At 38.7% G+C, this 72089-nt stretch overlaps 2 protein-coding genes and 2 pseudogenes across 2 annotated transcripts; all 4 read left to right on the plus strand.

The window, feature by feature from the left end:
* The first annotated feature begins 13286 nt into the window (after positions 1-13286).
* LOC121458061 (olfactory receptor 52R1-like) lies at positions 13287-14246 on the plus strand. The gene has a single exon (XM_041667179.1). It carries the CDS (start codon positions 13287-13289, stop codon positions 14244-14246), a length of 960 nt encoding a protein of 319 aa, XP_041523113.1.
* A 17476-nt stretch (positions 14247-31722) lies between these two features.
* Positions 31723-32682, plus strand: LOC121457971 (olfactory receptor 51F1). The gene has a single exon (XM_041667075.1). It carries the CDS (start codon positions 31723-31725, stop codon positions 32680-32682), a length of 960 nt encoding a protein of 319 aa, XP_041523009.1.
* Positions 32683-41245: 8563 nt separating this feature from the next.
* LOC121457425 lies at positions 41246-42940 on the plus strand (annotated as a pseudogene).
* A 14546-nt stretch (positions 42941-57486) lies between these two features.
* On the plus strand, positions 57487-58479 carry LOC121457426 (annotated as a pseudogene).
* The last annotated feature ends 13610 nt before the right edge of the window (positions 58480-72089 follow it).

Genomic DNA, 72089 nt, shown 5'->3' on the forward strand with positions numbered 1-72089 from the left:
TTTTATTATCTGTATTCATCTAATCATTATAACTGTTCAATGAAGTAAAATTTCTCCTCTCCCTCTCTCAAACATATGTAAAGGGTGGGGAACTAAGTGAGTCTCCCAAAAGTATACAATTAGGCAAGAGAATGGATGAACTTTCTCTATCTGATACTAATGCCTTCCACTAATTATATGTCAGAAATGCATGGGAGGAGTCTATCTACCATCTGAGATGACAAAGCTACTGATGAACTCTTTCCAAATATGCACCTTTCCAGAGACACACTGAAGTCTCTATGCTTGCTTAGGTGTACACTTATATGTGCCAAATATAACCCCAGATAAGTTGGGCAGGTGTGGAACTCTTTAGTTTTTCTGGGAAGTGACCTCAGTATTGATACTCTGTCTTGTGCCAAGAGATTAAAGCTATGCTTTCAACAGACGCCAATGAATCCAGTGGCTCATTTTAGTGACCATTGAATTTTTAGTGTGCACTCTTAAAGATTCTTCATAGAAAATTTCTCTCCCCATCCTCTGAGGAAACTAGTCTCTACTGGCTATTTCAAGTAATAGAATCCTTCTCCCTTCTTGTTTTGCTTTTGTTTTCTCCCAACAAAACCCATTTTGCAGCTTTACCTACATCTTTTTCTGATATCAATTCTCTGCCTATTGTCAAGGCATTAAAAAAAAGTACCCTGCCCATTTTCCTAACTTCCATTTCATCTACAGAAAGAAAAATTTCAAGTAAATATTGAAATTCCAATTCTGGTTGCCAGAATCTAAACATAAAAATAAAAGCTCTTTGAGTAAAATCTACATGGTTTCTCATAAGTAGAAGTACTAACATGTTATGGATTTCACCATTCTGTCATAATTAATAACTTCCCTCTATAGCTTTCATCTCCATATAAATATATTATATATATATACTAGAATCATAAATTATTATTTCCACAGAAATGGCCCAGCTTTTAAAAATGCTACTGTTTGTGTTTCATTTATTTAAATGGTGCCATTTCCAATCAATCATCAAAATACTTCTACTCAAACTTTAATATTTCTTTCTGTATCTACCTCAGCTTTCCTTGAATACAGTGTCTCTTATAAATTTTCATATAGTCTAACATAAACTACTAAGTTAACTTACAAAAAAAATACAATTTGCTATTTTCTCAGGATAATACTAGGATATTGGTGTAAGATAGAATGCCCCCAAAGCAGTATTTTATCGATACCAGAAAAAATAAGTAGTTCAGGAAAATTATCTTTTAAACTGAGTAACGCAAGAAAACTACATATCAGCATGAAAGTCTAATGATATCCTAGTGAATATGCATTTATTAGAAAAGAAATATTATTCAAGTTGTCAACATAAAAAACTAGGAAACTATTAAGTAGACATCAAAAAGACTAGTCAATAGATATAAAATGTTAAAATAAACTCATTAACAATAAATCCAATATTAGGTGAACTTTTAAAAACTCATACAGAACTCAGCTGTGGTGGTACACACCTTTAATCCTAGTACTCTGGAGGCAGAAGCATGTGGATCCCTGAATTCAAGGCCAACCTGGTCTACAGAGCAAATGCCAGGACAACCAGAACTACACAGGGAAAGAGCCTATCTAAAATAAAATAAAATAAAATGGAATAAAGGGGCAAAAAAACAAATAAAAAAATTCATCCAGAAAAGCAATTTAAAAGTTAACAAAAACAATATGATTAAGTAAATGTACCTTTAAAATGACGGAATAGTATATATAAAAGTATTTCCATGTATGTATACATAACTATATTATAAAGTAGCTGTTTTCATAAGAAACATCAGTTATCAAACTGATACAGCCACTGAAATGGCAGAGAAAATGAAAAACAATATAAAGCTATATCTCGGTGAGCATCAAATAAATCCAGTATCTGGGAAGATAGGCCACTAATTTGCAATAGACTAAATTTTGTCTAATTGAGGGTGAGAGGGTTAGGCACAGAAACCATGCTAAATACACTCTATAGCCAAGACTAGAACTGATGTAGAGTTAAACCTGCTGGAGAGCTTTCTTCCTGACAAAGCAAAGAGAGATACAGAAATGAGTCCAATCCCAAAGCTAAATGAAAACTGAAAAACAAAAATACATGGTGAATGTCACTTTTAGGACTGCCTTGAATCACAATGATTGTTGACTTTCCCTTTCTCTGATGTTGTCTCCTGGAAAGAAACTTGCCTGCTCCAGCACCACCACAGGTTGTCCTATTCTGCCTACCAACTGTGCTCCTTCTTCTCCTAACATCCCTCCCACTCCCGTGCCTCCTTGCTTTGCTATGTCCCTTTGTCCCACCCTCCAGTTGGACCTCAGCGGTCTACTTCATGGGCCTCGTTGTAAGGATCTTAGCATCTTACCTGCCCCTGGTGTTTTACCAACACAAGGACCGTTGTGCTTCCCACACGTATGTACTGATTGCTCTAGCGCTTCACGGACCTGACCCTCTAAGAAATATCCCAGCATGTTCTTCAAGCCTGCTGCCAAAAATCCCATGGGACTCCAAAGAGGGGTGACAAGGAAAATTACCCAGGAGGCTGCTCACACTGCACTAAGCAGGTCAAAATGCCTGTTTACTTCTGCCTCTCATTTGCTATCTTCGTAATATGTTTAAATATAAATGTTCTGTCCTTTCCCATTATCTGTAGATTATAATTTTTGATAAATGTCAAGAACTTCTCTCCTTCCCTTTTCTATTCTTACTCAAATTGAACTACCATACCATAATGCTTTTCTCAACAATGCACACAAACTAATACATATGTTCGTAGTTACTACTTCATGTTTGTGTTTAAGTTATTCAAGTTTGAAAAGTTATTAACTTCTGACTGGAATACAATTAAATTTCAGTGGCTACAGAGGTTTAGCATGTCGTGCCCACTTATAACCCCAGTTACTTGGGAGAAGTCAGGGGAATTAGGGTCTGAGTTCATCCTTGGTTACACACTCAATCCAAAAACAGTGTGGGTTACAGAAGACCCTTCTTTAGAAAAATGAATTTTAAATATACAATAATGACTAAAACAGAATTAACCTGTGTCTAAGAAAGAATGACTCAAGTCATCCAGTAATGAGAAGAAAGCTAACTCTCTTAACAGTGGCTCAGTTGTTCATTGTTATGTAAATTTTAATTTATTTTAGACCATGTTTTCCTGAAGCAAATTTTTTCTTAGAAATTCAAATTGTAGCTACAAAAGGATAAGCTTTCTTCATTACATCATTATTTATGACTATTAGTTTTTAAAAAATTAAATCTTTGAAAATCATGATTTGAATATCAATGTCTATATCTTGTTAATATAAAAAAAAACATGATTCGGGGTCAGAAGTGGAGACTGTGTTCTGAGTTTCTGACATCTCTCCAGCTCTGAGGTCACACCATATGCAAGACTGTAACACACTGCAGATTTCATGCCACACCAGTTTCACTCCTGTATGTACACTGGGAGGTCTCTGAGTCCATGCACTTCTACTTCTCATGAGTTCAAAGTATTGAAGGCTTGTCTATTCACTGCAGCATCTGCTCCAGATTTTAATGTGTTTCAGAGGAAAAATGCACTGCTGGTATAACCCCTCTATTTTTTGTTATATTTATACCTAGATTGAAAATATAAGGATCTATGCCACAAATGATTTTACCTGAGCATATTCTAAGTTCATGTCAATATATTGGACATGACTACTGGCTCTCTTGATGATTACAGATCAAGTAGTCTCAGCCACTAAATTAAATTAAGCCACAATATGTTCAGACAAGTTATTTAAAATGTTACACAATATTATATCCAGTCATACGTCTATCTCAGGTCTTCTTTTCCATGTGGGTGTTCACTTGAGAAAATTTAAAAATAATAGGCTTAGTCTGTGACTGGCAGATTTTTGTACACATTAAAGTGAGTAAGAGTGTTGTGCACATTTTCATCTCCAAAGTGGCCTTTCACCTATCTCTCTTTGTGAAATTCTTGTTTAAACAAGTTGCTAATGCCTTTAATGAGTTTTCTTCTTTGCTATAAATAGATCATGAGGCATTCTCTGTCAGATAATTTCATTATGAATAGTCTCACCATGTTTTGCATTTTCATTTTTATAATTTGAACTTTTTTCTCTTGATGAAGTCCATTGTTGGTTCTATTTTTCCTTGTCATAGTTAGTGCCTTTTGTATTTTTAAGAATTCCTTTCAGAGAGCCTGCCTCAGGCAGCTGGTGGGAGAAGATACAGAGATCCACAGCCAAACATGAGGTAGAGAGAGCCCAAACTGGAGATCTCAACAGGGTTCCCCCCGCTCAGAGCTCAGGAATCCTCTCAAAAGAGGGGGAATAGATTTGTAAGAGCCAGAGGGGTCAAGGACATAAAGAGAACATGGCCCACAGAATCAACTAAGCCCACATGGGCTCACAGAAACTGAAGTCACAGTCATAAAGCCTGCATGGGTCTGTTCTATGTCCTCTGCAAATATTTGCTAGCTTGGTATTTTTTTGTGGGACTCCTCCAACAATGGGAGTGGGAGTATCACCTGTTCTTGGGAGTGTGTTGTCTCATGCAGTCTTATGTGCCCAGTCTTATTGTAACTTGTAAAATAATCTTTCTGTACACTGTGAATATGTATTATTCTTGTTAATTAATAAAGTGACTGGCCAATAGCATAAAGGATAAGAATGGGCAAGAAAACCAAACTGAGTATGCTGGGAGGAAGAAAAGTGGAGTTTGGAGTTGTGATCTAGATATAGAGAGAGCAGGAGATAAACTTGCCATGCTAATAAAGGTACCATCATGTGCCAGATCATAAATAAGTTACATCATAACTTAAAATGTAAGAGCTAGTTAGTAATAAGCCTGAGCTATTGACCAAGCATTTGTAATTAATATTAAGCATCTGAGTTATTATTTGAGAGTAGCAGAACAGGAAAACTCTGGTAACAAAAATAAATTAGGTATAAGATTTTAGATTCACAAAGATAAGATAAATAATAGACTATTTTCTCAAATTTTGTCAAACACAAATGGACTGGATATTGCAACTGTACTTGATAACTGTTTTTTGTTTATATTTTACTATGTTAAAGTTTTTTTAAAAAAAAAACTTCCTTTAAATTGACAAAAATCGGTTTCTATTCATTTCTGCTGTGGAATAATCCTTCCACACACTGTGAAAATGTGTTGTGCTCATTGTTAATAAAAAGCTGATTGACTAAGAGCTAGGCAGGATTTTCATGGCAGAAAGAATGTTGGGAAGAAGAAGAGTAGAGTCTGAAGGGCCTCAAACCAGACACAGAGGAAGCAGAATGTGTACAAAATGAGGGAATAAGCCATGAGATGCCTGGTAGAACTTAGATAAAAATTGGTTTAATTTGAATTATAAGAGCTATTTAGTAATAAGTATGAGCTATTGAGCAAGAATTTGTAACTAATAATAAGCATCTTTGTGGGTATTTGGGAACAATTGTCAGGAAACAGAGAAACTCTGCCCACAGTTATGCCGTGATGAGCTGATATCTCAGAAAAGCTTGCTCTTTTCTGAAGGGAAATGGAAGAGGAGTGTGTCTGGGGGAGAGAGGAGGTGGTAGAAGAACTGAGATAAATGGAGGGAGGAGAAATTGCAGCCAGAAGTATATTATGAGAAAATAAATCTTTAGAAAGGGGAATTCATCTCTTTCTACAGGGTCCAAAAACATATGCACACCATTATTGCTTTGAGCAATAGTTTCAACTTTAGTTCTATGTTTTTATGCTTATTTTTTGTCTCATATAAATTTTTAATATTTAGATAACAGTTGTGGTACATTCTTTAATACATGTTTTCAGCATTTCTAACACTATTGCAGTATCTGTTAACTTCATTGTCTCCTCTATTTATAATCAATTAATTTCACAGTGAGGAAATTTTCACTTTATCATTTTTAAAAATAAAATCACCTACTACCACAAATATAAGATCAATCATAAGATATATGGGACACTTGCGAAATTATGTGATAATTTCTGTCTAGAAAAAAAATCTTATTAAAATTATACTTCACCAATAAGATTAATAGTTGAGGACCCAGTGCTAATGGATACATATACAAAAAAAAATTAACTCTCATACTTAAGTCTCAGGAAGCAGTGCAGGAGAGGAGAAAGAAGGGAGCCAGAGGATCAGAGTTAGCTGTGAGACTATCTCCTGGTAATGTGAGAAGCTGCACCTATAAAGTCTTACCATCATGACTGCCTAAACATGGGCTGAACAAGGAACAACAATAGACAGCCGAAGTGGACAGGGAGAGCCTATGCGATCTCATCCCTAACAAAGAACTGTAGGCAAACAAGCAACACTGAAGAACAGCAACTGGCTATCCAATACCAAATATCAACCATGAAAACATACATATAACATTATACTTACTGATTACATTTTATCTAGGAATGTATATGTGCATACAAATATACTTGTTCATACAGTAACATTATTAGAAGAAGAAAAAAAGTCCAGGCCAGGCAATGGTAGCACAAGGCCGGGTAGTGGTAGTGCACGCCTTTAATCCCAGTACTCAAGAGGCAGAGACAGGTGGATCTCTGTGAGTCCGAGGCCAGCCTGGTCTACAAGACCTAGTTCCAGGACAGGCTCAAAAGCTACACAGAGAAACTCTATTTTGAAAAAAAAAAAAGAGGAAAGAGAAAGAAAAAGCAGTCCATGAACTTGAAAGAGAGATGGTGAATGAGAGCAGCAGGGGTGTATGGGATGTTTGTATGGGGAAAGGAAAGAAAAATTAATTATATTATAAACTCAAATATAAGAGAAAATAAAAAGCAACACCTAAAATTCTATCAGTTTAGATGTTTCATGGTTGGTGAAGAAACTCATGAGACCACACCCCTCCCAAGAGTTATTGAAAATTACTGGTTGGTAGGGGATGAGTGCCATCTTCTCCACTGGTGTACCACAAATAAAGTACCCTTGCCCCACTGCTACCTCTCACCTGCACCTAGGAAGGACCTATTAATCCCATGGGGCCACCGACCAAGACATATGAAAGTAGGAAGAGATGCATGAAGTCCTCCAGTGTAAGAGGGAGAAAGGGGTAGGAGAATGGACATTAAAATGACTAAAATTCATGTTATAATGTAAGGGAATTAATAAACAATGCTATGACTTCATACTATTATTTGTATGCTAAGCTTCATCAAAATAAATATAAAGGATAGGCCTGCTTAATGCTGCTTGGCTCAGGTGGATGGAAGCCACTCATAGGCCAGTCTGGGTCCACCCAGCAACATGTAGGCCCAGGTAGGAGAGTGTCCTTCTGATGAGCAAGTGTGTAGTGGAGCAATGGGAGAGAAAGGCAAACGGCATGGTTCATGTGCTGTGGAAAGAGGTAGAATGCATGAATCCAAGGCGGTGAGGCACAGGCTGATATGGGTAGACAGCCTGCCACCCAGGGACATGGTAAAGTATGGGCCCACACTGCTACTAAGGGCCTATCTGGGTCCTTGGTCCCACTGCTGCCCGGGTCTGTATTGACTTCCGTGACCCATGTTGCCTTCAAAGGCCACAAGGATGCCCACCCAGTGTCTGGGTTGCTACCTGTGGCCATGAAGGAGAAGGAGGGCTATGCCAGCACAGGGGCCTTACCGATCTGAGTGACCTTCACCCAGCCAGAGCCATGGTGATATCAAGGACAGAACAGCAGCTGAGAGCCATGCCTGGGTCCAGGGTCTGAGTTAATGTTTTGGGCTCATGTTACCACCAAAGGTCATGGGGATGCCCAGGGTCTGGCCTGCCTCCCCAGGCCGTGTTGGTGTCCAAGAACCATGCTGCAGATGTGCCATGTTGATCTGGGTGGCCTGTGCTGCCACCCGGGGCCATGGTGATCTCTAGTCTCAGGCTGTCGTTGAAGGCCATGTCTGAGTCCACACAGCAACCAAGGTCTATGTTTAACATTCGTGGCCCATATTGTCACTAAAAAATATGTGGATGTCCCATTCTGGGCCGCCACCTGTAGTCATGTCAGTGTCCAAGGACCCTGCTTCTGTTGGGGCCATGCCAGTCTGGGTGACCTGCACTGGCACCCTGGGGCCATGATGACGTCCGAGTCTGAAGTGGTGCTGAAGGCCATGTCTGTGTCCGTGGCCCTGCAGCAGCTAGGGGTCTGTGTTGATGTCCATGTCTCATGTTACCACAGAGGGTCCTAAGAACCATGCATCGTGAAATACCAGGGGCCAGACTGAGTCAGGCCTGCCCTTTGTTGGCCCTGGGAAAGCTGGTCCTGCCTTCACTGTTCACTGAAGCAAGAGATCTGACCCCAACTCTCATGGCAGAGCTGGGCCCCTGTATTCTATGAGATGGCACTGCCCCTCTCATGGGCATGGGCATACGAGAGCTGACTCTGCGCAGCACCTGAAGGGGCAGCCCCAGCACACAGGTCTGACCAATTCAACTGATACCCAGGCCCACATCTAAGGCCTCGATTTGACCCACCCTAATAGATACCCTATCTATGACCTACTGGAACCTGTGAAGGGACTGGTTCTGCTCCACAGGAGCTCTGCCCCTGTCTCAGGGCAGCCATGGAATAGCTAAGAGCAGTTTCAGTGATGGTCCAGTGATGATGATGTACCAGAAACCAGAGACCTTGAATCAGACCAATGATTCATTGCAATGAACATTTGCAAGTAAAACTGATAGGCAAGGGGTGTATTGTATGGCAGATTGCAGCTCCCAATGCCATTATGGTGAATGAAGAGCTGCTGGAGAGGCAGGAAAGAAAGGAGTAAAGTGTTTTGAGGGTTTTGTTGGTTTGTTTGGCTAGTTCGGTTTTAATTTTAATTTTCTTTTTTTTGGGGGGGGGTGATGCCAGGATGAAGGGCAGATATGGAGGGACTGGAAAATGTGCAGAATTGGTGTGCATGTCGTGAAATTCCCAAAGAATCAATAAAAAATATGTCAATGAAATTTCTTTAGTGTTTAAAAATCTATATAAAGGTATTGACACAATCATTATTCTAGGCTCTCTCTGATAAAGACTTAAAAGCTTAGTGACCTAATCAAAGAAATCCCTTTGTCATAGACCCAAAGGCCTCCAGTCCATTATCAATATGTTAGTAGATGTGCTTCATTTTTCTTGGTTTTGTGGGAGAATCTCTTATGTTCTTCTCTTCTAGTATTCTGATAGTTTGATGGAAACCTGTATTTATAGGGCAACGGCTTGATCTCTGCCTTTTTGTTCACAAAACATGTGTGTGTGTGTGTGTGTGTGTGTGTGTGTGTGTGTGTGTGTGTGTAGTTTTGTGTTTAGATAAGGACTTCAGTCATCTTGGAGTAGGAATTTATCATTCTCTATTGGAGTCTTATCTAACCACCATAATCATTTTAGTCTTACTTTAAAATAATGCCATAAACTTAGATCCATTTTAAGTATTCATCATGACATATTATTTCACACTATTAGAAATATAATTAGGCATTTACTTACATAAACCCTGTGCATTCAGTAACCACGAAGTCATTGAATGAGGGAACTACATTAATTATATATACTTAAATAATTATCAACACTTTCACGTATATGCATGAACTGCCATATACAGGCTGCCCACGCATGCTTCAGCATTGCCAGGGTATAAATTTCATTCATTTCACATATATACATATATGCATGTATCCATGCCAATGCCTTTCATGTTTATTGGCTACCTCTCATAGTCATGTATAAACATATGTGAAGGATAAGTGAGCTGCCATGTTGCACAGAATATGTCTAAAATGTGAGCTATAAATACTTTAAAAGAAAATGTAACTATGAACTATAAGTTAATTTATGTAATTCCAACAACACAACTTCTTGTACATCCATTTAATCATGTCTTTGTATTTCTGCACACAGAAAAGAGAGGAAAGTTAGGGGTTAATGCTTCCAGCTTTAGCTTCTAGTCTCAAAGGGAGTCATTGTAGTTACTGTGAATATGAGACAGTGAATTTAGAAAGAAGGAAAGTACTAGTGCTTGGGGGAACAGACAGAACGCACAGTTCTTTAAATAGACCACGTCCTGAGGTCTCTACCCAAGACTGAATCCCTGGTGCTTGTCAGAATTTCTTTAGTTATAATCAGCTTGTTCAAAGAGAAACCAGATCTCAGTGAGAGTTTTTCCTTTCACCTTCTCAAAGCTCAGTGGGAGATGTGGATTCTTCAAGAATCTAGAAGGCAAAGTCATGTACCATATTTAAACTTCTGAGTTGATGGGAACACCTCATCTAGAGATCCAAGTCCACCGAGCCACCCTTTGAGATGGGAAGAAGAATCACGGCTTCCACTGTGTCAGACCTAGAAAGGTAGGAAGATGCCCTCCAGACAGAAGCTCTCCAGCAGCAGACTGATTCTGAACCCCCTATGTTCTACATTTAGGTTCAGATATTCCACAGTCAGAATCAAATTTTCACCACCCTTTCACTAATGTTTTACAAGCATATAACTTTATTTCAGAATATATTGTGTACTATTATATAGTATGCAAGTAATAGTTGTTTCCGGTAAAAATAGAAAGATATATATTATAGAGGAGTAGAGGAACAATGGATATTGAGAAAGAGGAAAATTATATGTCCTTTTCCACTTTTCTAAGAAATGCTCAACCACATCTTTCAAACAAAGCAGATGATAAACTGTTCTCTTCATAATGAAATCATTTCACATGCAGCAAAAATAACCAAGGATCAACAAACTTCCTGTCCATTAAACATAGCTTGTATTCATAAATCTTCATGTGCTCAGTTACTAAGAATGAAATAGAAACAGGGAAAATTTTCCAAATGTCAGGACAATAGATTCCATGGAACATGAAGGAAAAGTTCGTGGAGAAAACAGACACAGGATGAGGGCCACATCTCCCATTTCAAGTGTAGCTCTTGGGTGATTTTTGTTATTCTGTTGCTTCTCAAAAAAGTGAACACTGAGAGCATAAAGTCAGACCAAAGAGATTAGATTATGAAATACTGAGACCTGTCTCTTGGCATGAGTGTTCTGGGTCTGAGAAAAAATAATTTAGAGAGAGCAGAAGGGGAAAACTGGATTTAGCCATGCAACATGGGGGGTGTCCAACTTCCAAACTACAAAATAAGTAAGTCCCCTACCAAGTATAATAGAAAAAGTCAATAAGAATGCTATCTCAAATCAATGGCTATACAATCAGAAAATCCTAGTAATCTGGATTATGAGGCAACTAGGCTACCTACTATATATTTAGACCCTGTGGAGATAGAGGGTAGATAGAGGAAAGAAGGAAGGGAGGGAGGGAGGGAGAGAGGGAGGAAGGGAAGATCTAAGAGAAAGCAATACATTGCCAAAGACACTAAAAGCCCAACCTAGTCCGGGGAACTAGCAACAATCTTAAATTCAAATTCTCTAATTCAGTATATTGTCTAAGCACCCTGCTTATCAACAGTAGTCATAACAGGTTAACAATTTTTCCGACCCATCTGGAGCAGGATTCTCAACTACTCATTATGGACAAAGACAGTATTGTATGCTTCTAAAAGCCCTGGTCCAAGAGTCATGTACTCTGACAACAATTTTGTATGTGATCATTGACAGATTTATGTAGTCCAGCCCCTGGGGATGACAATGAAGATGATCTAAGTATGCTTGCTCAAATCACTCTTAATCCTGATGACTGTTCCCACCAAATGAGAGCAACATACTGTGGCCAGGGGCAGGTAAATATGTATGCTCCTGTTTAAACAGAAAATATGGTACTATTTGAGCAGACTGAATCTGGTAAAAGGAAGCAAAGCAGAGACCCTCAGTTCCAGATAATGTGAGTATCTGAATTGTCACTGGAGATTTCAAAGGAATATTTGTTTTGGTATATCTCATGATTATTAGCTAGGAAAGTTGGTTAGCTTTCTGGTCTAAAAGAGACTGATAAAATCTGAGCCCCCTCAATGTCAGATCATTATAAATGAAGGGTGTAAAGAAAGATATGAGGTCTGATTGAAACCTTGAAAAACCCCATTCAGGATCCTCGAAGTCTATAAAATATTTGTTAGTTTGCAAGAATTTGTTAAGGGAGCCTATGAAGATACTCTTCTCATCAGGTTCCCATTAAAAAGAGGTGAGAACTGAGGTTCTCAAACCAAAGCACACGGCAGCAAAGAGTAAGAGAAGACATGTTGGATAAGAACCAAATCACATGTCACAGGGGTTTTTTTGTGACAAGTTGCGTTTCTTAGAGAGCTCAGACCTCAAAACACAAGCAACATTTATTAAGCAAGAACATATAGAAATTGGCACTCAAAAAGTCCACACTTCTAGTATGATAAACAGCCACAACACTAATAAACATAGCTCAAACAGGGATCAAGGGATTCTGGTTAAGGAAAGTTATAGTTGGAATATTTTTAATGGGAATCAGCCAATGGGTCTATTAAATCTGAATAATGGCCTTTATTAGATACTTTCCTCACCATACTTGTACCCAACTTCTCGTCATCAAGAACAGAGGAGCTAGGCTGAGTGACAGGTTCAAAGCCATTGTCATGAATTATTTACCATCCAGGATATCCCTGAATAAACTACAGTCAACAAATCAAACTCAGGTTGCAGTTTGTATAAGCAAATTCAGGTTGGAATATAGATGCAGACATGCACTAACATGTGACCCATGCCTACTTTTACACTTTAACAGAAAAGACACTAATTTAAAGAGCAAATAAATCATAACACAAACATAACGTATTCATTTTCTATGATTTTAATTGAAGATAATACATATAATTGCAAACACACAGATGGTCTATCTTTTTCTTCAGGCTAGAACCAAGATGATTACTGTCCTAAATAACCAAAGAGAGTACAAGAATAAATTACTATGGTCCTTTAATCTATGTTCCCTTCCTGCCTTGAGCAAATGATGTTGAAATGACCCAAAGTGGAGAGAAATGGATCTGTGTGAAATGTTGACCAAGTAATTTGTTAACTAGAAAATGGCAATGGTTATTATGGCTAATTTGTCATAGTAATTTGCCCTTCACAGATTCTACTTCCAAGAAAATATTTTTTCTTTAGAAAATAATTTCCCGTGATCCTACCACGTTGTAATATTTTGACTATTACAAGTACTAATAAAATATTAAGTAGCATCATTTTATGTTCCAAAATATTATTTTGTTGTAAAAGATGATTTTACTACAATCTGCTGTGAAGTAAATTGCATTTATACACAAGTGCAAATAATCATTCTTGGATGTTATTGTCCTCAGAAAGCAGATGAACTTTACTACAGAGGAAAGATGACCCATTCTCTTGTGCAGGATTCCAGGAACAGCTCTTCTCATTCTATGTTCTTCATCTTGCTTGGAATCCCAGGGCTGGAGAATTATCAATTTTGGATTGCCTTTCCATTCTGTGTCATGTATATTGTGGCAGTGACTGGAAATGTCACCATCCTACACATAATCCGGATTGACCACACACTACATGGGCCCATGTATCTCTTCCTGGCCATGCTGGCTACCACTGACTTGGTCCTATCCTCCTCCACACAACCTAAAATGCTGGCCATACTCTGGTTTCATGATCATAAGATTGAATACCATGCCTGCCTCATTCAGGTGTTCTTCATACATGCCTTTTCTTCTGTGGAGTCTGGGGTGCTCATGGCTATGGCCTTGGACCGCTATGTGGCCATCTGCTTCCCACTCCGACATTCCAGCATCCTGACCACGTCTGTAGTCGTCAAACTGGGGACAGCTGTGATGGTCAGAGGGCTGCTGTGGGTGAGCCCCTTCTGCTTCATGATCTCCAGGATGCCCTTCTGCCCCAACAAGGTCATTCCCCAGTCCTACTGTGAGCACATGGCTGTGCTCAAGTTGGTGTGTGCTGATACCAAAATCAATCGTGGATATGGGCTCTTTGTGGCTTTCTCTGTGGCTAGCTTTGATATAATTGTCATCAGTGTATCTTATGTGATGATTCTGAGAGCTGTGCTGAGGTTGCCCTCAGGTGAAGCCCGCCTCAAAGCGTTTGGTACGTGTGCTTCTCATATTGGTGTAAGCTTAACCTTATATATTCCAGCCCTTTTTACCTTCCTTACCCACCGATTTGGCCACCATGTGCCCCGTGTTGTGCACATCATGTTTGCTAATGTCTACCTGCTGGTTCCTCCCATGCTCAATCCCATCATCTATGGAGTTAGAACCAAACAGATCAGGGACAGAGTTATCCAAGGGTGTTGTAGAAAAGGCCCTTGAACCAGGGATCACAGCATCTGTGCTTCGGTTTGTACCCACAGAGATAAGGAACAGTTCCCAGGCTCTTACCTACCATTGCAAAGTCACACCTATAATAACAGCTAGTCTACAGGCTGAAAACCTTCCAGAACAAGGAAGAATAAATTTCATGGTCCCTACAGCAAGTAATCTGAGAGATGTAATGTGTAATATAGACTTAGTGTCAGTATATTCCTCTTGAAAAAATTAACTTGTCGACTTCCCACAGGGCAGGGTTTCCTGCCCTCTCTTAAGAAGGGAGGGGGAGGGAGGAGGGGGAGTGTGAGAGCGGGAGGGGAATGGGAGGAGGGGAGGAAGTGTAAATTTTTTGAATGGAAAAAAAATTAACTTGTCATCCATTCAGTCAGTAATATTGCACTGGGTTGCCATAGTTTAAATAGATGGTCACACAATTTGCAAAGAATCTATAGATGTCATCAACTAAAAATACATACTTTTCTATTCCATCTGGAACTCTATTTATTTAAAAATATTATTTTAGAAATAGATGTATGTTCAAAGTCTTGCTTGAATCCAGATTAAAGAAAAAAACAAAGGGAAACATACAACTTCTTCTGTAAGAACTGAGTGTGGGGATACATGCCAATGATCACAGCATTAGGGAACCTGAGGCAGGGACATTTGAGTTTGAGGTCAGTTTGGCCTATATAGAAAAAGTTTATCTCAATAAAATAAAACAAAAGAAGAGAGAAGAGGAAGAAGGCGGGAAGGAGGTGGGAAGAAGGAGGGAAAAGAAGATGGAAGTGGAAGAAAGGCAAACTGGGAGGGGAGGAGAGAAGAAAATGAGGGGAAGAGGGTAGGTGGGAGAGAAAAATGAATGAAACCAAAGGAAGAAATGCGATTGAATAATAGGTGCTTTTTTATGTGTAATAGGATGTAAAAAATTACCAATGTGCTATTAAGTTTTAGAGAAAATAAATTTAATTTCCATAATTCTTGATGCTAATTGTAAAATAAATACACATCTTTATGAATTTACTTAATAAAGACACCTAAATGCTAATACCTACTGTTGTTAAAAAGGCTTACAGCCTTTTATTTTTCTTTTTTGCAAAAAATATTTTTTATTTTATTTTATTTTTTCAAAAAAAAACAACTTTTTTCATTTTACGTACCAATCCAAGTTCTCAGTCTCTCCCCTCCTCCCATTCCCTTCACCTTCTCCTGACCCCAGCCCCCATCCACTCCTCAGAAAGGGTAAGGCACATTGCTTTGAGAAAGGTCCAAGGCCCTCCCTACTATATCTAGGCTGAGCAAGGTATCCATTCAAAGAGAATGGGTTCCAAAAAAGCCAGAATAAGCAGTAGGGATAAATCCTGGTGCCGGTACTAGTGGCCCCGCAGTCTGTCTCAGCCATAAAACTGTTACCCACATTCAGAGGGAAAAGTTTGGACCTATGCTGGTTCCTTCCCTGTCCGGCTGGAGTTGGTGAACTCCCATTGAAAGACCCCCAGAGTGGTCCTTCCCTCAGGAGGAGACCCCTAACCCAAGGAACAGTCGACACCACTGGCTGCAATTAGCAAGAGGTTTATTGGATGGGCACAGGTGCCTATGGGTGGCAAAGTCCCTTCGGAGGACTTGCGCACCTGCAGGCTGGGAGAAGGTCTTTTTATAGGAAAAGGGTAGCAAAAGCAGGCATACAGAAGCAATGCATGGTTACAGGGATCTCACTGGTCAGTTCGAATGAGGCGATGGGTTCATTTAGGGGACAAGTTCCCCGGAGACATGAAGGTCTGATAATAATAACAGACTTGGCCCTATCTAGGGTACATGTAGTTTTTCCCAGAACTGTTCGTTCCCCTCTTAGGCCTGGTATCTGACCACAGATATCCTGTTTGACCACCTAGGAGTACTGACTTTACCTTGAACTTACATTTATTTGTGTGAAGGCTTTGCAAAATGGCATTACAGCAGCTAAGCTGGGGTCTTTCACCATTAGCTCAGGTAAACTGTTTCAGGGGGTGTCCCCTCCACGGTCTTGACCTCTTTGCTCATATTCTCATTCCTTCCACTTTTGAACTGGACTTTGGGAACTCAGCTTAGTGATTCACCATGGGTCTTTATCTCTGTTTTCATCAGTTGCTGGATGAAGTTTCTTTGGTGACATTTAAGTTAGTCACCAATCTGACTACAGGGCAACACCAGTTCAGGCACCCTCTATTTATTGTTTGGGTCTTATCTGGGGTCATCCATGTGGACTTCTGAGAATTTCTCTAGTGCCAGGTTTCTTGACAGCCCCATCTCTGTCCTTCCTCAATGTCGACTATCGCATTTGCTCAAGTTCCCCTCCCCTACTCACCTCCTCTTCCCCTTCTGCCCTCCCTTCTCCCTCCATCCCCAAGCTTTGAATTTTATCAGGAGATATTGTATATTTCCCCTTCCCGGGGGGGGGGGGGGGAATCTATATATGCTATTCTTAGGCTTCACCTTTTGCTTAGCTTCTCTAGGGTTGTGAACTATAGGCTTGTGATCCTTTGCTTTACAGCTAGTATCCACTTATGAGTGAGCATATACCATGTTCATCTTTCTGGATCTGGGTACCTCTCTCAGGATAGTTTTTTCTAGTTCTATCCATTTGCATGCAAATTTCAAGATGTCATTGTTTTTTATTGCTGAGTAGTACTCCATTGTGAAAATGTACCACATTTCTTTATCCATTCTTTGGTTGAGGGACATCTAGGTTGTTTCTAGGTTCTGGCTAATGCAAAAAATGCTGCTATGAACATAGTTGAACAAATATCCTTGTAGTATGACTGAGCATCCTTTGGGTATATGCCTATGAGTGGTATTGCTGAGGTAGTTTGATTCCCAGTTTTCTGAGAAACCACTATACTGATTTCCAGCCTCATTGTACAAGTTTGAACTCCCCACAACAATGGAGGAGTGTTTCCCTTACTCCACATCCTCTTCAGCATAAGCTATCATTGGTATTTTTATCTTAGCCATTTTGACTGCTGTAAGATGGTATCTCAGAGTCATTTTTGATTTGTATTTCCCTGATGGTTAAGGGTGTTGAAGAGTTCCTTAAGTTTATTTTAGCCATTTGCGATTCTTCTGTTGAGAATTTTGTGTTTAGCTCTGTACCCCATTTTTCAATTGAATTATTTTGTATTTTGAAGTCTAATTTCTTGAGTTCTTTACTTATTTTGGAGATCAGTCCTCTGTCTGACATGGAATTGGTGGAGATATTTTCCCATTCAGTAGGCTGCCTTTTTTGTTTTATTGACTGTGTCTTTGCTTTACAGAAGCTTCTCGGTTTCAAAAGGTTCCATTTATTTATTTTTGCTCTCAGTGTCTGTGCTACTGGTGTTATATTTAGGAAGTGGTCTCCTGTGCCCATGCATTGAAGGCTACTTCTCACTTTCTCTTCTATCAGGTTCAGTGTGGTCAAATTTATATTGAGGTCTTTAATCCATTTGGACTTGAGTTTGTTCATGGGATAAGTATGGATCTATTTGCATTCTTCTATATACTGACATCCAGTTATGCCAACACCATTTGTTAAAGATGCTTTCTTTTTTAATTGTATAATTGTAGCTTCTTTATGAAAAATCAGGCGTTCATAGGTGTATGGATTAATATCCAGGCCATTGATTTGAGTCCATTTGTCAACCTGTCTGTTTTTACACCAATACCAAGATGTTTTCATTACTGTAGCTCCATAATAGAGCTTGATGTCAGGGATGGTGATGCCTCTGGAAGTTACTTTTTTATGCAGGATTGTTCTTGCTATCCTGGGTTTTTTTTTTTTTGGTTTTCCATATGAAGTTGAGTATTGTTCTTTTAAGGTCTGTGAAGAATTATGTTGGGATTTTGATGGGCATTGCTTTGAATTTATAGATTGCTTGTGGTAGGATTGCCATTGTTGTTATTTTGATCCAGGGGTGGATTTCTGTCTGATTGACCTGTCCGTTATGGTGAGTGGAGTGTTGAAATCTCCTACTATTAGTGTGTGGGGTTTGATGTATGATTTAAACTTTAGTAATTTTTTTTCATATCTGGGTTCTCTTGTATTTGGGGCATACATGTTCAGGATTGAGACTTCATCTTGATGGATGGTTCCTGTGATGAGTGCAAAGTGTCCTTTTCTATCTCTTCTGATTGATTTTGGTTTAAAGTCCTCTCTGTATGGTTGTGATAGAAATTTTGCATACTAATGAAAGACACATGTTTTAAGACTTTGGCAGTACTGGAAGGCAATGGAAGCTGATGGGATCCACAACAGAACATTATGTCATGGGTTTGACATTGGAGGGGTCATTAGGGATCCAGCTCATTATTTCTCTTGGCCTCCAAGCTGCCATGAGGGGAGCAGGCCTCCAGCAGACCCTCTTGCCATGAGGAATCAACTCAAAGCAACACAACCAAGTGAGCGGAACCAGAACCCTGTATCCACTTGCCAAAGTAAGACTTTCTTTTTCTTTAGTTGCATGTCAGGTAACTTGTTACAGTGATGAAAACCTGACTAGAGTTAAACAATCACACACCCACACACGCACACACACACACACACACACACACGCGCGCGCACACACACACACACCTGAACACACACATGCAGACACACACACAAAATGGAATTTGTGGTGTGTGTTATTCTTCTAATTAGCCTGAAATCTAGGGGACAGGATTCATTCACAAGTGGCCTGAAACACCAGACAAGGCTCTTACACTGAGCAGTGATAATGTATTGAGCATCCATATACATGGGGGAATATACACCATGCACTGGGCTCAGATTTTGTCTTCTAGTCAGGAGAAATAGATGTGAAAACAATATAAATGCAATTCATGTGATCCCACTCATGCAGCCACTCTGGATGTTAAAGTGAGTGAAAAGTTATAACTGAGACCCACAAATATCATTTAAAATAAAGTAATGGCGGCAATTTCAGGTATAGAAGTTTAATTCATCAGATATATAAAAGTGGGAAGGACATGTGTCAGCATTTGCAAAGACATGAATCATGGGAGTTCCAAAAGAAACAGTAAAGTGGTTACAGACAGACAAAGATACGGCAGAGTCTAACATGGTGGCTGTGTTCTGAGGAGCTCAGGTTAAGGTTACAGGATATGAAGCGATCCCTCACTGTTTCCACCAAGAAATCCTGAGCGAGGGCAGAGGAAATATCCTGATGGAATTCAGAAATCTCTCTCTCTCTCTCTCTCTCTCTCTCTCTCTCTCTCTCTGTCTCTCTCTCTCTCCCCCTCTCCCTCTCTCTCACTATCTCTCTCTCCATTCCCCTCTACCTTTCCCTGCCTTCCTCTATCTCTTTGTTTCCACTCTCTCTTTCTCCCCCTCTCTCCTCTCTCTTTCTCTCTCCTCCCTCTCTCTTTCTCTTTCCCCATTTCTTTCTTTTATTCTTCCTCCTCCTTCTCTCCCTCATAAGTCTCTCCTCTACCTTATTATTTTTCTAGTACCTTTTCATTTTAATTACATGTGTAGAAACAGAAGATACATTCAGACCTATCCAAAGACATAGAGAAAAACTAATTTACTCTCTATATAATTGACTTTTATGTCATGCAAATTGACAATGGTTAATGCAACATTTACTGTAACAATTTTCCACCTAGAAGTACCAAATTTGGAATGCTTATTCTTTATCTACAAGTCTGAATTTGTGGATTAAAAGTATTTCTAGTAGATGAAACTATATATAGCCAAACATTATCTGCAATTTAGAAAATTGTGTGTGGTTTTAGACATATTACTAGTGGTTTCCTGTTCTTATAAGTTCATATTCACTTGGAGTTCACAATTTCCCTCTGTCAAAGCAATACATGTTTATTACGTGCTTAGTCACTGCAATGGGTAGTCTCCTCCCTCAAATGCTAGTATCACAGTTATCGTCTTTTGCCACCTCTGTGAATAACCACCCTCACCACCCATCACATGCATCTATCTTTGTGTCATTCCAGGGCACGAATTGTTCCAATTTTGGAATCTATTTCTCATTTGTTAGCAGTTTTTTAAAAAAAATTTCCTTATAATATTTTCTTACACTGTTACTTAGGATAACTTTCTCCCTCCCTCTCCCCATGTCCCTACCATCTATTCCCTATGGGCCTTCTACCTTGTATTCTATTACTATTGTTACTAATTGATGCGGCAGGTGCTAAGTACTTCCATAAACCAACTCAATTTTTCCTGGATTCTCTAGCTTTCCTGACCTTACCTTTTGATTATTTTTCTCATCCCTGTTCCTCCCTCCTTGGAGTCCGGGGCTGAAACCAGCAAGAACCACTGGTCTAGTTCAAACTGTGTCTTTCTTGTTTCTATGGAAAAGCATGGTACAGAAATATTTTTTTTTACACTGTGACTTATTTTTTTTATTGAGAAAAGGAAAAAAAAGTTTCCCCCTCCTCCCAGCCTCCCATTTCCCTCCCCCACCTCCCACCCTTCTAACCCTCCCCCCACTCCTCTCCCCCTCCCTCTCCAGTCCAAAAAGCAGTCAGGGTTCCCTGCCCTGTGGAAAGTCCAAGGTCCTCCCCCCTCCATCCATGTCTACGAAGGTGAATATCCAAACCGACTAGGCTCCCACAAAGCCAGAACATGAAGTAGGATCAAAACCCTGTGCCATTGTCCTTGGCTTCTTATCAGCCCTCATTGTTCGCCATGTTCAGAGAGTCCAGTTTTATCCCATGCTTTTTCAGTCATAGTCCAGCTGGCCTTGGTGAGCTCCCAATAGATCAGCCCCACTGTCTCAGTAGATGGGTGCATCCCTCGTGGTCCTGACTTCCTTGCTCATCTTCTCCCTCCTTCCGCTCCTCATTGGGACCTTGGGAGCTCAGTCCAGTGCTCCAGTGTGGGTCTCTGTCTCTATCTCCATCCATCACCAGATGAGGTTCTATGGTGATATGCAAGATATTCGTCAGTATTGCTATAGGATAGGGTCGTTTCAGGTTCCCTATCATCATCTGCCCAAAGAACTAACTGGGGACATCGCCTTGGGCTCCTGGGAGCCACTGTAGGTTCAAGTCTCTTGCCAGCCCTAAGGTGGCTCCCTTAACTAAGAATTGTGCTTCCATGATCCCCTATCCAGCCTTCCTTTATCCCAATCATCCTGTTTCCCCAAGTTCCCCCCATCCTCCCCTTCTCACTTTTCTCTTCCCATCTCCCCTTACCTCCAACACACCACACCCCCAAGATCCCACTTTTCTCCCCGGCAATTTTGTCTACTTCCCATAGGCAAGAGGATAACTATATGTTTTTCCTTGGGTTCACGTTCTTACTAAGCTTCTTTAGGTTTACCAATTGTAGACTTTGTGACCCTTATTTACGGCTAGAAACCAATTATGAGTGAGTACATCCCACGTTCATCTTTTTGGGTCTGGGTTACCTCACTCAGGATAGTGTTTTCTATTTCCATCCATTTGCATGCAAAATTTGAGAAGTCATTTTTTTTTTTTTTTTACCGCAGCGTAGTACTCTAGCGTGTATATATTCCACACTTTCTTCATCCGATCTTCCATTGAAGGACATCTAGGTTGTTTCCAGGTTCTGGCTATTACAAATAATACTGCTATGAACATAGTTGAACAAATGCTTTTGTCATATGATAGGGCATCTCTTGGGTATATTCCCAAGAGTGGTATTACTGGGTCCAGGGGTAGGTTGATCCTGAATTTCCTGAGAAACCAAAACACTGATTTCCACAGTAGTTGCACAAGATTGCATTCCCACCAGCAATAGATGAGGGTACCCCTTCCTCCACAGCCTCTCCAGCAAAGGCTATCCTTAGTGTTTTTTACTTTACCCATTCTGACAGGTGTAAGATGATATCTCAAAGTTGTTTTGATTTGCATTTCCCTGATCTCTAAGGAGGTTGAGCATGACCTTAAGTGTCTTTTGGCCATTTGAACTTCTTCTGGTGAGAATTCTCTGTTCACATCAGTGCCCCATTTTTTAATTGGGTTAATTAGCATTTTAAAGTCTAGTTTCTTGAGTTCTCTATATATTTTGGAGATCAGACCTTTGTCTGTTGCGGGGTTGGTGAAGATCTTCTCCCAGTCAGTAGGTTGCCTTTTTGTATTAGTGACAGTGTCCTTTGCTTTACAGAAGCTTCTCAGTTTTAGTAGGTCCCATTTATTCAATGTTGCCCTTAATGTCTGTGATGCTGGGGTTATACATAGGAAGTGGTCTCCTGTGCCCATGTGTTGTAGGGTACTTCCCACTTTCTCTTCTATCAGGTTCAGTGTGTTCGGACTGATATTGAGGTCTTTAATCCATTTGGACTTGAGTTTTGTGCATGATGATAGATATGGGTCTATTTTCATTTTTCTACAGGTTGACATCCAGTTGTGGCAGCACCATTTGTTGAAGATGCTTTCTTTCTTCCATTGTATACTTTTAGCTCCTTTATCGAAAATGAGGTGTTCATAGGTTTGTGGGTTCAAATCCGGGTCTTCTATATGATTCCATTGGTCAACTTCTCTGTTTTTATGCCAGTACCACACTGTTTTCATTACTGTAGCTCTGTAATAGAGTTTGAAGTCAGGGATGGTAATGTCTCCAGAAGATCCTTTATTGTATAAGATTGTTTTGGTTATCCTGGGTTTTTTGTTTTTCCATATAAAGTTGATTATTGTCCTCTCAAGATTTGTGAAGAATTTTGATGGGACCTTGATGGGGATTGCATTGAATCTATAAATTGCCTTGGTAGAATTGCCATTTTTACTATGTTGATCCTCCCAACCAAGAACAGGGGAGGTCCTTCCATTTTCTGGTATCCTCTTCAATTTCTTTCTTCAATGTCTTAAAGTTCTTGTCAAATAGATCTTTCACTTCCTTGGTTAGAGTTACCCCAAGATATTTTATGGTGTTTGTGGCTATCGTGAAAGGTGAAGCTTCTCTGATTTCCCTCTCTGCTTCCATATCCTTTGTGTATAAGAGGGCGACTGATTTGTTGGAGTTGATCTTGTATCCTGTCACATTACTAAAGCTGTTTGTCAGCTGTAAAAGTTCTTTGGTGGAGTTTTGGGGGTCGCTTATGTGCACTATCATATCATCTGCAAATAATGAAAGTTTAAATTCTTCCATTCCAATTCGAATCCCCTTGATCCCATTATGTTGTCTTATTGCTATTGCTAGAACTTCAAGCACTATATTGAAGAGGTATGGTGAGAGTGGACAGCCTTGTCGTGTTCCTGAGTTTAGTGGGATGGCTTTGAGTTTCTCTCTGTTTAATTTGATGTTAGCTGTCGGCTTGCTATACATAGCTTTTATTATATTTAGGAATGACCCTTGTATCCCTAATCTCTCCAATACTTTTATCATAAAGGGATGTTGAATTTTGTCAAAAGCTTTTTCAGCATCTAATGAAATGATCATAGGTTTTTTTTTTCTTTCAGTTTATTTATATGCTGGATTACATTGATAGATTTTTGTATGTTGAACCAGCCCTGCATTTCTGGGATGAAGCCTACTTGGTCATAATGGATAATTTTCCTAATGTGTTCTTGGATACGGTTTGCCAGTATTTTGTTGAGGATTTTTGCATTGATATTTATGAGTGAGATTGGTCTGTAATTCTCTTTCTTGGTTGAGTCTTTGTGCAGTTTTGGTATCAGAGTGACTGTAGCTTCATAAAAGGAATTTGGCAATGACTCTTCTGTTTCTATATTGTGAAATACATTAAGGAGTTTAGGTATTAGGTCTTCTTGGAAGTTCTGGTAGAATTCCGCATTGAAACCATCTGGTCCTGGGCTTTTTTTGGTAGGGAGGTTTTTGATAACAGCTTCTAATTCTTCGCGACTAACAGGTCTATTTAGGTTGTTCACCTGGTCCTCCTTTAACTTTGGTATATGGTATTTATCTAAAAAAGTGTCCATTTCTTTTACATTTTCCAGTTTTGTGGCATACAGGCTTTTGTAGTAAGATCTAACGATTCTCTGAATTTCCTCTGTGTCTGTGGTTATGTCCCCCTTTTCATTTCTGATCCTATTAATTTGCATATTCTCTCTCTGCCGTTTGATTAGTTTGGATAGGGGTTTATCAATCTTGTTGATTTTCTCCAGGAACCAGCTTTTTGTTTCATTGATTCTTTGGATTGTTTTCTGTGTTTCTATTTTGTTGATTTCAGCCCTCAGTTTGATTATTTACAGTCTTCTACTCCTGCTAGGTGAGTCTGTTTCTCTTTTGTCTAGAGCTTTCAGGTGGGCTGTTAAGTCTCCAATGTGTGCTTTTTCTGTTTTCTTTAAGTGGGCACTTAGTGCTATGAACTTTCCTCTCAGGACTTCTTTCACAGTGTCCCATAAGTTTGAGTAGGTTGTTTCTTTATTTTCATTGAATTCGAGGAAGACTTTAATTTCTTTCTTTATTTCTTCCTTGATCCAGGTGTGGTTCAGTAGTTGACTGTTGAGTTTTCATGAGTTTGTAGGCTTTCTGGGGGTAGCATTGTTGTTGAATTCTAACTTTAATCCATGGTGATCTGATAAGACACAGGTGGTTACTAATATTTTTTTGTAACTGTGGAAGTTTGCTTTGTTATCAAGTATGTGGTCAATTTTCAAGAAGGTTCCATGAGCTGCAGAGAAGAAAGTATATTCTTTCCTATTTGGGTGGAATTTTCTATAGATGTCTGTTAAGTCCATTTGATTCATTACCTCCATTAATTCTCTTATTTTTCTTTTTGGTTTCTGTCTGATTGACCTGTCCATTGGTGAGAGAGGAGTGTTGAAGTCTCCTACTATTAGTGTGTGCGGTTTGATGGCAGCCTTGAGTTTTAGTAATGTTTCTTTTACGTACGTGGGTGCTTTTATATTAGGGGCATAGATATTCAGGATTGAGACTTCATCCTGATGAATTGTTCCTGTTATGAGTATAAAATGTCCCTCTCCATCTCTTCTGATTGATTTGAGTTTGAAGTCAACTTTGTTAGAGATTAGTATGGCCACACCTGCTTGTTTCTTAGGTCCATTTTCTTGATAAACCTTTTCCCATCCCTTTACTCTGAGTAGGTGCCTGTCTTTGTGGTTAAGGTGTGTTTCTTGTAAACAGCAGAATGTTGGATCCTGTTTTCGTATCCAATCTCTTAGCCTGTGCCTTTTATAGGTGAGTTGAGCCCATTGACATTAAGTGATATTAATGATCAGTTGTTGTTACCTCCAGTCACTTTTTTAGTAGTAGAGTTTGTGTGTTTCCTTTCTTTGAGCTGTGCTGGTGAAGGGTCTCTAGATGTTTGAGTTATTTGGTTATTGTTGGATTCATTGGTGTGTGATTTTCCTTCTATTACTTTCTGTAAGGCTGGATTCGTGGCTATGTATTGTTTAAATTTGTTTTTATCCTAGAAAATTTTGTTTTCTCCATTTATTGTGAATGAAAGCTTGGCTGGGTATAGTAGTCTGGGCTTGCATCCATGGTCTCTTAGTTTCTGCAGTACATCTATCCGGGACCTTCTGGCTTTCATTGTTTCCATAGAGAAATCAGGTGTAAGTCTGATAGGTTTACCTTTATAAGTAACTTGGCCTTTTTCCTTTGCAGCTCTTAATATTCTTTCTTTATTCTGTATGTTTTGTGTTTTGATTATTATATGGAGAGGAGATTTTTTTTTTGTTCCAGTCTATTCGGTGTTCGGTATGCTTCTTGAACCTTCAAAGGAATATCCTTCTTTAGGTTGGGAAAGTTTTCTTCTAAAATTTTATTAAATATATTTTCTGTACCATTGAGCTGTACTTCTTCTCCTTCTTCTATCCCAATTATTCTTAGGTTTAGTCTTTTTATTGTGCCCCAGATTTCCTGAATGTTTTGTGGTGAGAATTTGTTGGCTTTGATGTTTTCTTTGATCAGTGTGTTTATTTTCTCTATGGTATCTTCAGTGTCTGAAATTCTTTCTTCTATCTCTTGTAATCTGTTGGTAGTACTTGTCTCTGTAGTTCCTGTTCGTTTACCCAGATTTTCCATCTCCATCCTTCCCTCAGTTTGTGTTTTCTTCATTACTTCTATTTCATTCTTCATGTCTTGAACCGCTTCCCTTACCTGTTTGATTGCTTTTTGTTTGTTTGTTTCTCTTGGTTTTCTTGGGTATCTTTGAGCGATTTATTCATTTCCTCTACCTTTTTGTTTGTGATCTCTAATTTTTTATGGCCGTTTTTCACCTCCTGTTTAAGGTCTTCTATTATTTTCATATAATTCACTTTTGAGTCGATTTCTTCTAATTCTTCTGGAGTAGGGTGTACATTCTTTTTATTTTGAGATCCCTGGATTCTGGTGATGTCATGTTGCCTTTCAGGTTGTTGGAGGGATTCTTGCCTTGGCGCCTTCCCATCTCTTCCTTCAAATGGAGCCAGGAGAGGCCTGGTGTCTTTGTCCAGTCTTTGCTGTGACTGACTCTCTGGTTGTAACTCTTCAGGGTAGAAGCAGGAACCATCCAGTCCAGATGGAACTCCTCAGCACCGAAACATAGACGCCTGGTAGACCAATGACCTGCGGACAAAAGGGAGAACTTGAGGGGCAGGGCGGGGATGAGTAGAACACAGGACACCCTGCCGCAAAAGCTGGAGTGTGCATGCTCCCTTTAGAGGGGGGGGGGTCCTTGAGGCCTGCCTGGTAGGCCTCTCTGGGTGGGTAGCCTTAGTGTGGGAGCAGAAAACTGTTCCTGAGCAAAGGACCTAGCAGAAAACGCAGGTTGGGGGGGGGGGGTCATGTGTAAGAAAGACAGCCCTGCAGAAGGAGCTGGGGGAGGGGGTTTGTGCTCTCTTCCGGGACAATTTGCCCCTGGATAGCACACACTCACCCGTCCAGATTGAACTCCTCAGTACCTAAACAGGGCCGCCTGGTAGCCCAATGCTCATGGTACAGAAATTTTATGGGAAATTTCCCTATGATAGATTAATCAATGTTAATTCCTTTGTTCTCATTAGTCAAGGACCAACAATGTAATGAGATTGTTGTTCAATTTCACCCAAAGATATCTCTGCAAAATTATGGTGACTAAGTTCTCAACATGTTTTTGGAGACAAAGCTTAGGAACCTTTGGTATTAAAGGGAAATCAGTTTTGAGTAGTGTGCTTTAAAGCATTTAATTTATCATGATTGTACTAGACAAATTTCTTTGAGCAATATACAGAAGAATTCATATTCTGGATTTTCCAAGGACTGCATTAACATATTAATTTTAATTGAAAGAAACAAAACTTAAAACTACAATGCTGAGCATTACTTTGAATCAATATATAAAAGACAGAAATGTTAGTTTATATGAGAAAGAAAAAACATTGGGAAGTTTGTTTCGCTTCTGCATTCCACAGCAACGCTTGCATCTGTGTGTCAACAGGAAACACACAACATAATTTTGATTGATACAACAGGTCAAGTCAGGAGATCTCAACTCTATACCCATACCTACAAAGCATGACATTTATAGCTGTAATGAGTCTTTGAAAATTAAATGAAATTATTTTTGTAAAAGTAGGACTATAAGTAGTCTTATACTGCATACTATTCGGGCATGTACTAGCCCATGGAGGTGTGTTAATCAAGAGGAAGACTGATAATTTAAGTCTAACTCTGTTTCATTTTGGAAAATTACTCCACTTCTTTTATTCTATCCTGTGGTTTCTACTGGCATTAAGATAACACAATACATTAATTTTATAGTATTATATAAAATTATCTGCCAGCCATTTACCCCTTAGCAGTCAGCAAGCAAATTTCCGTACAATAAACAGCACACATAATCTCCAAACTGATGCTTTTCTGTGTATGGCCAACTAAAAACCTATAGTCTCAGCTTAGTCAGTTAAAGGCCACCAGTTCCAGATATGGTCTAAACATGAAACATCTCCCACAAGCATATAGGTCCAAGGCCTGTTCTCTACTTAGTGACACTTCTTTAGAGGTAGAACGTGACTGGATGAAGTCGGTCACTGGGATTCTGTCTTTGGAGCTAAAGCTCTTTCGTGGTTCTGTCCTTTCTTGCCCTTCCTGTTCACCATTTGGTAATATGCTATCATGCACCAAATTTCTAGGTCTTCAGCAGTGGAACCAACTGAGCATGAACCAAATAAATCCTCACTACCTTAGTGTGTGTATGTGTGCATGATTCCAGAAATTTGTAACTGTGATGGAACACTAATGGGCATATAGCTTACTGCATGGTAACACTCCATCTTATTTTCTTATATTTTCTGATGTTCTATATTCTAGTGACAGAGAGCCCAGTCTACACAAGTTGTTCAAGTTCTACCCTTAACTCAAGATCAGTTAAGATTAGCCAACAAGGCTTTGAAACAACCAATTTTCCCAGAAACTGAGTGAGAACGTGTTTTTAAAATAGTTTATCTTATATGGTTAACAGTTAGGGAAGAGCTAGAGTCAGGGCAGTAGGCTGGGATATTGGGGCACTTATGTCTCTTCATCTCTCAGATGAAAACTGTCACTTGAGGACATAATTCCACAATATTTTTTGTTATCTATATTTTCTTTGTTATCTGTATTTTCTTTGTACATAACAATATTTTGTTTTTTATCTGTATTTTCTTTGCAAATTGTAAGCCTCTCTATGTACACAGTTTCAAAAGCACAGGCGTATGAATGACTGCTACAGTCATGCTTTATCCCCAGATTCAAGTGATTCTTTTATTTTATACTTATTCTATAATCAGAAACACCAAAAATCAAAATACATAGAAGTTTTTCCACTGAGAAAAGATAAACATCAAGGTATACATATATTAATTTCCATGACCTGATAATGGCACCTGTATGCACATGTTAAAGTATCACATTGTGCACCTTAGTTAATTAAATACAACTATAATCCATCACACTCTGTTGCTGAAGACACCACACATCTGAGTTATAAAACAGAAAGAAATCAGTGGGGTACTGATTTGAGAGTTTCATTCCTCCTGCCTTGCTTTCATTTATCTACAAAATGCTAGGCATAATCTTACTCATCTGGAAACTCTATGAACTATAATAATGAGTATCTTGGCAAAATATGACTTCTGCTGAAATAAAGGCTCAAATGTTATGGGAGTAAGTGACCGTTTTCTGATCAGATTTAAGGTCCTCTCAACTATATAGAGCTCATGCCTGGCAACATTACTGGGGCCAAGAACCTGTGGCTAGATTTGCCATAGGCCCTAGGGATGAACCTACTGTTATTCTGCTAAGTGGGCACAGCGTTAAAATGAGTTCTGATGCTCATTGCTATAACTGTAGATTAGTGCATCCATCAACTCACATCAGAGAAGTTTCTGTTTGCAGTAGATGGCAATTAATACAGAGACCCATAACTGGTCAGTGCTCAGAGAATAAGAGATCATGGAGTAATAAGTCCATATGGGCAATATAGAGAGCAGCCTTCCCCACAAGACTCAGGGATCATCACAGAGGAGAGAGTGGAAGCATTGCATGAGTCAGAGGTGATGACTGATAACTACAGGAAATGGGGTTTACTCAGACACAATAGTGCACGTATGAACTCACAGTGGTATAGCATAATACACAAGAAACAGAGCACAGCAATATGGAGAGCCAACTATTTATGAATGCTTTGGCTTCCTTTATCATCCAGTACTCCTGGGGACCACTGCTCATTTGAGATGATAGTTTAATACCTTTGGGGAGTCAATGGTGGTACCTTCCATTTTTATACAAGCTGTTTCTTCTTGTCAGTTTCCCCAGGGAAATACACATCATACAGATAATCTCACAGTTCAGTTGAAACTTATTATAAAGGCCATAGGTCCCTTGATAGCCTGTTCTATGGGTGCTAGCAAAGACCTAGGAAGTTACTGATTCCACACAGCCCTGGGAGATACATGAGGATGTTCACTGTATTGTCTTTGCATTTTGTTTATTGCCTACACACAAATATTAAAACAGCTTACAGATAATTAAGGTGATTGTATACTTTACCCTACCCTTGGGGATGGATATAATATTATCAAGCAGTTTGTAGCTATATATTGTAAGTATTCCTCTTAAATATAGTTGAAATTCACGAAATCAGAGGTTTAACAAAAGAAAAATGGCATGAGAATGATAAATTAAAAACATATTACAAGATATTTATTAAGGTAAAGCAAATATTGTGCTCAATTTGACTGAAAACCTTAATAAGGTAACATTGCTACTCTTTGATTTTAGGTATCCTATAAATTAATTAAGTAATTTATAATTTTAAATGAATAGAGCTTTAAAACACTTATGCCTGTGGAACCATCTGCCTGTCTAATTCTGTCTTCTACCTTGTCCTCAAACTAACATCCACCACTCCATACTATTTGGAAAGGAGCAAATCTACATTCATGATTCCCTGAGAGATCTGTAGCTACTGAGGGAAAACTCCCTGGAATGACTCTCCACCAGTCTACCAAGTAGACACTGCCTGGCATCAATGAAAATGCTAAACTCATCTTTCTGGGATCTGTTCACTCTCTTTACTGTGCTCAATCCATAATGCTTTCAGACTAATAAGCTTTCAGGCTTATCAGTTGAACTCTCTCCTTTATATAAAATTCACCACCATCTACTGGACCTATAACTGCAGTTTATAAATTTGCACATTTATCTAAATTATCTTTTTTCATAACATCCTCTTACTGTTTACAGCCTTCATTAGTCACATTAAGTCTCATTATTGCCTTTAATGATAAATTCTTGAAAATTAAATAAACGGCCACCTCATTTCTGCACCCATTTCCTAAGCCCTGCTGCAGTGCCGGTTTCAGGTGGCAAGTGCACCTGCTTTCCTCCAGATCACTACCATACTCTGAATTGACCTCGAATGTTTTAATACACACTAAACTCGGCAGCTCATGCAGTTCAGCTCTGTGATCAACATGTACGTGGGAAAGCCATGGTCTCTTTGTTTTTATGGTTCTCATAAAGCATTCAGACTTCCCATGGCTTAGGAGATATAACCCTTCCCTTAAACTTTCACAGTATTCTGTCTTTGTTATTTTTCTTTTAATAATCTGTTCTCTTTGTCTGTTCTTCTATTCTGTGGGATTAAAATGATCAATTTCTAGAAATCTAGTCTGGAGTGTCACACAGGCAGAACCACGCCAAATGCACGAGCATATTTATATTTACGTAGGTTTCCCTTGCACACTTTAAACACACCATATTCGAATCCAATGCACTTCTTTGTCTGTGTTCTAGGACCTGAGTCTCCCACACTGAAGCATTCCTATTTTCTACATTCTCAGAAATGACTATATGTGCAAACAATTCTGTGGAACTTAAAAGTCTGTGAATATGTGTGTGTGTGCAAAATTATGTGAACCTATTTCCTTGGTTTAAAGAGGAAACTTTTTTTTTTTGCTAAATGCCTCTAATCATATTGCTAGATTAATAAATTTTAGTTTTCTAGATAACAGAATTTATTTCCTAGAGTGATTATTTTTAATCAGAAAGTCATCTAAACACTTTTTATGATACTATAGTTTGTTACTTCTTTGGATGTGAGTATTGTAAAGTCAAATGCTACAAATGCAGGACAACACGGAATTCCTGAGCAACTTCACAATGAAAACACAAACTTTCTTGTTGACTGGCATTCCTGGCCTAGAGTCTGCTCATGCCTGGATCTCCATCCCCTTCTGCTGTCTTTATGCCACCACCCTCTCTGGGAACAGCATGATCCTCTTTATCACTGTGACCCAGCAGAGTCTGCATGAACCTATGTACTATTTCCTCTCCATGCTCTCAGCCACTGACCTGGGTTTGACTATTTCTACAATGTCAACCACTCTGAGGATCCTGTGGTTTCGTGCAAATGAAATCAATCTAGACTGGTGCATTGTTCAGATGTTTTTTCTTCACGGGTTCACATGTATAGAATCTGGGGTGCTGGTGGCTATGGCTTTTGACCGTTACATAGCAATCTGTAATCCTCTTAGATACACTACAATTCTTACTAATTCTAGAATCATTCAGATGGGTTTCCTAGTGATTATACGTGCTATATTATTAGTAGTTACCCTGCTTTTGCTCCTTAAGCCCATTTCTTTCTGTAGAGTGATTACCCTCTCCCATTCCTACTGTTATCATCCAGATGTGATTAAGTTAGCATGTTCAGACACTCGGGCCAACAGCATATGTGGATTAGTTGATCTCCTTCTAACCACGGGAGTAGATACTCCATGCATTGTCTTGTCTTATATACTAATCATCCGTTCTGTCCTCACTATTGCCTCTTCTGGAGAACGGTACAAGGTCTTCAGCACCTGTGTGTCCCACATTGGAGCAGTTGCTATTCTCTACATCCCTATGTTTAGCCTGTCCCTGGTGCATCGCTATGGTCAGTCAGCCCCCAAAGTAGTCCATTCGATGATGGCCAATGTTTACCTTATTTTACCCCCTGTGCTCAACCCCATCATCTATAGTTTAAAAACAAAACAAATTCGAAAGGCTATCCTTTGTTTGCTCCTTACAAAATAAACAGAGATTACTCTTAACTTCTGAAAAACATGGTGTGGTTTTCTTGCTGCAAAAGCAACTGTGGGTGGAGAATCCCCATTAGATGTGGCAGTTTCCAAAGTTTTAATTTATTTAACAATGGTTAATGAATATTAAATGCTTTATGGTTAAAATACAAGGATGTTATGCTATTCCAGGAGCTTTATAGTCTAACTATGGAAATGCAAATAATGATGAAGAAATAAATCTATTCTTCAAAATAACTGGCATTTCCTGACAGTTTTGTTTTTGGTTTTCTACTAATGACTCACAAGACATATTCTACCTATCCTTCAAAGCAGTGAAACAAAATATATAACATTATTTACAATGCAATTAAAATTTACACTATTGGTTATTGAAGGTCTGGAGACATTTAGGCCATAATCTAACATGGAACAAAGATGATATTCTAGTCTGTGATTTCCATATCCTAGACACATGCTCTGCATCCCACACTCTTCCAAATATACCCAGGGGAGATGCTACATGATCAGAAGTAAAATATGGATCACCGTAAATGCAAGCCTCATTTCTAAATGTTCCATAGCTTTTTCAAAACTAGAATTCAAAGACGACCTATAATATAAATGATAAAAACAAGTAGTGCCGACAAGTCATTATCAAGTGTCATTCAAAAGAGAAGTTTTGGGAATTAAAGATATTTGTTTCTTTATTTGATTAATGGAATGGAACTAGGGATGTAGAAGGGTTCATCAAGTAAAATTCAAAGAATCTTAGAGCAGAGTTTGTTGTCTTGTGTCTGCATACTTGTTCATCTATGATTTAATACAATCCATCTTAACTTCATCACAGAAAACCTCAAAGCAAAATAAACATTCTTGTATTACTTTTGATAAAATTTCATGTTCTATGAATATCATAAATGACTCACATGGTTTCTTTAACCATCAACAAACTAAAATAAAGGTTGATTGATGATTCTCAAATGATAAATAATTTATAAAGAACCAGACACAAAATATTTGCTTCCTAAAAGGGACTTCGGAAACTAGACTTGTTTGTCCTTAGAAAATAGTGAAAAGTTTAAGCTCTCTGTTGCACAGAGGAAATTAGAGATGTAAACAACATGGCGATCTATATGATGGATGTCAGGTACATCTCACACACACTGGGTTACCAGTATGACGAACCAGATTACATTACCTCGCAAACCCACTTTGTATACTTCTTTTCAGATTATGTGCTTATTCAAATGACTTTCCCCCTTAGAACACTTGGTTCATCTGCACACATGTGATGTAGGTGTACTTTACTGTGTTTGCCCTTGCATTGTGTAATACAAATTAAAGGATTAATAAACATACATACTCTGTTCTACAAAGTTTTGAATATGTGTGTGAAATGTGAACATGCACAAAAAATTGAAATGATGCCTTTAATGGTGTTACGGCTGATAACACAAAAGTAGTATTTTACTCAGTTTCCTTTGCAATCTGAAGTTGAAGAATTTAATACAATCCATCTTCACTAGTCTTAGCTAAACAAGTCATTGTTTAGTCAAAGGTTTGATCAAACAGAAACCCTAGCATTCCCAATGTCCTGGGGATAAATCCATACATCAAGAAGATACTTTGGAAACAATTCTGTGGAAGTATGTGTGTTATGTATACAATATTCACATGAATTTTTAAATTGCTCAGGGTCTTAGCTGGGGTCATCCTTGTGGATTCCTGGGAATTTCTCTAGTGTCAGGTTAGTTGCTAGCACCATGATGGCTCCCTCTCTGTCTCTGTCCTTTCCCCATCTTGACAACTATGTTCCCTCAAGTTCTCCTCCCACTCCCCTTCTTCTCTCCTTCTCCCGTTCTGCTCTCCCTTTTCTTCTCACCCTGATGTTCCCATTTTTTTCAGGAGATCTTGTCTATTTCCCCTTCGCAGGGGGATCTATATAGGGTTCACCTTGTTACTTTTCTTCTTTAGGGTAGATAGATAGATAGATAGATAGATAGATAGATAGATAGATAGATAGACAGAGACTATAGGTTCCTTATCCTTTGCTTCACAGTTAGTATCCACTTATGAATGAGTACATATGCTTATCTTTCTGGGTCTGGGTTACCTCACTCAGGATGTTTTTTCTCTAGTCCCATCCATTTGCATACAACTTTCAAGATGTCATTTTTTTTTATCACTAAGTAGTAGTTTATTGTGTAAATGTACCACATTTTCTTTATCCATCTTTTGATTGAGGGGCATCCAGGTTATTTGAAAAAAAACACACTATAAAAAATCTATAATGCACAGTCATGGCAAATCTTAACAAACAAGTCATTGTTTAGTCAAAGGTTTGATCAAACAGAAACCCGAGCATTCCCAGTGTCCTGGGGATAAATCAATGTGATTGAGACAGAGAGTGGAGAGTGGTCTGTACATTTTCTAATATATATGTTAAAAGAAAAAGAAGTCATGTATCCAAGAAGGACTGGAGGTGGAGGGGTGCAGGAAGCTAGAGGGAGAAGATGGAGAACCAGACATGAGTCACAAGAAAGTCTAAGAGAAAAAAAAATCATTATATATAAAAATAGCATTGAACTGAGTGTCAGATGTCCCCATATCATATAGCCTTGAACTGAGTGTCAGATGTCCACATATCATGCAGAAAGACTGGCAAAACATCACAGACAAATACATGCAAACATAAAGGCAAGATATTTGTGAACCTCTGAACTGAAGAAAGTACAAACGAGTAGTAAAACTACCAAATTTCTGTGAAAATTGTCATTTAATTTTGTTTGTTTTATTGTTTTATTTTTGTTAAGGTTTGCTTCACTGGATTTAAAATGCCAGAGTTGTAATTTTTTGTGTTACACTATTAGACACAAAATCAAATGTTCATAAAAATAAATAAATTTTAAAATCATAGTCTTATCTGAAACAGGCCTTGAGATAAATAAAACACAGACATTCTTCTGAAGTCATTGGAGTCTGGGTGTTTTATTTATTCTTCGATTTTGTGCACTGTTCTAAAATTGTAGCCACAGGAAAAGAACAAAGCTTTCCTCTTACAAAACTCACAGGAGAAACAAGGCAAGTTAAAGATGTAAGAGGAAAATCTGGTAAATGCTTCAGGACAAAAATTAGCTGCTATATTAGGGTATCCACATAAAAAAATGAAAATAAATACATTTGTTTTGAAGGATGATTAACTCAAAATAGATAAAAAATATAAAATCTGTAATGGTTGAAACAGATACAAAGAAAATATATCAAGATAGATACATAAACTGTTCTGAAGAAAGATCCCAGTGGTATAGGAAATATCCCTAAATACTAAGAAACATGACCACATGAGGTTAAAAAGCTTCTCCATAGCAAACTAAATGATTTCAAGAGTGATGAGACGGGAGAATTATTACAAACTGCACAACACACCAGGATTGATAACTAGAGTATATAAAGTGCTAATATAACCATTCCCTAAATCATAAATGAGCCAATAAAGTAACCAGCTCTCAAAATAGTACTAATGTCAAAGAAATGTCTGCTAATGTTCTACTTCTTTAGCCATCAGAAAAACACAAATGAAAACTGTCTTTAGATTCCATCTTATGACAGTCAGATGGTGACCAAGAAAACACGCAAACAAACGCTAGTTAGAATAACCACTTGAGTCCCACACCATGAGAGGGAGCCCGTACCAGAAACTAGACACAAGACAGACCAGAAACCCAGGATAGAACCAAACACGCCTGGGGGGAAAAAGCCAATCAGAGAGGTGTCATCCAGCAACCAATGGGAGCAGATACAGAAACCCAGAGTCAAACACTAGCAGAGCCAGGGAAGCTTTCAGAAGAGGGGAGAAGGAACTGTGGTCGCGCTCTAGGACACAAGAACACAGTCCACAGAATCTAAGTAGGGCTCATAGAGGCTCGTAGAGACTTGAAGTGATAAACACGGAGCCTGTGTAAGTCCAGGCTCAGCCTTCTACATATATGTTACGGTGGTGTAGTTTGGTGTTCTTGTGAGACTCCCAAAAGTGGAAGTTGGGATGTCTCTAACTCTTTTTTGTTCATAGGACCCTTTTCTTCCTACTGGATTGTCTCATCCAGCCTTGATATAAGAGTTTATGCCTGTTCTTACTGCAACTTGTTAATCCATGTCCCGTTGATATCCCTGGAAGGCCTGTTCTTTTTCATTTTTTTAGAGAAATGGAGGAAGAGTGGATCTGGGGTAGAGGGGAAGTGTTGGAGGGACTGAGAGGAATGGAGAAAGAGGAAACTGCAGCTGGGATATAATTTATGAGAGAAGAATTTTTAAAAAGGGATGTAGGAAAAAAGGAACCCTGATGCAATGCTAGGGCAAATGAAGCACGCTACAGCTGCTATGGAAATCTGTGAGGATGTTCCCCCAAGAGGTAAGACTGCCAGCACCGTATGACCCAGCTGTGCCCCCTCATTCGTATCTCCCGAAAACTCTTAGCTGACATACTGTAGACATAGTTCCATGTCCATGTCCATTGCTGCATGATTCACAATAGCTAACAACTGGGACCAGCTTAGATGTCCATCGACAAATTAACTGATAAAGAAAACACTGCATAAATGCATAATAGAATTTTCTTGTAATAGGTGCGCTTACTTCTTTTTATTTAAATTTTATTTAATTTTACATAGCTCCAGTTCTTCCTCCCTTCCCTTCTCCTGCCTCCCACCTCTCCTCATCCCATCCCCCATCCATTCCTTAGAGGAGGTGAGGCCTTCCTAGAGGAGTCCACAAAGTCCTCCAAGTTGAGGTAGGACCAAGCACCCTGCATCAAAACTAAGCAAGGTATTCCACTATAGGGAATGGTCTCTAAAAGCCAGTTCATGCACCAAGGATGTGTCTTGGTACCATTGCCAAGGGTCCCCCAACAGGTCAAGTCACATAACTGTCACCCACATTCAGAAGCTTAGTTCAGTTCCATGCAGGATCCCCAGCTGTCAGTCCAGAGTTCTTGAGCTTTCTCTGTGGTTTTCCCCATCATGATCTTGACTGTCCCCCTTACTCATATGATCAATCCCTCATCTTTCCCTTCAACTAAGTTCCAGTAGCTCAGTCCAATGCTTGGCTGTGGATCACTGCCTCTGCTTCCATCAGTTACTGGATGTAGGTTCTATGATGACAACTAGGACAGTCACTAATCTGATTACAGGGAAAGGCCAGCTCAGGCACGCTCTCACGTTTGCTAGGAGTCTTAGCTAGGGTCATCCTTGTGGATTCCTAGGAATTTTACTGGCACCTGGTTTCTCCCTAACCCCATAATGTCTCCCTTTATCAAGATATTCCTTTCATTGCTCCCTCTCCCTGTCCCTCCCCCAACTTGGTCATCAAGAGACCCCTGTGTTCCTATCCTCCATCCACTCCCTTCTACTCCTCTTCCCAGTTGACTCAGGAGATCTTGACTATCTCCGTTTCTTGGGGTCCTTCATGTTTATCCCTCTTAGGGTCCTCCTTTTTACCTAGCTTCTCTGAGGTTGTAATTGTAGCCTGGTTATCCTTTGCTTTACAACTAACATCCACTTATGAGTGAGTACAAACACAGTAGTGTTTGTCTTTCTGGATCTGACTTTTCTCACTCAGGAGCAAGCACAGTAGAATTTTATTCAGCTATAAAGAAAAATGAGATACTGACATTTGCAGGAAAATCAATGGAACTAGAAATCATTCTTTTAAATATGTCTGATTCAGAAATATAAATAACATGTTTTCTTTCATAGGCAGAACCTAGATGTAAGTTTGTGTATGGGAGAGTGTCGTGAAGGTAAAAAGATGACCATGAGAGGGGAGAGAAAGATCTTCATGGATTAAAGAGGACTGAGAGTGTAAGGCAGTTATTATTCAAGCCCAAGGTTTCAAAACACAAGAATACTAGCTCCAAAATTCAAAGAAAGAAGCGGGAAAAGTCCACAGAAATTTGAACATGTTTGTTGTTGCAGCATCAGCTGGCTTGGATACAAGGGTCCCAGTCAGGCCTATATTTAGCAAGCAACAGCAGTATTTATTCATATGCAAAACAAAGAGAAATGGATTCAAATTCTCAAGGGTTTATTTAACTTGCAGTGGATATGTTCTACATATCCGCCAGACCTTATCTTCTTTCTCTAAACAGAGCCTCAGCTAATGTGTGTTCAAAATGATAAGAAAGATGCTTCCTGTTCTTGTTTGTGTTCAACCTGTCGCTTCCAAATCAGTTATCTAAACAGTGATGATGACCTTTCACACATACACACCACACAAACACCTTCCTTCTTTTCTTCCATACACAAACTAATATCAAATGAGGTTAATATGAGTGTTTTCCTCATTGCTATGCCAAGTGCTATAAAATGAGAATGCTTAGAAAATATTTGGTAAGATTATTAAATTAAAATAAATATATTCATTAAAACAAAAAAAGTGAATGAACCAATAAAGTCAGGAAAGGTGGTTATAATTATCTCAGAAATTATCAAAAAATGATTAGGATTCAGCTTTTCTTGTTTTGGTCCTTTTTATTTTTTCTTGAGTTTGTCACCTTAAAAGTAAAGAGGAAATGATGTAATTAATCTCAAAAATAAAAAATAGATTACATTAAAAAAACTCAAGCAAGATTTTGTGATAAGCATTGGTTTCTTTCTGTTTACTCTAATGAGTTTTCAAATGTAAAGAAATGAATAAAAACCTAAATGAAGAGTGTTAGATCATAAGGACACAAATGCTCCATGTATCAGGTTGTGTTAAATCTTCACTGTTACCACCTTTTTCCTCCCCTTTGGTGATATTCCCAAAGCAGGGAAGATTTGTATGAAATGTGTGCTTTAATGTCCATTTAATGAGCTTTTACCCAACTCCAGGAGGACTGTGAGGAAACATACTATTTTATTTTTTCTGCAATATGTTATAGAGTTGGCTAGGAATTCAATCATCAGGGAAAGTCATTTATATGGTACCTTGATCTTGCCAGAATAGCTGATCCTTGATTTTTCTCCCCTTCAGGTATTTCAGAGAGCAAAAGCAGATACTTGGCTGTTTTGATAAACACTTCTAAGTTTTCAGGTGTCAGCTTCTCTCACTGCTGATAGTTTCTGTGAAGACAAAGTAACATTTCCCAATAACATCGGTAAGATGGTAGACAGGGAAAGGGGAGATACGTGGAGAAGAACCAAGACCATAGAGAATTTTAGAAAGTTGGGAAAAGACTGAATCTATTCTGCTTATCTGAGCTTTGGGGAATAATGGAAAGGCAATATAAAGAGTTTGTAAATATCACACAAGCTTTTTAGGAAGTTTAAACCAAAACCAAATGTTAAGTTATCCCTCCTTAATCCATTCAGGAAAATTCATTTTGTTCTCATTCATGCAAGCATTATGAGACACAGTAAGGATAGTTATTACAAAAAGAATGAACAAAGAAAGAAAATTAAAGAAAAAAATCTAGGACTACAGTAAGGGAGTTAAGGTTCACTTGCCCCATATGTAAAATTTATGAAAACACAAAACCTTCAATATTATTCAATAATATTCAATATAACTACTATTATAATAAGCACACAAAATATTATCCATTATTTCATAGTTGATGAAATATTACAATTAAGTAAAGACAGAGACATTCCAAGTTGTAATAAAGCCTCAGGCAAAAGAAAACATGTGTTCCTAGCTTCAAGGAACCAAAAACATCAATAATATTCAAATTTTGCTTCTTTGCTAATCTATTTTTAACTAAGAGAATTTCTATATTTGATTGATATTTTTTCTTGACTAAGCGAGGATTAAAAACACTTATAACTTAATCTTAACTAGAATATAATTATAATAGTTTATGTTTGGGTGAAAAATAACTAAATTTAAAATAATTTTGTGGCCGGGCGGTGGTGGCGCACGCCTTTAATCCTAGCACTCGGGAGGCAGAGGCAGGCGGATCTCTGTGAGTTCGAGACCAGCCTGGTCTACAAGAGCTAGTTCCAGGACAGGCTCCAAAACCACAGAGAAACCCTGCCTCGAAAAACAAAAAAAAAAAACAAAAAAAAACAAAAAAAAAATAAAATAAAATAAAATAATTTTGTGAGATTAATACACTATCTTCCCAATTTTTCAACATATTTTAAGCATCTTAATGGTCAAGATAAAGTTAACTGATAAAATATGTAAAAGTATAATTTCTCTCTTGCCTTAGACTCTAATATGGCTGTCACAACTCAAGATTTTTCTTAGCTTTTTAATAGAATGTCATGTATGAATTGATCAATTAATGTCATTCTCTTCCCTCCAATTCCTCCCAACTCCTTTCTACTCCTCAAATCTTATGTTGCATTTTGATATTCAATCCGCTGTAAAGTTTGTGCATTGCCACTGAAATTTTTAAAAATATAGGAAATATTATTTCACTGATTGCTGAAGTTTAAATCACATGGATGATTTTTTTTTTCTGCCTGATGTCACATACTCTAGGTCAGCACTGCTGTTTGCGGTAGGATACGTATGATAAAAAAACACGGCAAACAAGAACTTTAAATAGAAGGATTTGTGTTTAATGAAATAATAAGTTAAGTCTTTAAACGAAAATGAACATCAAAGTCTCCAACTCTGAAATAGTTGTAAGATCTCTATGATTTACAAGAACTATAGCAGTGATCAGAATGTCTGGAAAACAATGGCTTTAACATTTAATGAGCTGTGACATTTCAGGAACTTCCCACAGACCACCATACTTTCCCTGGTTCCACTTCCACAGTTTTCTTCTTGACTGGAATGCCAGGGCTGGAAGCTTTTCATGTCTGGTTTTCCATCCCTTTTTGCTATCACGTGTGTTTGGTCTGTTGGGCAACAGCACTGTCCTCTATGTGGTGGTGAGAGACATCAGTCTCCAGGAGTCCATGCTCTAGTTCCTCTCCATGCTTTCTGCCACTGACATGGGCTTCACTATTTCTTCTCTTCCCACAGCACTGGGTATCTTCTGGTTCAACACCAGGATCATCAGCCTTGATGAATGCACCATTCAGTTGTTCTTTCTGCATGTATTCACCATTATGGAATCATCTGTGCTTTTAGCCATGGCTTTTGACTGATTTGTTGCCTTCTGCAAGTCCCTGCAATATGCTAGGATCTTAACCAACGCTAGGATCACCAAAGCAGGGTTGCTGGTTTTTGTATGTATGTTGTTCCCTCTGATGCCCTTGCTTCTACTCCTTAAACAACTTCCTCTGTGGCCCTAATGTGCTTTCTCACTCCTACTGCTACCACCCTGATGTGCTCAAGTGTTCTTTGGTGTGGGAAGTCCTTCAGTATATGTGTTGCTTTTATTGGTTAATAAACAAAGCTGCTTTCAGCCAATGACTTAACAGGGTAAAGCCAGGTGAGAAATCCAAACAGAGACATAGAGAGAGAAGGCAGAGTCAGTTAGAAGCCATGTAGCCACCATAGGAAGCAGATATCGGATGCCAGACGGAACCTTACTGGTAAGCCTCAACCACATGGTGATACACAGATTAATAGAAATGGGTTAAGATATAAGAGCTAGCCAATAAGAAGCATGAGCTAATAGGCCAAGCAGTGCTGTAATAACATAGTTTCTGTGTAATTATTTTGGATCTGAGCAACTGGGAACAAATAATCAGCCTCTGCCAACAGTTCTTGCTCAAGTGTCAAAGCATTTGTAGACTGTTTTGACAACATGTATAGACATATCCTGCATTTTCTTCTTTCGTGTGCTGATCATCAAGTCTATCCTCAGCACTGCCTCCCCAGAAGAAAGGCAAAAGTCCTTTGTTTGGCGTGTGTGTCTCTCATATTTGTGGTGTCATAATCTTTTACATCCCCTGGATCATCTTGTCTCTGGTATATCAGTTTGGTCATAATATCTCTCCATATGTCCATACCCTAATGTCCAATCTCCATTTCCTCTTACCCCTAGTGTTGAACCCCATTATTTATAGTATAAAGACCAAACAATTTTGTAAACCATTCATCATGATCTTTCCTAGCACAAGGTAGACTATCTGGCCAGGCAATCTTCTTTTCGTCCTCTATTTTCCTCTTCAGCATTTTACTTCTTAACATCAGGGGTTTTTTATTAATGAGAATACAAGTACATAAGAATACATAAGAACCACTTCTCTCTTCCCAAATACTTTCTGCAGTCTCAAAGTAGAGACATGAAACTAAATGATGATGATGATGATGATGATGATTGCCAAGTAATTCAAGAATCTGTACACATAATGAAGCAAATACAAATCATCCCTAGAGAAGGCGATTAGCTGCACTGATAATAAGTTACAACAAACATGGATATAATATGCTGAAACCTGTAGCACATCATTGTGAATCCAATCAAAACTATATCAAGGATCTGTATACAGTCAGTGTAATAGGAACAAATGCTATATCCAATATGGAAAGGAGGAAGCCATAATATATGAGATTATAGATGAATCTTTATGTTTGGTAAAGTTGCAGCTATAAAAGCTTCCCAAAAGAAATTTAAGTAATGAGACAATTGTAGTAACAATGAAGAAAATGGAAACTCTGCACTGTAGCCTACTGGCAGTATGCCACATTCTATCTTTGACCCAGAAAGATCACATGTCCATCCTCAAAATTATTTATGAGTCAATATTTAACATTGCAAAAGAGAACCCAGTCAGTACAGCATGATAAAGAAAAATATAAATAGACACATATTAGCAAATAGTATATAGAAAGAAATGAAGAAGTATGCAAACTAGCATTTATTTCAAATAATATGCTATAAGGAAAACCAAAAAGAATCTACATATAAACTTTTTATGAGTAAATGATTTGGAAACAGATCTAACACAAGGCTAGCTACCATACAAGCATACGTGTTTATATTTCCTAATACAACAAAATAAATGTAATGGGTTATAATTTTGAAAACACCCAAAGCAATGAATACTTAAGTATAAATTTAAAGAAGTCAAAGATATCTCCAGCCTGATAACTGAATTAGAGAAATCCTAAAGAAACAGAAATAGGCCGTTCTCATTGAACAATTCATTACTTAAACTGTTGTGATGTTTCTCCCAAAATTGAATTGTACACTCAATGCAACTCTACCAAAACCTCAAATGCCTCTGTATATTTTTATTATGTATGAATATATTATATATTGTATTGTATATATGTGTGTAATTATGTTAATCTGATTCTAAATCCATGATACATTGCTATTAACCACAGGAACAATGCTGCATTTCAGACCTATGGAATTTGTTCATCTGGTATAATTGGAAATTTACACACACTGAGCAAAAGTTCCCCATTTCTCCAAAATGTCTTTTACTCAGTTTTCATTTATATCAGAGTGTCCTCAGTAAATGTCCCCCACACAGATATAAAGATTTCTAATCCTGACTATGCAACAACAGCCTTAGTTCTTCATGGTAATGAGAAATGAGTCAATGTTCACAATAGAATAGTACAGGCACAATTTGGTAGAAATAGAATCTTAAACTGTTGTGTAGTTCTAAACAGTGATTCAAGGTCATTAGATGTCTTCAAATCAAAGCCACCTATCAGGGCAGGCCTGTGTCTTCCAGGAATGGGCTTTATTTGGTTTCCAAATCACCACCATTTTCTAGATGCAGTTCATGGAAAAGAGGTCATTATGTGATAATATGAGGATCTGGAGGCCATTGGTATTCATAGTTTGAAATGTGAAGGAAGTAATTAGCTGCTGCCAAGTGCATCAAATTAAAAAGAACATAAATAAGACGAAACAAAGAATGGCCAAACAACCAAACCTCCAGTCAAAGAAAGCAGAAAATATATGCACTCCTTGAGAGCGGGTCAGTGATATGCTGTTTTTCGGTCTTCATGTGCCTCCCTCCAAATGTCCAATGCTCAGGAAACAGTGTATGAAGACAAAGGATATACAACATATTAATAACCTCCACACAGCTTTTCTTTATCTCTGAAAGTTTTTGAAGTGTGTTCAGAAAAAGGGAAATATTTTGCCAAAGAAATACTCAATACTACTTATACTTACTCATAGGAGTAACAAAACAATTTCATAAAAGAGTATACATATTTTGTCATGTCATGCCTTTCTGACTGGCCATCACAGGCAGAACCAGATACTTTAAAGCAACAGTTAAAAAGTAATCAAGATAAAAATTTATGTTGCTAGGCTAAGAAACAATAAAATCCTTTATACATAATTTATATTATTCATAAAATTCTCATGCTTGTTATATTAAAGAATTGCTTATTCTGACAATTATTGTTTTAGGAATCTCATTTAATATTAAAATTTGGCTAATGGCAGATGATGCAAACTATTAGATTGTGAAGAAAGATAACATTTCTTAATCTGTGACAATTTAGGAGAATTAAAATATGCAAAACTAATCACAAAGAATCTCACTAGTAACCTAACTCTGCTTTGCACTCATTGTCCTTTGACTTGGTAGAAATCCATTGTTCAAAATTAATTTCACAAATCATGTCCTTATTGTTCATTGTTTATTCACTAAATATTTCTCAAAACTTGTTCCATATGAATGTTAAATTGTTCATTTCTGGCCACACATTCCTAGATAGCCCACACGGAATTCTTCAAATTCAGAAAGTGGATCCGTGTCAATATAGCTTTCCTTACATGTTCCATGCTGCCCCTGTTGTCAGAGTAGAGAGCAAGACAAATAATACACCATTTTCAGAAAAGTGGTAGATCATTTCTCAGACTCCTGTCTCTGTGTTTAAACTTCATTTTGAAGAAAATAACATTTCTTATTCACTTTTTTGAGATGCCATCCTGTTTGGCCAGCTAAGCCAAATTTATTAATGCCATCTTTGACTTGTCTGTGCGGTACCATTCAAACTGATTCCATCTTACAGAAATATAATTAGTTTGGTTTCACTATTCATACATTTTACCACTTTGGCTTCATTTTTCCATCTCTGTAGACTCTCTTGTTATAGACACATTTTTATCAGGAGCCCCTAACTTCATCACTTTCTCACTGAATTTTTTTGAATCTTCATCCATGTAAGTATGCAATTGATATTATGTTGAAATCCCATGTTGGGGGTAAAAAATTCCCAAGAGTTCTTTTGCTCTCGGAATCACGAATCCACCTTCAAAGAAGATACTGCCGTAAGACTATATATTGACCTTAGGTTTTTCAGAAGTTACCTTTATCATCATTCTATTCCACTGATGTAGGGACCCCAAAATGTAAGCTTGTTCCACCTTATCTGAAAGTCAGAGAGTTTGAGTTTATTTTTGATCTTTCAAAGTTGTTGACAACAGGTTTGTCTACAAAACAAAATATGCTGACGTAGGCTGTAGTTACTTGATGTTTTGGACATTAGGATGGTCCATAGAGATAGACCTGCTCCACCATAACCAAAGGTCATAGAATTCAATTTACTGCTTCTTCTTCTTTTGAAATAAGAGGTTTGACTTATGGAGTGGCTGCCTGCTGAATACTTAGTCTAGGGGGTGTTCACTGCCCCAAACATCAAATGATTTCATCAGGAATTAATGGCTTGATGTCTCAAGCATTGTTCTGGTTGTCCTTTATATCATGTTAAAGCAGTCTTTTGTCTTTTATCCCCCCCATTTTTATTTGGGTATAAAAATGTATGGAAGAAGCTAAATAAGAAGGTGAACCCAAAGAAAAACATATGGGAAGTAGACAAAATTGCCGGGGAGGAAAGTGGGATCTTGGGGGTGGGGTGGGTTGGGGGTAAGGGGAGATGGGGAGAGAAAAGTGAGAAGGGGAGGATGGGGGGAACTTGGGGAAACAGGATGATTGGGATAAAGGAAGGCTGGATAGGGGAGCATGGAAGCACAATTCTTAGTTAAGGGAGCCACCTTAGGGTTGGCAAGAGACTTGAACCTAGAGTGGCTCCCAGGAGCACAAGGCGATGGCCCCAGTTAGTTCCTTAGGCAGATGAGGATAGGGAACCTGAAATGACCCTATCCTATAGCAATACTGACAAATATTTTACATATCACCATAGAACCTTCATCTGGTGATGGATGAAGATAGAGACAGAGACCCACACTGGAGCACTGGACTGAGCTCCCAAGGTCCCAATGAGAAGCGGAAGGAGGGAGATGAGCAAGGAAGTCAGGACCACGAGGGGTGCACCCACCCACTGAGAAAGTGGGGCTGATCTATTGGGAGCTCACCAAGGCCAGCTGGACTATGACTGAAAAAGCATGGGGTAAAACCGGACTCTCTGAACATAGCGAACAATGAGGGCTGATAAGAAGCCAAGAACAATGGCACGGGGTTTTGATCCTACTTCATGTTCTGGCTTTGTGGGAGCCTAGCCAGTTTGGATGTTCACTTTCCTAGACATGGACGGAGCGGGGAGAACCTTGGACTTTCCACAGGGCAGGGAACCCTGACTGCTTTTTGGACTGGAGAGGGAGGGGGAGAGGAGTGGGGGAGAGGGAGAAGGGTGGGAGGAGGGGGAGGGAAATGGGAGGCTGGGAGGAGGGGGAAACTTTTTTTTCCTTTTCTCAATTAAAAAAAAAGTGTATGGAAAATAAACATGGGTGAGAATTCAGCATTCAGTATTTGATGAGCTGCCCTTTCATTACTAATCTGTTTCTTTCTTATCTCTCTGTTCTTCCTATCTAACATTTCTAATCCTCACACTCCTACCCTGGAATGCACAAACCCACCGTGGCTAGGATCGTGGCAGAAGTCACCCCAAAAGGTGGCTCACAACATGCTGATAAGAAAACCAATGCCTGTCACTGAGGTGTCTTCCGGCTACTGGTATCATCAAGGCAGAGTTTTCTGGATTTCTGCTTGTAATCCATAGAGATCTTGGTGCTCTAAGATGTTCTCCCAACAGCAGGAGTATTTCTGCCAGTTGCCTGCCCTCCAAATATGTCACTCGGTGCTAGCAGATGGACTCTGGAAGATTATTCTCAAACAAGCAGTACCCCACTATTCCCTTTAGCAGCTATCATCAATTTTTATATCATTTCTCAATGAGCATGACTATCATAAAAGGGATATTTAAATGACCCATTGAATTTTTGCTAATTACAAGAAAAATTATACAGACTTCCAGTTTTCAGTTTCATTAAAAGGCTCAAAATGAAAACATAAATGTATTTATAAGTCTTAGATTAAAATAAAATGTTAAACATAAGTTAAAATACTCCAGGTTAATGTTATAAAAGTTTTGCTGGTTTTTTAATATAATGACCCAAACAAAATTGAATAAAATGGCTTCTTCATTCCCATGATTGTCTTTCCTAGTTTGAAATATTTAAGAGTGAGTATAATATTCCCAGTGAGAATCCATTATAGAAAACTATTATTTTTCTTTGCAGAAGGATGTCAATTGCCCAGAACAGTTGACCAACACAAAAGTAGCTCAATGTGTTTTTGTAGACATTTGTCCTATGTTGTTTGTTTTGTTGGGGCTTCTTTTTTTTTTTTTGTCCTATTGGTCCTTTGCTTGTATATTTTGTTTTCCTGCACTTGCATGAGGGGTGTGTGTGTGTGTGTGTGTGTGTGTGTTTCTTGGGTTTATGTATATTTTTTTTAAAGAGAGAGAAAGATAGAATAAAGAATGAGTGGGGAGGAAGATCTGGAAGAGATCAGAGAAAGGGCAAATATGATAAAGGCATATTGTATGAAAAAGATTCCAGACCGGGCGGTGGTGGTGCACGCCTTTAATCCCAGCACTCGGGAGGCAGAGGCAGTGGATCTCTGTGAGTTCAAGGCCAGCCTGGTCTACAAGAGCTAGTTCCAGGACAGGCACCAAAAACTACAGAGAAACCCTGTCTCGAAAATCAAAAAAAAAAAAAAAAGTAATTTCTTCTGGAAGTCTCTTTCATTTGAGTTCCCAAGTTGTCAATTCTTTCTCTATAGAAAGAACAACTCTCAAGGAAGCTATTGATTTTTGTCTCCCTAATTTATTGCTTGCTTTTGAATCTTGGAGATGAATCTCTTGATTTTAACAGATATTTAATGCATGCATACTAGCTATGGGATTGCAATGCATACGTGCTGTGTAGCTGCTGTTAACTGTGATCCTTTCAAAGTTTCTGTTATACACACAACAGTATCACTAACAAGAAACACATGGAATCTTTTAGAAGTGATACTCAGTCCTCATCTTAAATGCTATATTCATCATCAGAGTGGTTATCAATATCTTTTAAAACTGAGGTATATAAACATCCTGTGTCTGTGTTCTTTTTAATTGGTTCTGTTCCATATGTCTAAGCCCCCATGAGCCAAGGCACCAGTTAAGCACCAGGGGACAGAGTACTGAGACAGAGCAGCGTGGCCCAGAAATCCCATATGCTTGGGTTTACTACAACAGAGCCAATGATTCTCTCACCACACTCCTTATAAAGATTCTCCATTCATCGAAATAAGTGGGTGCCCTTCATGTACCCCACTATGTTAGAGTAAGAGAAACCGCCACTCCCTGTGCAATGGTCCAGACAACCAGCCACATTTCGGTAGGAAACCATATTTTTTCTGTCTGTAATAAGTTTGTCTAGCCATTTTAAGCTGAGTTGTAACTCATTTCAAAAGACACAAGATTTCAGTGGAAGTAAGTATAAAGACCACTGCAAAGTTTATGATGCTTTTCCTTCAACACACCCACCTCCAAGACTTCTATTTCTGCACATTGTTAAAGGTAAGGCCCTTCCTTACTTGGCCCAAGTCATTCAACTCCTCTGAACTCCTCATTATACATATGACCCCTGCTCCGGTCACTTCCGTGGGACTGCCTACTCAGAAACTTCAAACTCCAAGTAGATGTTTCTCTTATATATGTCTAAGTAGTCATAGTAAGTATATATACAAATGTGAAAATGTCTAATTAAACCCAACATTTTGTAAGACATAGTCTATATTTAACTTACATTGTGTTAGTGACATGTGTATTAATGAAACTCCCCGACAAAGACATGGGCACACCCTCATTATTAGTAACTTACATTTCTAGTTGATTGACATTTCTACAGCACATTTATTCCATGCAGGATCCTGGGGAGCATCAATTGAATTCAAACTTTTAATTTAATTCTGAACAATAGAAAGACAACGTGGCACAGTAGTGACCACACTGAGCAGACATGAACTTCCCACACTGGGTTCATTGCATCCTCCAGAGGAACATGGGTAAATTCTTCACTCTGAAGCTGTGTTATCACTCTTTTGCCTGTCACTGATGTCAAATAATCATGTATTAACTAGTGGTTATTTGGTAATTCCACATTTTTTGTGAACCACTGAGTTTTAATGGGGTTACTTGTAGGAGTGTGGGTGAGGGCTTACCTACAGAAGCAGAAATGACTCCTTGTGTTCCATTGTTTCTTCAGCAAGCATATTATCTAAGTGAATGGTGTATATCTTTCAAGCATTTCTATCACTTTGTAACCAGCTTTTCAAAGGTGGGAGACATTTTGCTATAAAATAATTCTTCATATTTTACCAAATTGAAAACTTCAATATTTCCCCACTTGGCTTTTAGCTTTCATTTTGTTATTAGAAGTTCTGCTTTCACTCTGCAATTATATCAATGTTTACCTGTATTTTGTTCTAAAATACCTGTGGTTTATTTATGTTTAATTACTTAACTACCATGAAATAATTTCAATATATTTTTGTATTTGTGTTTTTTATGAAGTCAGTTTACCTAACTGCTTTTATTCACCACCTCCTTCTATTACTACTGGTTTTAACATCTACTTGGTATTTTCCTGGGCCTCTTTCTGTAATTATATCCCAGTACCCCAGTACTCTGTTTCAAAATGGTAACTAAATTCTCCTACTTATGTCAATATCTAATATAACAGTGCAGAAACCACAGCAAATCTTTCTAAGTTGGTAAACACCTGTCAATCGTTTCATATAAAAAATTTTTCCTTGTCTGGTTTTGTTCCATTCTCAAAAACATTGCAACATTTCACATTTTATTTTAAAGCTTATATGAAGTTGTATTTTCTGAACTTTTGTTTACTGCTTATGAGAAACCAGCACCACTACCCAATTTTAGAATATTTTCCATCACCCAAAATAGTTTCCTGATTACTGCCAATGCCCATCCCTAGAGAGACACAAGTACTAACCTGCTTTCCGTCTTAAAACAGGTTTCTTTTCAAGACTAGGTTGATAGCTCATGGGTTAGGAGGGTTTGTTGGTCGAGCACGAGGACCTGAGTCAGGCACAGCCATTCACACTGGAACCCCAACCCTGGGGGCTCAGTCCAGAAACAGGTGGCTCCCTGCGGCTTGCTGGCCTCCAGCCTAGCTGCAGCTTTAGTGACACGGTGATAATGTGATAGAACAGGACACCTGAGGACCTCCTCTGATCTCGGAACATGCACAAGCATGAGCACTTGCACACACATGTATAGTACTCTATAAATGCAGCTCACACACCAAATTTTTTCTCTTTTCTAATTATTTCATTAAAATAAATCACCCTGGAATGTCCAAGCCTTTCTTCACCCTTCCTAATGTGTCTGTGGAACAGCCTCGGTTGCAATGACGTCAGTATTTCTTTCACTTTGCTGTCTGAACGTGATTCCATCATATGGGCGTTTCGGAGTTTGTTCATTCAGCAGATAGGATTTGGATTTTCCCCAATTTGGGGCTATTGCAACTAAAGCTGTTATGAGCATCAGTGTGTAAGTGTTTATACACATGTTTTCATTTGCCTTTGGAAAGTTTCTAGAAGTAGAATTTCTGAGTCCTATGGTGAAGTTATGGTTAAATATTTAGAAAACTGCCAATTCATTTTTTAAAACGAATGTACTATGACATACTACCAGCCCTGCAGGGGGGTTCCAGTTTTTCCAAATATTGTCAAAACTTAGCTTTTTAGCTTTTTCTTTCTTACCTTCTTCTCAATTCTAGTCATTCAAATACTTAAGAAGCCTTATCTCATTGCGTTTAGAGAACTGCTATCTTGCTGATGCTGACCTTTCTAATCCATCACCGTATGGGGACGTCCTACATATTAATATCCTATAATTTATAATGTCTAAATGCTTACTTATTTATATGTTATAGTTCACAATGTCAAAGCCTTAGTCATTGTTTGAGACTGCTCATTTGTTTACTGACTGCTCAGGTGTGAGTAATCACACATAAACTATTTAATTACAACACTGTTTGGCTCAGGCTTCTTATTAACTAAGTCTTACATCTTAAAATAACCCATTTCTATAAATCTGTGTATCACCATGAAGCTGTGGCTTACTGGGTAAGGTTCTGTTCTGGCATCTGTCTCCTTAAGTAGCTACATGGCATCTCTGTGACTCTGCCCTCTCTCTTTCTCTCTCTCTCTCTCTCTCTCTATATATATATATATATATATATATATATATATATATATATTCAGATTTCCTGCCTGACTTTGCTCTGTTAAGCCATTGGCTGAAATAGCTTTATTCAGCAATCAATAAAAAGCAACAAATATACAGAAGGACATTCCACATCAGTTGGGGAGGTGAATAAGTTTGTGTGGAAGTTTATTATTATTTCTACAGCTTAAATTTAAACATTTCTTTAGTTAATCTAGCTTTTAAAATGGCTTGATTTAAATTTCTTTATAGAAATCTATTTTTTTCCATTTTTTTATTGAGAAAAGAAGAAAAAAAAAACAAGTTTCCACCTCCTCCCAGCCTCCCATTTCCCTCCCCCTCCTCCCACCCTTTTCCCCCTCCTCCCACCCTTCTCCCCCTCCCCCCACTCCTCTCCCCATCCCTCTCCTGTCCAAAGACCAGTCAGGGTTCCCTGCCCTGTGGTAAGTCCTAGGTCCTCCCCGCTCCGTCCATTTCTAGGAAGGTGAACATCCAAACTGGCTAGGCTCCACAAAGCCAGCACATTATGTAGGTTCAAAACCCCGTGCCATTGTCCTTGGCTTCTTATCAGCCCTCATTGTTCGCCATGCTCAGAGAGTCCAGTTTTATCCCATGTTTTTTCAGTCACAGTCCAGCTGGCCTTGGTGAGCTCCCAATAGATCAGTTCCACTTTCTCAGTGGGAGGGTGCACCCCTCGTGGTCCCGACTTCTTTGCTCATGTTCTCCCTCCTTCTGCTCCTCATTGGGACCTTGGGAGCTCAGTCCAGAGTCTCTACTTTATTCTGAAAATATATAACTTTTAGGAAATTTTCGTTTTGTTTTGTTTTTTGTTTTGTTTTGGGGGATTTTGTATTTGTTTGTTTGTTTTGTTTTGTTTTTCGAGACAGGGTTTCTCTGTAGCCTACCCTGGAACTCACTATGTAGACCGGGCTGACCTCAAACTCACAGCGATCTGCCTCCCTCTACCTCTCAAGTGCGGGGATTAAAGGCATGTACCACCACTGACCAGGGAAAACGTATAACTTCTAAAAAACAATAAAGTTGGGCATTTTGTATATGATTTCACGTCTTATCAAAGATTTTCTCATTATATCTTTCCACTATTCTTTTTTTGTATAAAAATTTTTCAGATGAATTTGTCCAAATTGAGCTGATTTAAACAATTACACTTCAATTTAAATTTTGATTGTATCTAGCATATTCATTAAATTCTATGTGTTCAGAACCGCGTTATTTTGTCTCCTCTTTTCTGTGTATATAGTTTTCTCTCCTGTACAGTGTGCTGGTATTACATGCACTGCTATAGGATATATTCTCTGAGTTGTACAAAACTGACGACTTATAATGACATAAAACAATTGTCATAAATGTGCTTCCAGATGTAATTACTCTTCTGCATGCACACAGGCTCTGTTTTTCCAGATGTTATTACTCTTCTGCATGCACACAGGCTCTGTTTTTCCAGATGTTATTACTCTTCTGCATGCACACAGGCTCTGTTTTTCCAGATGTTATTATTCTTCTGCATGCACACAGGCTCTGTTTTTCCAGATGTTATTACTCTTTTGCATGCACACAGGCTCTGTTTTTCCAGATGTTATTACTCTTCTGCATGCACACAGGCTCTGTTTTTCCAGATGTTATTACTCTTCTGCATGCACACAGGCTCTGTTTCTCCGATGCTATTTTCTTTCTGCAATGCGTTTAACATTTCGCAGCACTATTTTTTTCTTTATACTTTCTCAGTACAAAGGAGAATCTCTTTAGTTTTCTTCCTGTTTGTTTGTTTGGTTGGTTTTGGTTTTGGTTTGTTTTTTTGTAAACTGGGTAAATGACTTGCATTTGGCAGCTGTCTCAATGGGCATCATTATACAGTGTGTGGTCTGATTCTTGGTTACAGAAGACTCAGCTTCCACTACAGCAACACCCGTCTGCAGCACTGTTCAGTTCTTTCCTATTCTGAAATAATAATGAAAAGAGGAATTCTAAATTTCTAAAATGTGTGGTTTTTTCCTTCTTTCCACTTCTGATGAAGACATTCATGGGTTCATGATAATTACAAAAATCAGTGTTTCTCCACCAATACCACCCCATATGCCCTTGTCTTTCCTAATAAGAAGTATATGTCATAAGGAAAAAATCTAGCTTGATCTTATAGTTAAGCATCCTATGAAATCTAAAAGCCTTCTTCTCATAGTTTCTTTGGTAAAAACCAGATTGGTTTGTGTAGACTTGGACATGTATTAAGTGTTGTCTTATTTTTCTACTTCATTTTTGAGATTATAATATAATTATATCATTCCTCCATTCCCCTTTCTCCCTTCAAGTCTTCCCATATGCCTCTCCTTGCTCTCTTTCAAATTCATGGTCTCTTTTTAAAAATAAATGTTACAAACATATATATTCATAACTATATAAATGCAACCTACTAAGTCTCTGTGTGTGTTGCAGAGCTGACCATTGGTACTGGATAATCAATTGGTGTGCTCTCCCCTAGTTAACACTATCTCTCCCACTCTCAGTACTCTTCCTTTGCCTTTGTAGAGATGGGCTTCCTGGGATGTCCCCTGGTGCTTTAGCAGATCTTTTGTTGTTCTTGTTGAACTCATCTTTTTAGTCAATCATGTTGATGAGACTCTTTGGGCATAGGATCTGATATTCCTAAAAGACAGTCTTACAGAAAGCTCCCTGATTGGCTATTAGAATCTCCCCTGCAACTCTCCTGCAATGTCCCTTGAGTCTTAGTGTTTTGTAGATTTATCCACTGGTGCTGAGCTCCACAGCTCTGCACTTTGGTTGTGATTTTGTGCAGTGGTCATACTGCAAAGAGAATTTTCCTTTATGAGGTCTGAGGACTACACTCGCCCGTGGGTTTAAGGAAATATTGCCCTACTTTTTTAATCAATCCATTTTCATATGCTTTAGGATGATTATCAATTTTAGCAGTAGATCTTATGTTTGCACATCTTTATAAGTGTTGAGAATTTGGCAGAAATAGAATTATTGACAAAGACTTTCTTTCGCACTGTGCTCGTAATAAAGTTACTCTGAAATAAAAGTCTTAGAGAACAGGCAGCAATGTGTGCTAGACACCACTGCAGCAAAACAGGAATTGGTGATTAAAATTCATGCAAAAGAGGTTGTGAATTTTAGAGCAAGTTGGGAAAATGAGGTTCCATGGGAAGAATTGAAGAGAGAAAATGTTGTAATTGTATTTTAACTTCAAAAGAGTATGGAAGACAGATGGAGTGAGAATGTGCAGATTTCTGGATTAGGAAAGCATGCCTTACAGAGCTGCATGAATCTGCAGACATAATTCTGTAACATTGTCGTATAACTCATGTAGAGTTACTAACTGAAGTGAGAAAGAGAATGTATTGGCTAAGTTTCCATGTAGAAGATTGAAGTCTGAAACAGTCATGTTGTGTTTGAGCTTGCATTGAGAGCGTGAAGTAAAGAACTAAAGAAAAAGCTAGAAGGATCTACTATTCTTAATGTTAGTCTGAAAAGAGAAATGCTTTAAAATACAAAAGAACATGAAAAAAGTAAAAGCATTGTCCTTTTAAATTTAAACTGAGAAGTTTAAATCTGTAATAAACAATGCCTCATACAAAAAGGCAAGTTCATCTTCATCTGCATTCATAAGTTAGCTGTGTAATTAGAAGCTAGAAATGCAAAACACTAAGCAAAACTGGTTAAAATGACAATGGAAGTCTTCTACAGAATCAAGAGAAATTTGAAAGAAGTTTAAAATACATTTTGAAAAATGTGTTGGCTTTTTTAGTAAATATATAATTTTCAAACTGCATTACTCTGTGTATTCACATTTTGCCAAATAATCTACTACTTGTTAAAAGTAACTCCCAGCAGTCTAATTAGGGGTTGTGAGGTGGACACACAGCCCTAAAATATGTTTTAAGTCTGGACAATGAACATTTTAAATAATTTGATATTCACCAACAAAGATCTATATCTCACATTTCTTCATATAGTAGTAGAAAATAATATTACTAATTGAACCAAACTCATATCATAACTATGACATCATCACAAGGTGGTATAGCTTGTAATAGCAGAGACTCTGAAGTCTCTCCTTCTCTGAGTCCAAATGCCACCTCTCTCTTTTTATAAACTTGAAGAGTTTATCCAAACTTCTAATACTTATCCATCTAGACAACCACATCTCTCGGATTCATCAGAAGGCTCAAAACAAATCTATGCAAAACAGTTACTGGAATGTGTATCTCTGTAATGCTGTAACCTATCAACTTCAGGTTAAGGACTAGGCCATATATGTGAGCAAAGAAGCTTATAATTTGACTCAGTGACTGATGCTGCATACAAGGAAGATTCGTTGATCAAAGAAAAGGCAAGGCTTTAGTACTACATAACAATATTTCCAGCTTCAGAGTCATAAGAACTGAAGCATCTCCTCTGTAATAACATGTATGAAGAGGCATGATGGGTGTGCATTAACTAGGGGGGAATCCTAGGCACATCCTGAAAATATAACATGTATGAAGAGACATGATGGGTATGTATTAACAGGGAGAAATCCTAGGCACATCCTGGAAACAGCTGTACACTGCTTACTAAATTGATCGGGCATAACTTAGCATTACTATGATACTCTAAAAATCCAAGTAAAAATTATTTTTCTAGGCTAAGCTCTGACTGTGGTACATTAGCATGTTTTAGAAAACACACATATTCAAATATAAATTAGTTACAAAGCCTGTATTTATACACTATGAATGAACAGTACTATTAAACAAAGATGAACTAAAAAACACTTTTATTCATAGAACACAATAAGTACATTAAAGGACACAGTTTCAATCAATTTTTAAACTTACCTGTATGTGTAAATGTGTGCCATGTGTACACAGGTGCCAGTGGCCATACAAGGTGTTCAGATACCTTGGAGCTTGATAGGTAGGAAGTTATGAGCAAACCAACATAAGAACAAGGAACTGAGCTCTTGTCCACTACAAAAGCAGCAAACACTTTTAGCTGAGCCAATCTCTTAGCCCCTAAATAATAAAAGTTTTAATTAAGAGTAAATGATTAATAACTATACAAAACTCTAAATAATAATGTGAAATAAATTTAGCTGGATAAATTTAAATTAATTCAAACCTGTATCTGAGCTTTCTGATAGTTCTACATGTAATTTTTAATGGAAAATCCCCAACAAAATATCATTGTTTGCACGGTTCTACTAATACCAAGTTCAAATGTAGGAATTGGTAATTATGGCTGTTGCCAGAAAAAGAGAACTGCTAAAGTGAACAATAGAATGGTTAGCGTGGAAAATTAGGAAGCCTTCTGGCATTGTTCTCCTAACTGAAGTCAAAAAACTTAACTGGTAGACATTCTCTAAAGTTCTGTGCACTTCACTGAATGCATATCAGACTTAAAAATAATTTTGAAATTCTAGATTTAGGAAGTCAAGATTCTGACTGAACAGACCATCATGCCAATCTTTCATAACCCCACCTCTCCTACTTTTCTCCCGACTGGCACCTGGGTCTAGATGGGCTCATTCCTGGATCTCCACCCACCCCTTCTGCTGCCTGTATGTAGTTCACTGCACTATCTGGAAATTCTTCGACCATATTTGTTGTCCTTACTGAGCCGACCCTCCAAGAGTCCATGTACTATTTCCTCTCCGTGTTGTCCACCACTGACGTTGGCTTATGCATCTCCACAATTGTGACAGTGCTGAGAATACCAATGCCCGAGATATCAATGCCAGGGAGATCAACAGATGTTCTTTATCCAACTCTTCACTGTCATGGAGTCCTCAGTGCTGCTGCCTACGGCCTTTGATCGTTTTGTGGCCATCTTAAACCCCCTGAGATACCCTGCCATTCTAACTCATGCAAGGATTGCACAGACAGGCCTGGCAGTAGTTACTAGGGTGACTGTCATTTTGACCCCGCTAGTCTTACTCCTTAAGCGTCTATCATTCTGCCATAGCCACGTGTTCCACCATTCTTACTGTCTCCACACTGATGTGATGAAGCTACATGTTCCGACACAAAAATCAACAGTGCATTGGGACTAACTGCGGTTATTTCTACTGCTACAGTGGACTCCATCTTTATCCTGCTCTACTGTGTCTTGATCTCAGTTCTCATCATGGCAACCCCTGAGAACAGGAAGAAGGCTTTCAGCAGCTGTACTTCTCATATCACTGCTGTGGTCATCTTCTACAACCCTTGTTGAGCCTCTCCTTTGTCCTCAAGCCCCACCCTTTGTGCCCACTCTCACTGTGAATGTGTATTTGCTTATCCCCCCTGTGATGAACGCTATCATCTACAGTGTAGAAACAGAGCAGATTCAGAGAGCTATTCTCAGACATGGATATTGCCAAAGACCTCGTGTTTTGCAATCATTAATCACAAAAAACTTATTTCAAGATGAGAAGCAATTATCACACATTAAATGTAAGAGTAAGATCTAGGTATAAATCAATCAAACAGATTCAAAATAATCTTTTCTAATGCATTTTCTTTACTGCCAGAACACTTATTCAGATTCTCACTGTCTCTCAGCTTCCTTATTTTATTTTAATTTTTTAACTTTTATTTTATTTTCAATTTAAATTTTTTCATACAATATGTTTTATGCTCCGTCTCCTTCTGCTCCTGCTTTGGACCTTGAGATTTCTGTCCGGTGCTCCCATGTGGGTCTCTGTCTCTGTCTCCTTTCATCACCTGATGAAGGTTAATATTCATGAGGATGCCTATGTGTTTGTCTTTGGATTCACCTTCTTATTTAGCTTCTCTAGGAACATGAATTATAAGCTCAATGTCCTTTATTTATGGCTAGAAACCAAATATGAGTGAGTACATCCCATGTTCCTCTTTTTGGGTCTGGCTTACCTCACTCAGGATAGTGTTTTCTATTTCCATCCATTTGTATGCAAAATTCAAGAAGTCCTTGTTTTTTACTGCTGAGTAGTACTCTAATATGTATATATTCCATACTTTCTTCATCCATTCTTCCGTTGAAGGGCATCTAGGTTGTTTCCAGGTTCTGGCTATTACAAGCAATGCTGCCATGAACATAGTTGAGCATATACTTTTGTTGTATGATAGGGCATCTCTTGGGTATATTCCCAAGAGTGGTATTGCTGGATCCAGGGGTAGGTTGATCCCGAATTTCCTGAGAAACCGAAACACTGCTTTCCAGAGTGGTTGCACAACTCAGGACCACGAGGGGTGCACCCACACACTAAGACAATGGGGATGTTCTATTGGGAACTCACCAAGGCCAGCTGGCCTAGGTCTGAAAAAGCATGGGATAAATCCGGACTAGCTGAACATAGCGGACAATGAGGAATACTGAGAATTCAAGAACAATCGCAGCGGGTTTTTTATCCTACTGCACGTACTGGCTTTGTGGGAGCCTAGGCAGTTTGGATGCTCACCTTAGGAGACCTGGATAGAGGTGGGCAGTCCTTGGGCTTCCCACAGGTCAGGGAACCCTGATTGCTCTTCGAGCAGATGAGGGAGGAGGACTTGATCGGGGGAGGGGGAGGGAAATGGGAAGCGGTTGTGGGGACGAGGCAGAAATCCTTAATAAATAAATAAATTTAAAAAAAAGATATCGGAAATCAGAACTGATCTAAAATAGAACTTGTCAGGCAAGACAGATCTTTTTGGAAAGACAAATTGCAATGACTAAAAAAATTCTCTATCAAAATATGTACAAGTATGGTCATCTTTGCCTTTCATATTAGAGAATGCAAACACCATAGTTAAAGTTATTTTAAAGTTATGATGTAAATTTTTATTTCTTTTATAATATATGTTTGTCAATGTCCATAAAAAAAAACAATGTTTTATGATGTTTTCCCTTGTCCTAAGCCCTCTCAGATCCCCCACTATCTTCTTACCAGCCCAACTATATGTTATTTCTCTCTCAAAAAAAAAAAACAAAATTAAAATAATAAATTAAAATGAACAATGATAACACAGAAAACAACAAAACAAATGAAACAAAAATCCCACCAAAAAATATGTCAATTTTGTGTCAGTCAAGTATTCTTAGGCATGGGGCCTGCCTTGGAGTGTAGTTATTATACCCGGTGGCATACCATTGGCAAAAACTTGTTTTCTCTTTCCAAGAAAGTATAAATTGAAGATATTTTAAATTAATTTTCCAAGTACTCAGCTGGAAATACTTTTTTAAAAAATAAAGAAATAAATTTATCTCTTGCAATTATTTCCCATGCACAAACTAAATAAGCTATAACTTCTTATTATCTGCGTCAGTTTTCTCTTAATTTTAATGAATACCTCAAATTCTCAAAGAATAAGAAAATTAGTCTAACTAGTCCATTATATTTTTGTACCTTTCCTGAGGGTGAACTTTACCGTCTACTCCACTTTGATCTTTCAGCCACATTCCAATTGAAGATTATACTTTTATGACTCATCTTTAAATATCTCCACTAAGTTTTTTATATTCTCTCCAGTGACATTCAACACAGCCTTCACATCATCAGCCTTTCTAGTGTTTCTCTTTTATCTGTTCACCTTTATATAAATATGAACATCAGTGTATATGTACACTAAACACTCAAGTTCTCGTGAAGGTATAAATTATATAAGTAAAAATTGCCTTGATTTGTAAAACTGCTACAACACGTAACCGAATACCATCTATGTAACAGACACTCACTAATATCTGAGTTATATTATTCCTAATAGTTTTTCATACATACCTTCAGAACAACTCCAATGTAACCAATTCCATTTCATATGTGACATGAATGACCTAATAGATTGCTCTTAAAACTTGTGGTAAGCTTTCTATCTATAACATCTAGCAATTTACCTTAGTTCTGGCAAAGCTAAAGTTAAGGGGAGAAAGCTACTCGAGAAACTGAGGTGTCCATAGCTTATTCCAGTTTGAATAAAGTGAATGGCTTAAACTAGTCTTTGAATAAACAAGTTTCCCTTTGGGCCCTTTTATTTTCTAATGTTCTTTAACTCCTAAGGTGCAAGAAATCCCACAAAGTACCCTTCAGCACTTGCCCCCACATACATTGGTTTCCTATCTGCTCAAACACTAAAAATTTCTCATCTTATATATAAATAAATCTTACTCATATGTATGTTTCATGGCTGACCACCAGTTGATGTGCTGTTCCTTGGGGAAGACTGCCTTTACCACTACTGAGCAGTGTATATCTAAGGAATTCATGTGTATACACACATACATATAATCATTTAATAACAGTGAAGAAGAGTCCATGAATTTGAAAGATAGTGGGGAGGGATATGTTGAAGGATATAAAGGGAGGAAATGGAATGGAGAAATGTTGTAATTATGCTAGATTCTCAAAAATAGTAGAAAAAAGATAATAAAAGTAAAAATTATCATCTTTACCTTTGTACTTAGTCTAGAGCCAGCCCAATAGTCCCTCAAAATATTGCGACTTTCTCTTTGGTCTATAGGTCTTCAATGTTGTCATTTTTCTTTTGTTTTCTATACAAATATAAAAAAAAATTACTGTTTTCAGAAAAAAATATTTTAGGGGCATTTTAGCTAAAGTTTAATAACAGAAGAAATAATGATTATGCTCTCATTAATAAAATACAGTACAGAAAAGGATAAAGTCCTCCTTGTTACTCTTCCAAGTCTAATCTGCAGTTCTACTTTCTCAAGTAACAATTGTATATTGTTCATTCTTATCCTTCCTTCTACGTTGAATTTATACACATGGGGAAGCAAAGTATTTTTGAAAGAGTGACATATAAAACAAAATTTTATCATTTATAAATTGGAAAAATTAAAAAATTCCTAGGAATGTTTTATTAACATTTGCAATATTCATTTTTGTAGGTTTGGTCTAAGAATGATGTTTCATATAGACCCAGAAATGTTTGGATTTCTATCTGTAAGAATTTCTTACCAGGTCCAATTGGCATCAATCCTTGGCTCCCAATGCCATACTATAATTATTCTAAAACATTGCCTGTCAGATTATCACCTTAGAATATGACAACAAAATTAAGTTTGATCCTTGGGAATTTTATGAAGGAAAGAGAGAACTGGCTCCAGCAAGTTGACCTTTAGCCACCTCAAACACACACACACCACATACAAACACACACAACTAAATAAATAAGTATGAGTTCTACAAACCACACACACACATAATAGTGCGGCAACCTGATTTAGCCTCCTCCTACTCTACACACACTTTTTTGTTTCTCTGTGTAGCCCTGGTTGTCCTGGATCTTACTTTGTAGACCAGGCTGGCTTTGAACTCAGAGATCCACCTCCCTGTTCTTCTTGAGTGTTGGGATTAAAGGTGTGTACCACCATAAGAATATTGCATATTTTATCATAGAACTGTCAATCTCTTATGATTTGTGGCCTTAGAAATAGAACACTCAAGAGTTTACTACTCTTCAGATAGCAAAATGCATTTTACATCTGTGCAAACTGTATTAGGAAGATAATGAGAAGATAAACATACACTTGATTTCCGTAAAAAGAAATAGAATTGGTAAAGATAATATCTCATGAAAATACTCCTTATAAGTGTTTTTTCTTTCAATAAAATGAACATGAATACTGTGTAATTCAAGTTAGAAAATAAAACAGTAAATAGTAAATCTTCACAGTACTACAACCAGGGCATGGCCTCATAGTCTACTTGACATTTAAGTAGACATAAAGAACCCAAACAAAAATAATGGAAACCACTCAAGATTAAGCTAAATGATGTTCATGGACTTATTATTATAAACACTGGTGGCATTCAAAGGGAACAAACATTCACAAGATAAAAATTTAACTGGCATTAAACATTGGTGATGACATCTTTTCTGTGTGGATTGTTAGAATGAATGTAAAAAAATATGGTACAAGACTAAACACAGTTTGTTATTTCTTATTTCCTCTCTAAACTTTATTTCTTTGTGTTTCTGTTTCTCTGTCTCTTTGTCTCTCTGTCTCTGTCTCTCTCTCTCTCTCTTACTCACACACCCTGAGGGTGAATCAACCCTGCCTAAAGTCCTAAAATATAGGATAATGTTTTGTGTCTCCTTGCCAAAAAAGTATAGAAATTACATCCCTATACTTTAATATGTTCAAAACATATTTTTCCTGGAAAACTTTAATATCAACCACCAGTTTTTTAAAAAGCACCTTAGAAACTGCATATGAAGTCACTAGGTAAGTACATTGTAAAAAGCTAATGTTCAGCATACAAACAGCTAATAATATTATGTGGTAAACTTGAAATCACCTATGAAAGTTAATTGTGAAATTCACCAAAAATGGAGTATGTATATGAGACCATGTCCATGCTAATTAGCTAGATATGCACAGTCAAATTAGCTCAAAACAAAGTTGAAGCTTCAAAAGAAAGAATCTGCTTTATTGTTGTTGGATGACTTTTTCAGGTATAACATGGTCACCATCTTGGAGTATAGATTACTTTGGACCAGAAGCCATAGCATAGGAATCCGGAGATGACAATGGTAGATAGGTCTTTGGAAATTGTAATAGAGCTATTGACACTATCCAGAAGAAAGAAGAGAATCACAGGCCCTCATTGGGGATTCCTCACATTGCTCCCTCCTGCCATATTCCAGTATGCAAATATCTTGGAGATGCAAGAGGATATAAGAAGTAGAATCTTAATTGAGAGGAAAATTCCATGGTGAGGCCCCCCAAACACCGAAGAATGATTAAATGCAGCACTTCAGATAGACTATGAGTTGACAGGAACTAGTCATTACAAGTGTTTGAACACAGTGCCCACACAACTAATAGATTTCATAACTGAACTTCACAGTTAGAATATTATTGCAAGAATTCTCATAATACTCATACTACAGGAACATATGCAGAATAGTTTAGAAGCATATTCTTATTACCCAGAACATCAGCATGAACAGAGGAGAGAAACCCTCTGCTAATGTCTTCAAAGATAACACTCTTGGCAGAGCAGAGCAGCTTTCTGAATCGCTTTATTCTGGCTCTTGATCACTTCTGAAGATGAAGAGTCTTGAGTACATTTCTGTTAGCACTGCCAGGTGTCTGACACTAGAATAGACAGACAAAAAAAAAAACACAGAATTTTTTTTTCAAATAAGCCCATTAAAATTCTTTTAAAATAATAAAGTTTTTTTTTTAATAATTTTTTTATTAAGAAAAGAAGAAAAAAAACATAAACAAAAAACAAGTTTCCACCTCCTCCCAGCCTCCCATCTCCCTCCCCCTCCTCCCACCCTTCTCCCCCTCCTCCCACCTTCTACCCCTCCCCCCACTCCTCTCCCCCTCCCTCTCCAGTCCACAGAGCAGTCCAGGTTCCCTGCCCTGTGGCAAGTCCTAGGTCCTCCCCCCTCCGTCCATATCTAGGAAGGTGAACATCCAAACTGGCTAGGCTTCCACAAAGCCAGCACATTAAGTAGGATCAAAACCCCGTGCCATTGTCCTTGGCGTCTCATCAGCCCTCATTGTTCGCCATGTTCAGAGAGTCTGGCTTTATCCCATGCTTTTTCAGTCACAGTCCAGCTGGCCTTGGTGAGCTCCCAGTAGATCAGCTCCACTGTCTCAGTGGGTGGGTGCACGCCTCGTGGTCCCGACTTCTTTGCTCATGTTCTCCCTCCTTCTGCTCCTCATTGGGACCTTGGGAGCTCAGTCCAGTGCTCCAGTGTGGGTCTCTGTCTCTGTCTCCATCCATCACCAGATGAAGGTTCTATGATGATATGCAAGATATTCGTCAGTATTGCTCTCGGATAGGGTCATTTCAGGTTCCCAGTCCTCAGCTACCCAAGGAACTAACTGGGAACCTCATGTTGGGCACTTGGGAGCCCCTCTAGGGTCAAATCTCTTGCTCACCCTAAAGTGGTTCCCTTAACTAAGAATTGTGGTTCCGTGCTCCCCTATCCACCTTTCCTTTATCCCAATTCTCCTGATTCCCCAAGTCCCCCCTCCTTCCCTTCTACCTTTTCTCTCCCCATCTCCCCTTACCCCCATCCCACCCCACCCCCAAAATCCTAATTTTCTCCCCGGCAATTGGGTCTACTTCCCTTAGCCAAGAGGATAACTATATGTTTTTCCTTGGGTTCACCTTCTTACTTAGCTTCTTTAGGTTCACCTATTGTAGACTCCGTGGCCCTAATTTATGGCTAGAAACCAATTATGAGCGAGTACATCCCATGTTCATCTTTTTGGGTCTGGGACACCTCACTCAGGATAGTGTTTTCTATTTCCATCCATTTGCCTGCAAAATTCGAGAAGTCATTGTTTTTTACCGCAGCGTAGTACTCTAGCGTGTATATATTCCATACTTTCTTCATCCATTCTTCCATTGAAGGGCATCTAGGTTGTTTCCAGGTTCTGGCTATTACAAATAATACTGCTATGAACATAGTTGAACAAATGCTTTTGTCATATGATAGAGCATCTCTTGGGTATATTCCCAGGAGTGGTATTGCTGGGTCCAGGGGTAAGTTGATCCCGAATTTCCTGAGAAACCGAAACACTGACTTCCACAGTGGTTGCACAAGATGGCATTCCCACCAGCAATGGATGAGGGTACCCGTTCCTCCACAGCCTCTCCAGCAAAGGTTATCCTTGGTGTTTTTGACTTTAGCCATTCTGACAGGTGTAAGATGATATCTCAAAGTTGTTTTGATTTGCATTTCCCTGATTGCTAAGGAAGTTGAGCACGACTTTAAGTGTCTTTTGGCCATTTGAACTTCCTCTGCTGAGAATTATTTATAAATGTTTAAAGACTGTAGGCAAACATTTTAGCAGGTGCTGTTAAAAAACACCATGTGGGCAATAGCACTTTCGAAGTAATTTGCTTCAAACTATAAGATGATACAGGTTGTCCTTTATTATGTAAGTCAATTTGACCACTCTGTCTGGAAATTGTTGTTAAAAAGTAAATGCAGTTTTCTTTTAGGGTTGCTGGGTTGGAAAGTCTTTCCTGACACTGGAGGAAAATGTGGCAAACAAAATTAGTTTTCTGACCCCTGAAAAGTTTCTGCACTCTGATGAGCCTCTCTACTGATGCAATAATCTGAATCAGACCAAATCAAACTGAATTAGAAAAAGCCCAGGCTTAATGGACACCAATGCTCACAGATGGCATTACAGCCCCCCCCCACCCAGAGAATATGGCAAAGGCAGACCAGAAAAACATGTGTTTGTTCTCAGGGGGCAGTTTAAATACCCTAGGTAAGTGGTCAAGAGCATCCCTGAGGAGGGTTCACTATTTGGTGGGTTTTCTTGGGGGTTCGACTCTGGACTGAGGCATCTGGAAGTGGAGAGGGGGACTTTGGGGTAGAACTTCCACCTGAACATTCCAGACTATTTGGATATAAGGATGTCAGGGGCTGGGGTGAGGCCTTCACCCATACACCTACACTGGGAAACAGAAAGTCCCATAAAATATGTTATCAACTAAAAACATATAAAAGTGAGTTCAATAATCAGATTAAAGTATCCTCGTTCAAAGACAATTTCCCCTCCTTCTGTCAGTGTAGTAGTTTAAGTAAAATGCTGTGAATCCCCAAGTGGCTGCAACAGACAGCAGAGTCACAAGACCACACTACAGGTCCCTGAAATGGCAACAGGCAGATGGCAGCAGGGCCCAAGAACAGTCAGATCCAGGCAGGGATGGCACAGTTCCCCACGTGGCTTCTGTGGGCCATGAAAGGCAACCAATCCCAGAGAGGAAGCAACATGGTGGGTGAGAGAAGAAAGACAGATAGGCAGTCCATGCAGAGTGAAGTTGGATATTTATTTAGTGGGTTATGGAATGGAAGGGGAGAAGGAGGAAGAGCAGAGAGTGAGGCAAAGAGAGAGAGAGAAACAGAGAAGGGGAGGGGAGAAGTGGGGAGAAGGGAGAGACAGAAGCTGCCTCTTCAAGAAAGAGACGAAGAGATGAAAAGGAAAGGAAGTCAGGCTGGAAGCTGAAGATCAGCTTGCCTCTATGGATGGGGGAGGGAATGGATGTGGGCTGTCTCTTAAAGGAACAGAGCAGACCATTACATTCCCATCTCTTTTTTTTTATAATAAAAAGGAGGGAGTTTAGGCACAACAGGTTAAAGGAATTGGGGCAGTGGATTCTCAAGACTTCTTCCTGCTTATTTGTGGGAGTCATCTTGGGAGGACCTGGTCACATCCTGGTATAGCTGGTCTGTTTGCTCCTGTCTGGTGTTTGTGGTTTGGAAATGTCTGGTGTCTCTTACACCTGTTTAAAGTATTGGTAGAACAGAGGACAAAGTTAAGTTTAGGGAAAAAAAAAACTTAGGACCAGGGAATTGAAGGGAGGATATCTGACCTGTTTAAGGTGGATCCTTCAGTTTGGCTCCCTAGAACTCACAAGAATTCTTTGGGTTTGTGAAAAAAGAAGTTATCGACATATACATTGTATAAACAGTAACATATTTATGTCAGAATGACTGTAACAGATATATCTGCACAATGAAAAGTATTTTTAAGACTATGAAAGACAGAATGAAAATTTTGATAACTTATATTTGTCTTCACACCTTTATAACTTTCAGGTCTTATATTTGTATTTTAGTGAAATTTGTTTGGTGAGATTGTCCTTTTAAACTAACAAAACCTCTCATCTGTCAAACTTCATCAGAGAAGTTTGAGAATGATGAAAATTTACTTGAGTTACTGATTAAAAAATGACAGAGAACTTACTTGTTTGGCTCCTAGAGCTTTTCCTCAGGGTCCTCCATGGTCATTGAGGGTTGTATTTGCCTTTTGCTGTTTAGTTCAGGGCCTGCCAGGCTCCAGAAGATCATGTGGGTTATGAACTCTGTAGGAAGACAAGCCTACCTTGACCTGTGCAGCTAGGCTATCGATTCCAATGATTCTTTATACTGTCTGGTGATCTTCAGTTTAGATGAAAGGCAGTTTTGCCCTGTGGTCAACACTTGGCAGTTAAAGTGAATTGTGGATGAACGTTGTTCTGTGCCCATTTGTCTTCTGTCTTCTGTGGAGGAAGTAGAGTGCTGTTGCTATAGACCAATCTGTCTCTTTTTGTTATAAAAAGTTTTTTAATAATTAAATATTTAAATGACATATTCCTCAGTTCTCTGAACAGTTGAGTGCTGTTTATCAGGTATAACTACAGTTATACCAGAATCTGCCTGGAGAGTTGGGTCTGAGTTTGACTATACCGGCTCTTAACTTAACAGGTAATATTTACACTCATAAAAGATGGAAAGAAGAAAAAATGCTTGCAATATAAGGTTAACAGCAGAACTGACAATAATAGAGAACAGCTTAATATATTTTAAATCAGGCTTGGATTAACTATACCATATTTTTATAAGAGACTTAAAAGCACATACTAATTTAAAACATAAAACTTATTGCTTTGTAGTCTGTAATGAGGTACAATGAACAGACAATTATAACATTTAACAGTAAACATAGGTGCATTTAAGTCACATGTATGAACACACAAATACACACACAGAGTGAAGAGGAATGGGATGAAGCAGATGCTCTTAGTGGGCCCTACCAAAGGCATGCCACTGCACAAAACACATATGCAACAAAGTCAACTATAGAAATTTAGAGACAAAAACATAAGTAAACTAGGGTACCAGGCAGGACACACCTCAGTAAAGATGGCGGGACTTGGTCACCTGACCTGGCTCTCAGCCAAGATGGCAGTGAAGTCACCTGGCCTCAGTTAAGAAGGTGGTAAGGTCACCTGACCTCAGTCAAAATGGCAACAGTCACATGTTGTATGGAAAAGAAACACAGTTAAGATGGCAATGAAGTCACCTGACCTCAGTTAAGATTGCCTGGTAGTAAGGTTGCCTGACCTCAGTCAAAATGGCAGCAGTCACATGTTATATGGAAAAGCCACAATTTTTGAGCTGCAGGGATTTTAAGTTTAATAAGAGTGACATAGAGGTGTGATCCACCCTGTCACTAAGCTGCCATGCCACAAGCCACAGCGGGGAGCAAAAGGCTGAAATTGAAAACAACCACCTCGTAGATCTGACCAATCATGTTGGCAGCACTAGTGGAGGCAGGGACAATTTGAGGAATCTCCTTCCATTTGCCTGTGTGATGACAGTAGTTAGAAAACTGCTGTAAAAATTGGAGCCAGCAGGATACCGGTGGAGTGAGGGTAGGAGCTGAAGAAGTAAGGCATTGAGGCCTGGGGTTTTAGGGCCTCTAAAAGGCATCCATCCCAGGGGCAGGCTGGATTGATGGACATGGATGACTTGCTACCCATTGCTGAAACCATGAAAACATGCAAAAAATGGCAGAGCTTGTTGGAGAGCATCCTCTGCCTACAGGTGGGGTGATAAAGCCTAATGGATCTGGTCGGGGTGACTTGGAAGTCAGAGAGGCCAAAGGACACTCTGAGCAGCCTTTCACAGTAGGGAAAAAAAGAAATGAAAAAGAAAAAAAGAGAAAGAAAACCGATGGACCCTGGGCCCCCAGTCAAATGCACCACACAGCATGTGCATTGCTAGTGTGGGAGGAGGGACCCCAGGTCATCCAGTCATGATTTTAGTTAAGGTAAGAAATCCAGAGATAAATGTCAGGGAAGGGCTTGACCATAGCCTTAAACAATGATTGGGGGCTTCCCCCCCCATTTCTAGGAATACCAGAAGATTTCTGAGAGCTCAATGATCAAGTCCTCAGGTCTGGAGAAATGGTTAAGCTGACCAGAATAAGGGAAGCTCACCAACTGAAGCTGGTAGTGTGCATAAAAATTTTGCTCAGGCAGATAGAATGGAGAGCTGTTGTAAAGAACCCCAAGCCCAGGGTTTCACACGTTCTTAGCTGGCTAAGGGGATGTGGAGAGCCTGGCTGAGTCACAGCACCAATGTAATGGTAAAGATAAAATGCTGTGGATCCCCAAGTAGCTGCAGTGGGCAGTGGATCCCAAGACCATACCACAGGTCTTGGCATCAGGCAGTGGGCAGTGGGTCCCAAGACCACAACAGACCATGAAGGCAGCCAAGTCCCAAGTCATGTGGCAGGTGAGAGACTGAGATGGATAGGCACACCATGCAGAGTAAAGTTGGATATTTATTTAGTGGGTTATGGAAGGGAAGGGGAGAGAGTGGAAGATCAGAGAGAGAGAGGAATAAAGAAAGAAGTGGAGAAGGGAGAAGGGGAGAAGGGGGAGACAGACACTGCCTCTTTGAGAGAGAGACAGAAAAGAAAGGAACTCAGGCTGGAAGCTGATAATCAGCTTGCCTCAGACAGGGGAGGGAGTGGGCATGGCTTGTCTCTTAAAGAGACAGAGCAGACCATTACAGGCAGCACTTGGGCCTCTGTATATTAAGAGGCAGTCTTTCTGACCACTGACTGTGGGACCAAGATTTACCCCTAGTGTATAAACTGCCTTTTGGAGCCATTCCCTACGGATAAATACCTTTCTTGGTCTCCCTGTAGTGAGGAGGGCCTTGGTCCAGCCTCAAAATGATGTGCCAGACTTTCTTGACTCCCTATGAGAAGCCTTACCCTCTCTGAGGAGTGGAGGGAGGTTACTGGGGAGAAGTTGTGGGGAGCAGGAGGAAGGGAGGGAATGGAAAAGGGATAGGCATGAAAAATGAGAAAACACTGATTTTAAAAAAATTTATTTATAAAATAAAGAAGCAGGGAGCTATGTCACTACAAATATAATACAGAAAAGTGAGCGTACTAATGACTTTGCCTCTTTGCCTGTAGTAGATTAACTATGATTATCCGGTTGAACTCTTCTCCTAACAGATTGAATAAAACTCTATTATACCCTTTTCTAAAATATATGCTCCATGCATCCTTCCATGGATTTCTTTGTCTACTTGAGGCCACCTCTGGATGAGAGCTCTCAATGGTGGAACAGAGCTTACTGCCCCATCCTAAGCCATTTAATGATCTAAAGATGCCTGAAATACAATTGTTAGCTCTGCCTTGTGCTCAACTTCTTTTGAGTATCTCATAAAAGCCCCCATCCCAGTTCTTACAGGTCAAATACGTGATTTTATTTATGTATATGAAATCATATACCCACACACCTATATATATATATATATATATATATATATATATATATATATATATATACATATATCAAATCAGACCCCAGTATTTGTAGATTCTCCATCTACAGAGTCAACCAACCATGGATTGAAATTAATTGAAAAAATATTGTGCTTTGGGGGTACTATTAAATAAAATAAGGATTCCTTGAACACAAGCACTGCAATAGTTTGACAGTAGATCTGCTAACCAAAGAGGCTACTGGGTGACTATCTAGTGTTGCTAGACTAAGTAAATGATGATTTACATCCCAGGTAGGGCAAAGTCAGATGCCACAACATTTTATCCACCTACCCAGGGTGACATACAATTTAAAATGTGTGAACTGTTAATTTTTGAATTTTAATTTAATATTTTCAGACTTCAGGTGAATACAGTTGATTGGAAGAAAATAATTGGCAGTGCAAGTATGGCTAAAGGGAGATTCTGTACTGAAAAAGGAAGCAGTGCAGGACAGGGCAGCTGAAGGAGGCTGAGCAAGGCTACAGTTTCACTCAGAGACCAGCATCAGCATCCACGGGAGATCCTGGATTATGTCACAGTGCTGGTGTGGTGGCTGGAAGGCTACATCGCTTAGCAACTGTTTAGGTGCTTGGCAGTGAAAATGGAAATTAGGTAGGACAGCAACGGATCCACTGAAGCTGTTATTCTTTTCCTGCTATAAGCTGTGTAGGACAAGTATAAACTCTTGATTGAATATCTGGGGAAAATGGAAATTCAAACTTATAGTTCGGGAGAGAATTAAGATCATGTTTTTTACTGTAATTAGGTTTTAACACAGTAAAATACATGCTGTTAAATTAATTTGCTTCTGTGTATTGGACACTGCCAAAGTTAGGGCTAAGGCTAAAAGGAGATCACTAATTTAGTGATAAAGTTAGGTTTCAATGTCAGTTTAAGTTTCTACTACCATTGATGCATTTGGATGATAACCACGTTAGAATAAAATGATGAAATTAATTGCAATTACAGTAAGTAATAACAGTTTTAATTAACTGTTTCTTCGTCCAT

Source organism: Microtus oregoni, unplaced genomic scaffold (assembly GCF_018167655.1).
Source record: "Microtus oregoni isolate MIOR12 unplaced genomic scaffold, Mior012 000016F_ref0000370, whole genome shotgun sequence".
NCBI classification, from domain to species: Eukaryota; Metazoa; Chordata; class Mammalia; order Rodentia; family Cricetidae; genus Microtus; species Microtus oregoni.

Coding starts and splice junctions, on each gene's coding strand:
- LOC121457971 (XM_041667075.1), top strand. CDS start 31,723: ATGCTACAAATGCAGGACAACACGGAATTCCTGAGCAACTTCACAATG.
- LOC121458061 (XM_041667179.1), top strand. CDS start 13,287: ATGACCCATTCTCTTGTGCAGGATTCCAGGAACAGCTCTTCTCATTCT.